The sequence below is a fragment of the Mixophyes fleayi genome, chromosome 5 (genome assembly GCF_038048845.1).
Source record: "Mixophyes fleayi isolate aMixFle1 chromosome 5, aMixFle1.hap1, whole genome shotgun sequence".
Lineage (NCBI taxonomy): Eukaryota > Metazoa > Chordata > Amphibia > Anura > Limnodynastidae > Mixophyes > Mixophyes fleayi.
In genome coordinates, this window is record NC_134406.1 from 171,036,507 (window position 1) to 171,108,595 (window position 72,089).

Consider the following 72,089-nt stretch of genomic DNA (forward strand, 5'->3'; position numbering starts at 1 on the left):
AGTATAAGTCCAGTGGTACTGCTATTACAAAGTTCCCTGATTCAGCAGTATAAGTCCAGTGGTACTGATATATTACAAAGTTCACTGATTCAGCAGTATAAGTCCAGTGGTACTGCTATTACAAAGTTCACTGTTTCAGCAGTATAAGTCCAGTGGTACTGCTATTACAAAGTTCACTGATTCAGCAGTATAAGTCCAGTGGTACTGCTATTACAAAGTTCACTGATTCAGCAGTAAAAGTCCAGTGGTACTGATATATTACAAAGTTTACTGATTCAGCAGTATAAGTCCAGTGGTACTGATATATTACAAAGTTCACTGATTCAGCAGTATAAGTCCAGTGGTACTGCTATTACAAAGTTCACTGATTCAGCAGTATAAGTCCAGTGGTACTGCTATTACAAAGTTCACTGATTCAGCAGTATAAGTCCAGTGGTACTGCTATTACAAAGTTCACTGATTCAGCAGTAAAAGTCCAGTGGTACTGATATATTACAAAGTTTACTGATTCAGCAGTATAAGTCCAGTGGTACTGATATATTACAAAGTTCACTGATTCAGCAGTATAAGTCCAGTGGTACTGCTATTACAAAGTTCACTGATTCAGCAGTATAAGTCCAGTGGTACTGCTATTACAAAGTTCACTGATTCAGCAGTATAAGTCCAGTGGTACTGGTATTACAAAGTTCACTGATTCAGCAGTATAAGTCCAGTGGTACTGATATATTACAAAGTTCACTGATTCAGAAGTATAAGTCCAGTGGTACTGCTATTACAAAGTTCACTGATTCAGCAGTATAAGTCCAGTGGTACTGCTATTACAAAGTTCACTGATTCAGCAGTATAAGTCCAGTGGTACTCTCCTGTGTCGCATATAATTTTTAAAGGCTTTGCCGAGTGTGTGTGGCTTAGGGGTACGCTCTCTTGTGCTACATATAATGGAAAACCAAAATTTGGAGTATAAAGTAGGGAAAGATCAAGACCCACTTCCTCCTAATGCTGAAGCTGCTGCCTCTAGTCATGACATAGACGATGAAATGCCATCAACGTCGTCTGGCAAGCCCGATGCCCAATCTCCTAGTACAGGGCATGTAAAATCCAAAAAGCCCAAGTTCTCAAAAAATAGCAAAAAGAGAAACTTAAAATCAACTGAGGAGAAACGTAAAGTTGGCAATATGCCATTTACGACACGTAGTGGCAAAGAACGGCTTAGGCCCTGGCCCGTGTTCATGACTAGTGGTCCAGCTTCACCCAAGGATCTAAGCCCTCCTCCTCCCCCCCCTGCAAAAAATTTAAGAGAGTTATGCTGTCAGCAACAACAACAAAACAGCAAACAACTCTGCCTTCTAAACAGATGATATCACAAATCCCCAAGGCGAGTCCAAGGGTGTTGTTAGTTGTGAACCCTGACCTTCCCATCACTGTACGGGAAGAGGTGACTCCATCCAGCTTTTGCAGCACGCCCTCTGCATATGCTGGAAGGATCACTCACAGTCCAGTTACAGATTTGGCTAATGAAGGTGTGAATGTTGTACACCGGGAGGAGGATATTGATGTAGCTGGCGCTGAGGAGGATGTTGATGATTATGATGCAGACAGATACCATATTTCCTTTCTCAATTTCTATTTATATTCTAGATTATATAACGGCTGAATAGTTTTCTATTTTACTCCTAGTGGAGAGGGGATCTGATGCAGACAGATACCAAACTGCCTTTGTCCATTTCTTTGTATATTTGAATTTCTAGTTCTACAGTCTATGCAGGCTGCTTTTTTTATATTCAACTACAAGTGTAGGGCGGGGGGGGCATAGATAGCCACCAAAGTAACGTGGTCCATTTAATTTCACTTTCTAGCTCCACAGTCTGTGCAGCCTGCTTTTTTTATCTTCAAAGTATTTACAAGCCTTGCAATCTAAATTAACTAGAGGTAGTGACGTTGTAGAACTCCAAAAGACAGTTTGGAAGCCCCTGTACAAACTGGCTCTATTTTACCTGAGTTGTCCCCCCTCCAGTGTGTACTCGGAAAGAGTTTTTAGTGCAGCGGGGAACCTAGTCAGTGAGCGGCGAAGGAGGTTGCTTCCTCACAACGTTGAAAAAATGATGTTTATAAAAATGAATAATCAATTCCTCAATGAAGTACAGCACTGCCCACCAGATAGTACAGAGGGACCTGTGGTTGTGGAGTCCAGCGGGGACGAATTGATAATGTGTGAGGAGGAGGAAGTACACATTGTAGGGGGAGAGGAATCAGAGGTTGAGGATGAGGACGACATCTTTCCTCAGTAGAGCCTGTTTAGTTTGTACAGGGAGAGATGAATTGTTATTTTGGTGTGGGGGCCCAAACAAACCAATCATTTCAGCCACAGTTGTTTGGTAGGCCCTGTCGCTGAAATGATTGGTTTGTTAAAGTGTGCATGTCCTATTTCAACAACATAAGGGTGGGTGGGAGAGCCCAAGGACAATTCCATCTTGCAACTATTTTTTTGGCATTATGTGACCATTCAAAAGTCGTTTGCCATGTTCAAAAAGTAAAAGAAAATGTCAACAAATTCAAATTTTTTTATCAAAAGTTAAATGCCCTGTCATTATTTAAAACAAGAGGGTTTGACGTGCTAGAATTAGTGTAGTGTTAATATGTTATAAACACTACACTTGGAACTTGGAGGAGGTATTGTGGCCCCGGTATCAAATTTAGTACCGGGGCCACCCCACTACACAGTCCAGATACTTGTTTGGTGGAATTCTGACCAGTTGAGGGTGTAACTATTTATTATATTGTGGCCCCGGTATCAAATTTAGTACCGGGGCCACCCCACTACGCAGTCCAGATACTTGTTTGGTGGAATTCTGACCAGTTGAGGGTGTAACTATTTATTATATTGTGGCCCCGGTATCAAATTTAGTACCGGGGCCACCCCACTACGCAGTCCAGATTTTTTTTTTTGGGAAATTCAGAGCCGTGGAGGGTTTTTTATTAATTATATTGTGGTGACCACTCCTCTACGCAGTCCAGGTACATTTTTTGGTGCGATTCAGACCAGTTGATGGTTTTCTTATTATATTGTGGTGACCACTCCTCTACGCAGTCCAGATACATTTATTGGTGCGATTCATACAAGTTCAGGGTTTTGAATTTATATTGTGGTGAGTGACCACTCCTCTACGCAGTCCAGGTACATTTTTTGGTGCGATTCATACCAGTTGATGGTTTTCTTATTATATATATTGTGGTGACCACTCCTCTACGCAGTCCAGATACATTTATTGGTGCGAATCATACAAGTTCAGGGTTTTTAATTTATATTGTGGTGACCACTCCTCTACGCAGTCCAGGTACATTATTCGGTCCGATTCAGACCAGTTGATGGTTTTCTTATTATATTGTGGGGACCACTCCACTACGCAGTCCAGAAAGATACCTCGTTGCAACGTTTTGGACTAATAACTATATTGTGAGGTGTTCAGAATACACTGTAAATTAGTGGAAATGCTTGTTATTGAATGTTATTGAGGTTAATATAACGTAGAAGTGAAAATAAGCCCAAAAACTTGATTTTTGAAATTTTTATGCTTTTTAAAAAAAAATCCGAATCCAAAACCTTAAATCCGAATCAAAACCTTTCGGCAGGTGTTTTGCGAAACAAATTCGAACCCAAAACATCACGAAAATCCGAATCCAAAACACAAAACACGAGACACCAAAAGTCGCCGGTGCACATCCCTAATCATATGTGATCGATGGGTTGGAGAGGGAAGTTCCTCATGACTCTGAACACCTTTACTGTGCAGTTGTATATAGCTGAATGATTGTTCTAACAAGAAAATAGTAGGTGAAATGTTGCTATATTATTTGCCATTGCCATGAATAAAAACACATTTCCCACAAATTTGGGATTATTATTATTATTATTCGCAGGTCCGTACAGTAGGGAAAACAGGACATAGATAAAACAAGGAAGTACAAGACAGACAAAATAAATACAGACATGAAAACAAAGGGTATGGAGGATCCTGCACATTAGAGAGCTTACATTCGATTAGATTGGGACTGCTGTGAGGGTGTATTAGTGAGAAAAGTATCATCAGGAATAAAGTAAGCTTTTAAAAAGAGAGAGGTTTTTAGAGAATGTCTAAAGATTTGAAGGCTGTGGGAAAGACTGATGTGGGATGTGAAATAGTCATCAATGGGTTTTTCTTGCTCATACAGTATCTCAAACATAATGAAGGTAATATATGCATTCTAGTTAGAAGAACACATATGAGGTGATATGGCAAATTGGAACGGGACCACCTTCGCAGATTTGGCGATAACACTACAGGAAGTAGACAGACTATACTGGAATGTTACAGGCTGTTTGTTCTTCGGAACTCCGGTAGGCGGACTTGCCCCTATTATTATAAGCTCTATCTGTGGACTGGAGTTTTATTTTATTTTTATTTTATACTTATTCCTTGATTTTATTCTGCATCTGTTCGTGTTACTATTTGTAATAAAAGATAAAGCACTATATATTTCCATATTTCTCTTGTTCCCTCGGATCTGAATATCATTGGGGGAACTTAAAAGATTCATGTGAGAAGCACTAGCAGTATATGGAGTTTGTGATATACTAAGATAGCAGTTCCTTGACACCTATAAAATGTACTTGTGTAAGTGCTTTATATGATGCCGATATATGTCTATTGATCTATAGCACTTTTTTGTCCCTGCATGACACACTTTGTGGTAGTAAGGATGGGGTTTGATTTCACCAATTCCCTATAATTGGAGTGTGGTTTTGTGATTCACACAGGGTGTGTTTGATATGTGCGAAAATAGCAAACATATTGTTCAGATACATGCTTTTTCCCTTATGTTTGAGGACATTTTCATCAGTGGCTCTTAGCTTTCAAGAATACTGCTATCCGATTTCAGTATCCACAGAGAATTATTTGAAGATCTGATGATATACTTTAAAGACATTTATTAGCACCTATTGCATGGATTAACGGATACTTTAAGATTATATCTTGGATGTTTAAAAATCTGTTTGTATATTTCTATGAGCAGGAGATTAGTGCTGTTTGTTACACTATATTTATGTTTATAGAATTGTCATCATGTTCTACATAAGTTCAATAATTATCAATATGCACCCTCAAAACCAGCAGCTAGGACAACAACATTAGATGTACTCCTGAAATGTATACTTTTATTATTTGAACTGTAATTTGGATTGTCAAGTCTTACTTTTTCTCTCCCCAAGACACTGTGATGACCATATTGATTTGACCAGACAATACAATTTGTATCCCCTGGTAACTTGAGTAATACTTTGTGCACGCCATGGTCTTGGCCATTGACATGTCATCCATGTCACTCTAAAAAAGTCTAAATCATTAAATTTTGGCTTGCAGTGATGGCTGGCCTTTATTGTCCCAATTGATACAAATTTGCAAGCAGGTTCTGACAGTTAATTATCTAATGCAATTTTATTTTGTGAGGCAATGTCACCAATATCGACATACACTGATTGCTTTGCATTGTGCATTGCTGGGTCTCTAAATATGCTGGATGAGGATCTATCAAATTAACTAATATTTTCTTCATTTCTTCATTACCCCTTAAATTAACTTTGCTTCTTTTGTTTTTTTATATATTAACAATGTGGTACTGTCTGATCACATTTGTATTTTGTTTGCCCATATCACATTTTTGTTTATCACTTGTTGGAGCAATTAGCTAAATATTTGCTGCAGCTGAAGTAATACCAAGAGACTGAGTTCCTCAGCAGGTGGAGCTGGCAAGTTTTAGCCCAGGGAGCAATACTGGACTCAGCTGCCTATTAGGAACATTTTAAAAGAAAAAAAAAAGCAGGTCACTCAGTGATCCAGCCCAAGGTAGCCCACTATGGGACTGGCCCGGGGGCAGATGTCCCCCTGCCCCTCAGCTCAGCCTGCCCCTGCTCCTCAGTAAGAAGGCTCCTGGTTTATCTAATGCATTTGTCAGACATAGGAGCTGCACAGCAAATTCAATTAAGGCTAAATTATGATGCTTAATTGCTGACATTTTCCTACAGTAGTGCCTGTCTTCCATTTGCTGGTGATAAAGCAATAATTGAATGTCTTCAGCAAACGAAATTTTAAGAAAAAGTATAATGGTTTTTTTACAAAATCAAAGCTGGCACTGTGATAATTTCCCCCGAAATTTCAATCTGAAATTCTGCCTCTACAAATGAAGCAGTCCTTTATGTAAACAGTGAACAGGAGGCTGTGTTACAATTTGAATGCCATATTACAATTGGCTGAGATAGTATATAGGCGTTCTGTAGACCATCAGGGTACAAAGTTTGCGATAATCTTTGTTCACCAGGCATTAATTGGTAACATCTGTTCTTAAAATTAACTCTTTCACTGCTTCTCACATGTCTCTTCTCAGCTCACATGAACAGAGATACAATTGGCATCAAGAATACCACATAAAATAAAACAAAGCAATGTAAATATATTTCTTGCTAATATATTGGCTTCATCCAATATATTGGCTTCATCCAGCTTTGACACTGGGTATTCTTTTGCCTTCTCAAAAAAGAGGTGGGGCAGTGCAGACTGTTGTATGTTTCATATGTTCAGGTCACTATCAAGGGTTGATCTCTCTGTATGTCTTTCACTTTTTCTGTAAGCATTAATTGTATGACATGATACCTTTATCAGCACTGCAGTGTTACAACAAAGCATGACACAATATTATGATAATATATGATTATGTAAAGTAGCTGTAATAGTTTACCCAGCCGAATTATCTGTCTACATGATTACCCTTCTTAAACTACAGTGAACTGGAGAATGAAGTAAATTCCAAATGGATCGGAGGAAGCAAATGGCAGATGTATGAATTAGATATTGGTGAGAGAGGCAAATACCCCTGCTTTTATCACACTGATCTTCCCAGTGAACTTAGAGACAGTTGTAAGTACTATTTGGTTGCTGAATTACACAACACCAGTATAGTAACAGTTGCTTTTAATAGTAATGTGATCAAATGCTATATATATATATCAGTTATACAAAATGATAGACCCTAGATCAAACTGGGTGAAGAATTTTTGATTATGCTTTAGAAACTTTAGGAGTGTTAATTTCCTTACTTATATCTATAAAAAAATAAAGATGTATAATAGATATTTCCCATGTGTGTCTATCTGTTATTGACATTCTGTGGTTTACCTTCCTTCAGCATTCTTTGATAAATCATTAAATACATTAGGATCCAAGCAATGATTACACTTCACTGTCAAAAAAAATATAATATAATATGCAAAATGTATTGTAATAAGGTTATTGACAAGTAATAAACACATTTAATAATCCATAGTTTCATGTACTAAGCATTGACAGCTGTTAATTATTGTTATTATTATCTTTATTTATAAAGCTCCATATTTTGAGGGATTCATAATATAAACAAATGACATACAATGACATAATACTTATCTGTTTTTTGCCAAACAGATGATTTTCTAGGTGGAGGACCCTGTGTTGATAGTGTACATGCATAACAGCCCCTACGACTGCAAAGTACATTAGTGCACCTGCCTCTTTATGCAATGACAGGACACAGAAGGTAATAATTTCCCTGTCCAAAGGAATTTACAATCTAAGATGTACGAGGTACACTTGATATATAATCTAGAGGAATAACAATTACATCTGTTGGTGTGGATGTATGTTAAGAGATACAGGCACTGTACTATGTCCTGGTTTTGGGCAGTTGGTGATTACCAGTACAGAACTAGTTTCTGACTCTGGGCAGTTAATGATTACAGGCATGGTGCTAGTTATTTTCTCCAGGCACTTAATAATTACAGGTACAGTGCTAGTTCCAGGCTCTGGGCAAATGGTGAGTACAGGCAATGTTCTAGATCCTGGCTCTTTTTAGTTGATTATTACAAGCACTATGCTAGTTTCCAGCTCCAGAGGCTTGAAGTAATAAGGATCACAGGCATTGGTGATTACAGCATTGTGCTAGTTCCTGGTTTTGGGCAATTAGTGATTACAGGCAGGGTCGATGCTAGCAGGTCTGGCGATCCCCTGCAAACAATAAATTTGCACCCTCCTCTTATTTGTTCACTCAATAATGCTTTTCTCTTTTAATATAAATAACATTATAAACTTTCATAAAGAGATTAATACAAATAAGTACATTAAACAGCGTACATTTATTGTTCTATGAATACTCTAAATCAGGGTTGTCCAACCCGCGGCCCATGGGCCACATGCGGCCCAGCACGCCTGTAAATGTGGCCCAGAAGGAGTCTTGGTTGTGGCAAGGGGGCAGCGCTCTTAATGGAAAAAAAAAACCTGCAAAAAAAAGAAAAGAAACTACTTACCTTGCGGTCACGCGGTCACGTCAGCTGGTACTCTGGCTCCCTCCCTTGTCTCCTCCTCCGTGCAGCGCTCGCAGTGAATGTCGGGCGTGATGTCATCACGCCCAACATCCATTGCGGAGCGCAGCACAGAGGAGACACCCGAGCGAGAAGAACAATCAGCAGCACAGAATTGGAGAAAAGAAGAGAAGAGGACAGGAGAACAAGCCGATTAAAAGGTAAGTTAAGGGGGATTTTTTTTATTATTTCAAGGGACGCTGACAAGTGAATAAAAGTCACCTGGTCCTGGAGCATCATGGATCTTATCTCCCTGCTACATACTTCTACTTGTATTACTAATGGGGCATTATATATTATTCTCTTTGACCCATTATAAGTTGTTATCCCTTAACTAACAAAGTGGTGTAATTATCAAAACAGGTTACAATTTGGGGTCACAGTGGTGTATATGTCAGGTACCGCAGGCCTGGTCAGGGCACCTTGATATACAATGGCTGGCTTAAATGATATTGCATCGAAACAATACAAAAAGTGATTATAGTATAATAACTAGAGAGGATTGAAAGGTAAGTATAGGGGGATTTGAAAAAAAAGTGATATCTTTATATATATATATATATATATATATATATATATATACATATATATATATATATATCACTTTTTTTTCTCATATATATATATATATATATATGTTAACTATGTTTTCTATGGTTTTTTGGATGATCAGCTATCGTTATTGATAGTGTATCTTATGTGCGGCCCAAACCAACCCGTCGTCTGCCAATGTGGCCCAGGGAAGCTAAAAGGTTGGACACCCCTGCTCTAAATGAAGAATATGTATTCATTTTTAGCAAGATAATTTGGCGAGAAGTATAAAAGAGAAAAAATGCCCCCTTCATCATACTGTGATCCCTCTTTTGTCCTACTGCGCCCCCTCCTTCATCACACTTTTGTCCCTTCATCACACTGTACCCTCCTTCATTATCCCACAGTGCCCTCCTTCATTATACCACTGTTATACCCCTTTATCATCAGACTGCCCTCCTCCTGCATTATCACACTGTTCCACCCTTTTATCATCACACTGTGCCCCCCACTTTATCATCACACTGTGTCACCCCCTGCATTATCGCACTGTCCACCCCCTGCATTATCACACTATCCCCCCATGCATTATCACACTATTCCCCCTCTGCATTATCACACTATCCCCCCTCCTGTTATCTCATTGTGTCACCCCCCTGCATTATCCCACTGTGACCCCCCTGCATTATCACACTGCCCCCCCACATTATCTCATTGTGTCCCCCATACATTATCCCACTGTGTCCCCCCCTGCATTATTCCACTGTGTCCCCCCCTGCATTATCTCACTGTGTCCCCCCCTGCATTATCCTACTGTGTCCCCCCCGCAATTATTCCACTGTGTCCCCCCTGCTTTATCCCACTGTGTCCCCCCCTGCAATTTTCCCACTGTTTCCCCCCTGCATTATCCCACTGTGTTCCCCCCTACATTATCCCACTGTGCCCCCCCCACATTATCCCATGCATTATCCAACTTTCTCCCTGCATTATCACACTATCCCCCCCATTAATCACTCAATTCCCCCACTGCATTATTACACTGTTTCACCCTTTTATCATCACACTTGTCACCTACTGCATTATCACACTATGCCCCCCATGCATTAATCACTCTATTCCCTCCTGCATTATCACACTATTCCCCCCTGCATTAATCACTCTATTCCCTCCTGCATTATTAGACTATTCCCCCCTGCATTAAATCACTCAATTCCCTCCTGCATTATCACACTGCCCCCCCTGCATTATCACACTATTCACCCCCCTGCATTATCACACTATTCTCCCCCACCTGCATTATCACTCTATTCCCCCCCGCATTAATCATTCTATTCCCTCCTGCATTATCACACTGCCCCCCCTGCATTATTACACTTACACTCCTGCATTAATCACACTGCCCCCCCTTCCCGCATTATCATATTGCCCCCCTGCCTTATCACACTGTCCCCTCTGTTTTTACTTACCTTTCTACGGTCTTTTCCTTTTCTTCTCTTCTTCTTCTGTCTTCTTATCTTTGGCGCTCTCCTGACAGTGTTGGGTTGTCGAGCGCCGCAGAAAGTGAATTTTTTTATTTTTTTTTTTATAGCAGTGTCGGTTGACAGTGGGGAAGACAGGTGGGGAAAGCGCCTCTCCAGCATGGCGCCACCCCCGGGTTGCTTACCCCCCGTATCGCATTCCACCGGAATTGTCAATGTGCTAGCTCCTAGCTGAAGGCAGTTGATAACTACAGGTACAAGGTTAGTTCCTGGCACCTGGCTGTTGGCAATTACTCTCACTGTTCTAGTTTCTAATTCCAGGTAGTTGACAATTACAGGTGCGGCGTTCGTTCCTAACAGTTGATAAAGTCACATTGAGCAATAAAGCTAACTTCTGCTTAGAAGTATGTAAATGTTCATTAATCCAGGAAATTTCATAAAGAAAAGTGATATTTACTGGGCACACATGTAAGGAATGTTCTCATTACACATTCAGCTTGTATAGACAAAATATGTCACAGCCATCATTACTGCCGAACAATTGTCACCTACTGCTATATGGCTCATTAGTGCACACTTTGAAACTACACAGGGTTCCCTTGACATCAAACACCCATTTATTCCAGTGCTGAATACTAGACAATATAATGGATGAATAGAGACAATAACACAGGAAAGGGACACAGGCAGTTATTTAAGACTGTAAAGAACAGTGTAAATCTACACAACTCATCTACTGCATTATTGTATACTTTGTGCAACTACACACATCACACTCATATGCTGAAACATTTGTCAATTGCAGATATTGCGGTTTGTGCACATTTGGGGCCTTTAAAGTTGAGTGTACGTCAATTTTTGTGGCATACATACATGTATTGCACATGCACAACAAAATGCACCCACATTCTGATTTGTATGTATATTCGACTTGCAACCATTTACATCTGGAGTGGGGGAGCAAGCGTTAGTTGGGTACAGTAAAACCTATCATGGGATGTAAGTATAAGCATTTGTACACCTGATGTACACTTGGTCTACACCTGACACAAATATAATGATGCTTTCGAGATATGCTGTTTATTGAGATATGTGTGATTCAACATACACATGTAAGTATGCTTTTGATGCAAAAATATCTTACATGTACATTTAGAGCGCAATATGTATCAAATTCTACATTAAGCCCTTACTCTCCTGCTTAATAAACTTAAGTCCTCTGGATTTCTCCCAAAGTACTGTTCTTCAGAATTGTTCTCCATTTCTTAAAAAACCTCATCATAGTAAGGAGACATCTTTATTTAAAATGTTCTATTTGTGTACATTGTAATATCAAATCTGTTGGGATATTAAAAACTCATTGCTGGCTAAGTACAAACTATACACCTAGATTGAAAAAATAGAAGTCAAATAAATAAGTTGATATTGCTCGACCTCATTTTAATATTGTATGCACATTATGGAGGTAATTTTTGTGCACCACAAAACGGCTTGATTTTGCATTGGTATTTCAAACATAATATATCTATTTTTTACAGTTATTACATAAGTAAAGATGATTTCAATGTGTACTGTACATATAATGCATTTATTAATATTATCTAGTTGCATACAGTTGTTCTGTGACTATGCTTTGTCAGTCATCATTATTAGTCAGCATTTACACTGTTCTGTAGTGTGTGCAAAACATACAGTTAAAAACAAGCGTACCTATAACACAGGACTCGAATCGCCCACATTTGTGTCGGTACGCACTTACTGTACATTGCCTAGGTTAGAGGTTTTTTGCAAAATATTTTTCAGAAAAAAGTAAATGCTTTGTGACTCAATATCAGGAGAGCCTTTTCTGAAAAATTAAGCTTTTTCTATTGCTTTATAAATAAGGATGGAGTCAGAGAAGTGCTTTCATGCTAGTGCTTTTCCAGCTTAACAAATACTCATGCCTAAATTTGCTGCAAAACTATTGCATCTTAAAAAGTGCTGTGTTTTACAGCTCACGGCTTATAATGCTCTTTGTGACAGGGTCTACTCAAAATAATGGCTTTCAGTTAGAGAGCATTTCTATTGAATGCTTTGAACACTTGTCCAAAACGTTACTGTCAGTGTTTTACAAACTGCTTGAGTAATTAAAGTGCATGTGTGACATTGTGTGACATCTTCTCTGTTGTATATTCATATACATTAATTATTTCAATGTGGAGAGATTTAAATGTGAAAAAAGTGAAAAGTGCCTGTCTGGTACTACCCTGAATGAGGTACGTTAGTTGCCAACTTTAAAAAATCTGCATAATGCCACATGACAGAACAGTTAATAAAGTATTAATACATGTTTGGACAGGTGCTAGAGAGATGCACTGTTTGAATTTAAAAGAAATACATTGCGGGCAGCTTTTTAAAAAAAAAAAACAGGACTCCTGCAAAACATATTCCATATTTCTGATTACAAATTTGTTGTACTCTTGATGAAAATACCTCTAGCATCTGAATAATGGCTAATTAGGACTGTTACATTTTGCACATTTTCTGTACCATAAAGTTCTATATCTGCATGCAGGGTCACCCCTTTAATAGACAGAGACAAATTGTATGGGACATTAGAGGAACACCCTAGCAAAGACAAATGGGGGAAACAATGGTAATAAGTGACAGATGGGGAATTTTCCATTATAATTATACATGAGAAATATATAGCAATAACATCATAATGTAACTTTTACACTATAAATATTTAACTTGCAGCCAAGGGCTAAAGGGAAACATTGGAATTTGATGTCAGTTCAAAACGCGGCTGTGACATTTCCGGTTTTAAAGTGGCAATACATAGACCCAGCGCAGTGTAATCTAATCTAACGGGTAGGTTACTGGAAATGTCACAGTCATGTTTTGAACTGATGTCAACTTCAACTGTTTCCCTTTGGTGTAGTCGCAATTTATTGTAGCCGAGTCAGAAATGTGGTGTGTCTGTGTTATGGTAAGTCAGTATTTCTCCCATGTCGCCCTGTTAGCCATCAGATTTTTTATGTTGCTCTAAACAGTGTTGGGGATATGACTATCAGAAAATCCTACCTGGCCACAGACCTTACTGAGCATTTTCAACCCATAACATCATGAGGCAGCTAATGAGTGGGCTGGTCCAGTCCCAAATTCAATGATTTGGGTCAGCATCTTTGTAGGCTGGGTCGCATTTTGCCTGTTTCCTTAGACAGGCAGTGTGCGGCCATTGACACAGGCAGTGCTGCACATTGCTGTGCTCCGGTGTGTCTCCACCTCTGCTTGCCCTCCATTCTCTTCCTCTCCATGGCTTCCTCCATTGGCCAGAACTATACACTGCATGGTCCAACCAGAAGGTAGAATTCTCCTCCACTATCTTGCCCAACGCTTGACTCCATCCCCACCCTGTGTTTGTCTCAACCTTTATTTATGTTTGCGACCCTCTGCTCCCCCCTTTGTAAGTCTATTTCTGTCACCCCCTGTCTCCAGAGCTTGACTAAGGCTTTGGGGGCCCCAGGACACCTAAGAACATGGGGCCCCTATGATCTTCAGCTTCTTCTCAACCAAGTACTGAATCACATGGTTCTGAATATACAACACTATTAGAACCCTTGGCAATCTAAATTAATAGTTGTGCCCCCTTGATGCTCTTAATTAATAATAGTGCCCCCTTGATGTTATAAATTAATAATAGTGCCCCCTTGATGATATACTTACCTTAGGCCTCTATCTTTTTTTTTCTCTCTTCTATCCAGACTGTATGCAGAGAGAGACTCCCGGACTGTTGTACACAGCTGCAATGCTTGAGGGAGCCCAGGGTCTCTGAATACAGTCGCATCTGGGAACAGTAGCTGCTACCTTAACAGCCCTGCACACTGTCCAACCCCGAGAGGACCGGGGTACAGAACCATATCTGTATTTTCAGGCTTTTTCATGTGCAGGTTTGCATCTTAATTAGAGATGCTCAGGCTCGGTTCCTCGAGAACCGAACATACCTGTACTTAGGGGATCTGAGTACTGAGCCGAGCTGTCGAGCACCCTCGGAATTGAAAACAAGGCAAAACGTCATCGGATCTCGGATCTCGCGAGTTTTGGATTCCTTTATATGATCCAACAAAACAGTGGGTGGGAGGGAGGGCGGACCCCCATTTTTCTTTTCTGCCACTGCTGTGTGCCAATGTGTCCTAGATGTGCTAGGAATTGCCATGTGTTTGTGACATTGCTCTGTCGCTTACCACCTAGCCAGGTCGCTGCAGTATTTGTCCGAAAGTGTATGAAAATAATATTATGATCTATGAGGTGGTAAAAATTGACTGCAAATAACTTGAAATTAGTGTTATTGAGGTTGATAGTAATGTAGGAACAAAAAAAGTGCAAAATTATGTGATTTTTAGCATATTTTAGGATTTTTCTAAAAGATCCAAAACCAAAACACACGAGGGCGTTTTTGCCAAAACCAAAACACGAAGCTAATCCAGATACAAAACCAAAACCAGTTCACGGGGGTCAGTGAGCATCCCTAATCTTAATACATTGCACAATTTTTATTCTTTCCATGTGGAAACATGTAGATGGTGGTTTTAGTTCTTGCAGTTTGCAATAATGCAGTTTAATGTTTGGCGTTTAGTAAATTGCAAGTCTAACAAACTGTAAATAAAACACCAAAACATCTGCAGTTTGGTGAAAGCACACTAAAGTACATTTCCCCCAAGATGAATCTAACAGTATCTTAAATCAGAAAACACCCATATGGCCTTCAAAAACATGTTTTTGCAATTGACTGCATGGTCGTTATTTCTTTAAAATAAATTCAGTTTAAATTTCAGATATATTACGTTTCATCAATATTTTCTTGGAATATAGTAATAGGTGTGCAAAACACCATTTATTTTGACATCCTTTTATTAGTTCATGCTAAATAAATAGGTGGTCACTGGAGTATATAAAGTTGCCCATTCTTGCAGCTATTTATGCAGCTAATTTGGTTATATTGGAAAAAATTGGCACCAAATCCCAGTATGGATAGGTCGAAAAAAGACCATGATCAGCATAGGATTTAGATACAACTTTTTATGATATTCCTTTAAAATACATCTTGTAATTATGCACCAAAGTACTTCAATGACATCAGTCACCTGAAATGTACAGAAATATAAATAGGATCAGTAAATCAAATTATAGAAAATAGACACCATGGTGTTCAGCTAAAGTGTATGAAAGAAATCAGTTATATAAAATGGTAAATCTAACTTTATGATACTTCACTTCTTTTGAAAATATTTTCTCAAATTATTGAGTAAAGATTTCAGTAGAAGGCTTCTTTTATACCCATATTTACACTGCAGTCCTATCACACCAGTGGCATAAGTCATATTTATTGTGCTAATTACATGTTTCATAAAGAATCATACTAAGATGAGGTAATGCTAAACTTGCTTAATAAAGAGTCCACATCTCTGTCCTTATTAAATCCCTCCCATTCAGGGGCAAACACAGGATTTCTAGAGGATAGTTTCCATATGCGGCCACAGTGGGTATGACCAGCATGCAAGGGGGCATTGTTATCATTTTAGGCAGGGCTAAGCTGCTTTCCAACTCTTCCCATCCTCTTCAAAAACACAGGCAATACTGTGTACACTTCTGTTAGCTGCATGCAACTCCCCCTTCATGAGTAGAGCAGTGTAAAGCAAGACATATCTCCCAACTGTCCATGACTGAGCGTTATAGTCACCCAAAATCAGGACTGACTCACCAGAATCAGGACACTTGCAATGGTCACTTGTTGCTGCTCCACGTGTCTTAAACTCAGTGCTGCTTGTCTGGATCTGGAACGTTGGATCCCTGTTTGGACAAAGGACAGGTGTATGACATATAGAAAGCCTAGTAATGAGTGAACATTAGTCCTCCCTCCCCATAAGCATACCAACATTAAATCATCCACATTAATAAGTAATTGTCACTTTCTGCAACCAACCCTGACAGAAAATTAATGGCATTCACATTTAATAAAAACACCTATTTCCCCCCAAGCAACCCCAACATTAAATTAATAGTATTCACATATAATAAATAACCCTATTTTCTTCCAAATATTAAATAAATAACATTCACTTTTAAGAAATAGCAATCCTTCTCCCCAATCTCAGCCACACATTCAAATAATAGCCCCGAAACCACCCCAGCGTTAAATTAATAGTAATAAATGAAAAACATTAAAAACCGCTTCAAATCAGGCTCCATTTTTAATAAAGGATCTTAGTTTAATGGGATAATTTTCTTGGTTCAGCATCTACAGTACAATAGCTCTGTAGTCATAACCTGTAACTGGACTGTACATACATAAGTATAAATATTACCCCTCAGTTTATTGTTTTACACAACAAAACCAAATGCAGCAAACGGTTCAGATTATGTGAAATCCTATGAAATCCGAAGTTGGGAATCCGAGTGAAACCAAGCTCAGATCCCAAAATGTCATTTCCGAGATTTTTTTTTTTTTGCAAAACTCTCTCAAGCTTTGGATCACCATCTTTTGTATATATAGTCCATTTTCATTTTCTCAAGTTCCATTTTTAGAATAGACAGCATGTAGGGAGAAGGTTAGCTGCGGTGCTCTGCTCAGAAAATAGTGTTCAGGGTGAACCAGGGACATTATAAAGCAGTGGAAGCCTGTCATTATTGTTCTGTAGAGAATAGTCATCCTACAATAGTTTGATGATCAATTGCTTTTAATTTCAATCTTAAATAGACTTTACACAGACTAGTGGCTACTGGTTGTTGTTAATGTGTTGCATTGCATTTAGTACAAGTACTAGAGAGTATATACAGACTGAGTTAGATAGATATCATTCTAAACTAGCTAGTATAATTATTTCTTTTGAGAAAAAAAAGTGTTTTTTTACTATCAGACTATGTGAAGTGAGGCACAACAAGCCAAACGATCTTTAACTTATCCACATGTTCAAATACAAAGCACTTACCTATTAAGGGTTAAGTTGTTAGTTATCTCCGGCCAATAGAATCCTGTGGGAGTGGTTGGGTTTGTGTGCCCATATATTCTCACACAAAGGATGCTGGGGTCTCTTCCATCGCAGAAATCCTGTGGGATAGACGTGTCAGGCTGAGTAGCTGCAGTTTTGATCTTTCTTTTTATCTGTATTGACTGTAGTGGTTGTTATATTCAAGTGTAGGACTGTATTGGACTATAGTTTCTGTATTTGTTATATCGCTGTGTTATTTTATTTTTCCCTTGTCCAAATCTTTTTTCCCTCCCTCTCCACTGTCTGTGTCTGGGGTTTGTTCCCATCCCTAATTGTGATTTTGCTATGTCTCACCCAAGGAGAAGTGCCCCTGCTCCAGATTCACTGAGGGTGGTGTGTCCCCCCCGTGCAGTGTCCCCCCACCTTCTTTGGCAAAGCGGGTGCCTCTGGTATCTCCCGGTGCTAGAGGTGGTCCTGTGCGCCGGGGGAGTGTGAGAGGGAGGCGGTTGGCGGTGGCTGCGGTCTGGCGGGGAAGAGAGAGGATTAGACACTCTTCCTGCCGAGGCCATAGGGTAAGGGGGAGGGGCGTGGCCCCAGTAGCCATTGATAGGCGCTCGCATGCGCCGGAGAGGGCGGCTCAGCTGCCTGTCTCCGATGCTGCAGCTATGGAGCAGAGTGGGCAGAGAACAGGTAGGAGAAGGTCGCTGTCTCCAGCACATGTGCCGTCCACCTCAGGGAGTAGTGTGGGCCTCAGGATTAACACGGTAGGTGCCAGTGGCAGCGAAGCTGGTCTGGGGAGGGTTAGTAAGCAGACAGTTATAAACAGACCCCCTCATGCTTATGTGCAATCAGAAAGAGGCGCTTTGAGGCATGTGCAGGTCCAGGGTAGGAGGCCCAGTATTGCTCCCCCTCTCATGTCACTGGTGGGGCTTTCAAGGCCCATTAATGTATCAGTTCAGCCCGCAAATAATTGGAGTATGCCTGATCACGTCACATACCCCTTACCCGTTCAGGATTTTCCTACACAGGCAGGCAGGGGGCATGGTCATGCTAGGGGATTAGAGGGTGTTGGCATGCATGCTCCCTATGCAGGTGCACATCTAAGCGCGGGTTCCCCCTTATTATTCTCGCAGGGTGCTAGGGGTTTTGAATATGGCCCGTTTCCCCCTCCACAAAATTTCACTCAAGTTCAAACAGCAGGCAGGCATGGCGCTGAACCACGGTACCAGCAATATGGATCCGCAGTGAATGCATGGCACAGTCAAGCCCCTCCACGTACACTGGAAGCTCCAACACAGGCACTCGTTTTTCCCGGGACCTACCCCCCAGTTCAGGGTACGTTTGCCCACCCCCCGCAGTTTCAGGCTCACCTGGCAGTGCAGGCGCAGGGTCAATACAGCGGTCTGTGCAGGGAGGGATCCATGAGGGGATGGTTCACACCTTACCCCCCTCCTACTTTTCACTCATTCATTCCTACCCCTTTTTTAGGGTTTATCAACCCGGTCACATCAAGTACCCAGCCACAACTGTCCCAATCCGCACTTAGCTTTCCGCAGGACCTGGCGGGACACCCGCCTATTCCACCAGGCTTTAATGTTGGTCCACCCCGGGCGCAAGGTTCACATCTAACCTAGGTTCTGGTTATAGGGCGGGGGAGGGTGCAAACTTGGCTAGGAGCGGTCCCGCTGTTGATAATGTTTGTCATTTAGTATTTCAGGTCGAGTCAGGAGGTGAACACTCTTTGGGAGTCAGGCGTGCTCAGTCGGAGGAACGAGGGGATACTTCGATGCTCCAGGGGACTCGGGAGGCGTCGCCTGCTTCCAGGCAGGAAGCAACAGCCAGCGGTGAGTATGTCAATGTTGAAACTCCTATTGATTATGCATGCAGGTCACCTATGTCATCCTCTGCTAGTGAAGATTCAGACACAGAAGCAGGGCCATGCAAGCTCATGAAAGTATTGCAGCAACATTTTGGAGGTGCTAAAGGGTCAAAGAGTGCAGAATTTGCATAGCCTATTGTGGAGGAAGGAAGAGATGGTAGCGATAAGGTTCGTTGCGCGAACACAGGTTTGATTTGCGGGATTAGGCCATGCGTTAGGGACAGGATAAACAAGGGTTTTTACGTAGACATGTTTGCAATTATAAGTCGGACGAAGAAAGAGTTGTCTAAAGCGGCAGGTAAAGGGGGTATAGGCAAAGCTGCATATAAGTTTTTCCGCTGTCTATCTGGAAACCAGACCGTATGCCATGCGCGACATTCTGCGTTATCTACATATGATAACCGTGATGTACGAGTCTGATGCCCCGTTTATTTGGAGGGAGTACGATCAGGTGTTTAGAGAGAGATTGAGTGGGCAAAGGTACATCCCGTTTGGTACAAAGGATGTAGAAACGTGGATGGACATGGATCGTCAGTCGGTATCAGAGTTGAGAGGTAACTTGGGTCAGAGGTTTCCAGTGCAGGCGAGGCAGAGGGCCTCGTTTTCAACAAGGAACAAATGTTTTGCTTTCAATAGCAGAACATGCTCAAGGGGAGCCGCTTGTAAATACAAGCACGTATGCACCCTATGCAGAGGGTCACATCCCGCGTGAGATTGCCCCAGAACCAGGGATGGGGCAGGTAGAGGAGGCCCGCCATCAGGTGCTAAGCAGTAGAGCGCATTCACCTGTGATGGTGAAGGCATTGGCTAAATGCCTGCGTCTTCACCCAGATAAACAGTTGGCGGAATTCTTATTTAAGGGGTTTAGTTCTGGTTTTAGCTTGCCTATCAAGGGCGTTGTGCACGCTCAGGCTAAGAAAAATCTACTATCAGCATATACTTTTCCCGATATCTTGTAGGAAAAGGTTTTAAGAGAGGTGGCTTTGGGCCGCATGGCAGGACCATTCGCCATCTCTCCGATAGCGGGTTTAGTTTTATCACCAGTAGGTGTGGTCCCAAAGAATCAGGAAAGTATCGGTTGATACAGCATCTGTCGCACCCTCAGGGAGGTTCAGTTAATGATGCCATAGACCCAGAAGATATCTCGGTAACATATCAGTCGATTGAAGAAGCATTGCAGCTGGTTAGGTCATTCTGGAGAGGGGCCTTATTAGCGAAATTGGATGTAGAATCGGCTTTCAGGCTGTTGCCTCTGCATCTAGAATCATTTCGTTATATGGGTTTCAAGCTTCCGGATGGCATATACATTAACTTATGCCTTCCCATGGGGTGCTCGATTTCTTGCGCCTATTTCGAGAAGTTTAGTTCCTTCCTGCATTGGTGCGTGCAGGTGGGGTCGGGTCATACAGGTATTGCTCACTACCTGGATGATTTTCTCTTCATAGGTCCCACAAATTCCTCAGTTTGCTCAACAGTATTGGGCAATGAGCAGTATTTGTTCTCAGTTTTCGGGGTTCCGGTAGCACAGGATAAAACAGAGGGGCCAACAACTTACCTGTCTTTTCTAGGCATAGAAATAGACTCGGTCATGGGTTATTGTAGGCTGCCATCTGATAAAGTTACCAAATTGGTGAATTTAATTCAAATGGCTATGCGGTCTCGGTCCTTGAAACTGCGGAATATTCAGTCGTTGTTGGGCTCTTTTAATTTTGCGTGCAGGATCATACCTATGGGGAAAGTGTTTTGTAGGAAGCTGCAGATGGCTATCTCCAGTTTCACTCGTCCCCAGGCTTGGGTGACGCTGTCACGGGAGATTATTGAGGATTTGCGAATTTGGTTGATATTTTTAGAAAAATTCAACGGTGTTCGAATTTGGCCTAGCCCCATTATATCCAGCGAACAGCTGAATCTACACAGAGATGCAGCAGGTTTGACAGATTTTAGCGCGTATTTTGGCAGGGAATGGTGTGCCGCTAAATGGCCCGTCTCCTGGCGTCTTAATGGATTAGTTCAGAACTTGCTAGTTTTGGAGCTTTTTCCGATAGTTGTTACTGTGCAGCTGTGGTCAGATATGCTGGCAGGCCAACAAGTGATTTTCTGGTGTGATAACCTCGGACTCGTTGAGTGCATTAATAGGCAAAGTTCCTCATCTCTTCCCGCCATAGCATCATTAAGGCATTTGGTGTTGCGCTGCCTTGAAAAAGATATTACTTTTAGAGCTAGACATGTCCCGGGTGTAGATAGCGCGGCAGCTGATGTCTTATCTCGTTTCCAATGGTCATGTTTTAGAACTTTGGCTCCTCAGGCCAATCTTATTGGTGCCCTGTGTCCTCCATCTATTTGGCAGATTGTCGAACAGGCTTGCAATATCTAGCGGAAACATCATTGGCCCCTTCTACTAGGAGAGCATATCTTGCAGCCTAGCAGCAATGGGTTCATTTTCTGGATTCAAGGGGTCGACAAGATGGAGATCAGAATGAGGATATGGTCGCTTTTATTTGGGCGAGTTTCAAGGAGGGTGTATCAAGGGCGGCCATGTCCTCCGCGCTGGCGGGCATTTCATTTATGGCCCATTTTCATGGGTTTACTGATCTTACGAAAGGTTTTCTTATATCTAAGTCTATGAGGGGGTGGGCGAGAGAGCGGCCATCAGTTGAGGATCATCGCAGGCCTATAGATGCTAGTTTACTTAAACAATTGCTAACTGCGCTGGCTAGCGTTACAAGTTCTGAATATGAATCTATGTTGTTTAGTTCTGCATTTTCCCTTGCCTTTTTTGGTGCGTTTAGGGTCAGTGAATTGGTGGCTCCCTCTAAACATGATGTTGGTAATGCATTAGTGGCTAGGCATGTTGTGCTTGCACATAATGTCCTGTCTTGTAAGATTCTTAGATCAAAGACCGATCAAATGGGTAAAGGACATTAGATGTCGATCGAGGCTTACAAGGATCAGAGTATTTGTGCTGTCGCTTTTTGCTCCAAGTTTATGGGGGTCCGTCCCCGTGGATCTGAGCCATGGTTGATTCATATGGATGGTGCTCCATTGACGAAGTTTCAGTTTAATGCAGTGATTAAAGCTGCCCTTAAGCATATTGGTGTGGACCTCGCATTGTATGGCACCCACTCCTTTAGAATCGGAGCAGCTACTGGAGCGGCTGAGAGTGTATCGTCCATAGCTGTAATTAAATCCATTGGTAGATGGAAGTCCAATGCTTACAAGAAATATATTAGACCTAAGTCGAGATAAGTTTCTCACGCCCCCATACGTTAGCCCAGGGCTTTGGTGCTCGTCGCTTTTAGCAGGGGCGTGGAGGGATTTTCCCTGTCCCTCCTGGATCAAGGCCTGATTAGTTGTATGCCTCCATGGTCGGATGGGTTTTTACCTTCATCTGGGTTAACATTCCCCCTCCCTCCCCCAGCATTCACTTAACTTTCATTATTAGCCATTATTTTACTGCAAAGGTTTTGCATGATCACAGTGTTTTGGCTGGTTGGAATAGCACTCCACAAGGTGAAGTCATATTATTGTTATGGTACTGTTTGACCAATACAGGTAACTAAGATCCCTGGTATGGGGTCTGGTCAGGGGATGGTGAGAATTGTTCCTGGGTGTCAAGGTACCGATTGCGATGTGCAAGCATTTGAAGTTTTGGTAATGGTGTAGAATTTGATCGTTGTGCGCGATCTGGTATTAATTCAATTTTATTTTTAGGTGCGGCTGATCGAAGGAGGCAGATCTGGTTGGTAGGTCACTCTTACGTGTACTGGGCCTCCAGACATGAAGGGGCGGTAAGTGGTTCAGAGTTACCTGGTGCTTTTCAAATAAAATGGTTCGGTAACAGGGGTATGCAGTGGTGTGCTCTTATCCCTCTGTTAAAGAAACTGGAGACTAGCGAAGGAAGGACGGACATTTTGGTGTTACATTTAGGAAGTAACGATGTAGGTAAGGGGAAGTCCCTTGATCTGTTTATTACAATACGGTAAGATCTGCGCAATGTTCAGGCTTACTGGCCGCAAGTGCGCATCTGTTGATCCAACATCATACCTAGGCTAAGGTGGAGGTCGCCCATATCGATGAGAATTATGAAAACGCTTCTGTCAAAAGCCAATAGAATGGCGAGCAAGACATTACAGTCCCTAGGGGGGGTAGTGATTCCTCATCCCTTGATTACAATTGACAAAGTTAGCTTGTATAGGATGGACGGGATACATCTGTCAAATGAGGGGAATGTTTTGTTTTTAAACCAGATTTGGTCAAGTTTGGGGGTTGTGGTTAGGTCACTTGTTGGCGGGCTGGCTGTCCGTTTAAGGACTGCAGCTTGGCGGGAGAGCTATTGCAGTCAGCAACTAGGGTGTACGGTGTTATCGCTGATTGGCTAATGCCACCACATACTTCGAAGCACCCTGGTTCGTGGTTACCCTGTACGGGGACCCGGTGTTCTGCATTGTACGGCAATTCATTCGTGAGCCCAGAAGTGATGTGGTCACTATTATGCCAGATTTAGCACCGCCCAATTGTAAGGGACTAGGTCCCGGTACCAGTGGTAGACCGGCTGGTCGTACACTGTTTGGTTTATCTTTTATTAGTTCGCCGAAGGCAAGTGCTCTCGCCACCACCAGGTTTATGCTTATTAATAAACTGTGACCTATTTAGCCAAAGCTGAAGTTGTCCGTGTTTTATTTATTAGTTGGTAAGAGATAGTGTTATGCCTATTCGAGTGGGGTTTGTGCGTGAAAGACGAATCTGTGGTATGAAGTTTATGTGAAGTCAGGCACATCAAGCCAAACGACCTTAAACTTATCCACATGTTCAAATACAAAGCACTTACCTATTAAGGGTTAAGTTGTTAGTTATCTCCGGCCAATAGAATCACATGGGAGTGGTTGGGTTTGTGTGCCCATATATTCTCACGCAAAGGATGCTGGGGTCTCTTCCATCGCAGAAATCCCCTACCACAATCCCTTTTTGTGATGTGTTTCGATGGTTACAGAGTAAGTAAGGTTAGGTGGTAGAGCTATTGCAGTCGGCAAATAGGGCATACAGTGTTATTGCTGATTGGCTAATGCCACCACATACTTCGAAGCACCCTGGTTCGTGGTTACGGTTACCCTGTACGGGGACCCGGTGTTCTGCATTGTATGACAATTCATTTGTGAGCCCAGAAGGGATGTGGTCACTGTTATGCAAGATTTAGCACCGGCCAATCGTAAGGGACTAGGTCCCGGTAGCAGTGGTAGACCGGCTGGACGTACACTGTTTGGTTTAGCTTTTATTAGTTTGCCGAAGGCAAGTGCTCTCACCGCCACCAGGTTTATGCTTATTAATAAACTGTGACCTATTAAGCTAAAGCTGAAGTTGTCCGTGTTTTATTTATTAGTTGGTAAGAGATAGTGTTATGCCTGTTCGAGTGGGGTTTGTGCGTGGAAGACAAATCTGTGGTATGAAGTTTATTAGCAGCAGAATCCAAAAACAAAACAGATTTCTTTCTTTTAAAATTGAAAGTTTTTCTAATGAAAGTAATCTTGTAGGGGGCAGTAGCAACTGAAGTAGTTTTGAAAAAAACTGGGTGTTTGCGTGTGAGATTCAGCAGCAGTTGCACCCCCCAAAAAAGACTATATATAACTATATTCTAATATTTTCTATTTTTTAATACTTATCAATTTTGGAAGGGTCATTCAGTGAAAACTATACTTAAAAAGGGTGTTTGTGAGGGTCAGCACGCAGCTGCACACCCCAAAAAACACTATACATTATTATATTATTATCTTTTCTAATTGTCAATTCTTGTCTATTTTGGAGGAGTCATTCAGTGAAATCTATATTTAAAAAAAGGCTGTTTTTGAGGGTCACCCCAGAAAAATGCTATGGGGCAGATTCAATTGCCCGCACATTTTTACCGACTTTATGGTAACAGTAACGCATATTTTTGGTCACACCCCTATGGGACGTGAGCAGAATTCAGCGTTACTTTAGTAAAAAAAATATTCCAGAGGCACATTGCGTGGATATTTAGGGATTTGAATCTGCCCCAATATATGCTAATCTTTTTTACTTTTTCAATACTTGTCCATTTTGGAATGGTCATTCATTGAAATCTATATTTAAAAAAGGCTGATTTTGAGGGTCAGCAAACAGCTGCATATGACAAAAAAATGCTATTTATTGTAATCTTTTCTATTTTTTAATACTTGTCCATTTTGGAAGGGTCATTCAGTGAAATCTATATTTAAAAAAGAGTGTTTGTGAGGGTCAGCACGCAGCTGCACACCACAAAAAAACACTATTTATTCTAATCTTTTCTATTTTTCAATACGTGTCTATCTTAGAAGGGTCATTCAGTGAAATCTATATTTAAAAATGGAGTGTGTGAGGGTTAGCACGCAGCTGCACACCCCAAAAAAACGCTTTATATACTAATATTTTCTACTTTTCTATTTTTCAATACTTGTCCATTTTGGAAGGGTCATTCAGTGAAATCTATATTTAAAAAAAGGGAATTTGTGTGAGGGTTCTTTCTGGGCATTTTCGGCATTCAGCGACTGCATTTAGAACATTGCAGTGGCTGCAAAAAAAAATTAATCTGCCATGCCACCAACTGAAGCAAGCCTATTGGGTGAATTCAACTTAAAAAAAAATAGTGTAAGGTGCAAGAGGTAAAAATGTTGAAACGCTATGCACACACTAAATTTGAAACTTTATACAGCAGGCAATATGGAGAGTGAAGAGGCAGTAACAATTCAATGTCGTTAGATGGACAAAAGCATCAGTAGATATTTAAACAAGTAAATACCTAATTGTAAAGAGCTACCTAATTTGCTGTTGTAATATAAATAAATGAGGATGCTGTGAGATGCGGGTGTCCTGCACCCATACTACAAAAGTTCAAAGATTAGTCACACAATACACTGCCAGAATATTTATCGGTTGCCAAGAGCATGGCTTTCATTACCTTGCTTTACTAATATGCTCTGTGCCATAATGCTGCCCTTCTGAATCAAACCAGGGGACTCGCAAATATTTATGGGGAGGGAGGGCTGAAAAATCATTCCCCCGGTGGAAAGTTCATCCAACCCCAAGGTAATGGGGACTGCCCAAGACTTGTAGCAGAGTCGGTCCTCAAGACCCATGTATATAAATATGAAATGTACATAAATAATATATATATGTTCTATTAGTGATGTGTAAGAAATATGTAAAAGAGGTAGTTGAGATAGGCCCATAGTTGCCTTTTTTTATATGTAAGTATGTATAATACTTGATGCAGATTTGGTGGTCCAAAACATATATTTACAATTCAATTGAAAGTCCACATTCTGAGAAATTAACAGGACAGATTTTGGACCTGGCAAATAATACATGTATACATGGAGATATGATGGATGATTATTTATACTATGTGATAAATTTAGAGAATCATAAAGTATGGTTAATTATTTTTTTAATTGAATCAGAGAAAGCAAATGCACCAATGGCAGATTTACAAAATCCTTCATAAAGACAACAGTGGAGAACTGCAGACAGCGGCATTAGTAGACATTTAAAGAATGATGAGAAGGCACAATGTTAAATGGTGGAACTCAAGATGGCATTGTCCTTGGAGTGAGGTAGATATGTGCCATAATGCTGCCCTTCTGAATTAAACCTGGGGACTCATAAATATTTATGTGGGAGGGCAGAAAAATCATTATAGGCAATATCTCCACTTTTTCAAACCTGCAGTTTAGTAAATATACCGCCTTAGACAGTTGTCTTTGTATAACTAAAGTAGCTGCAGGTCTATAGGTGGTCCAGACCTATCAAATTTCACATAATCACATATACAAGTAATGCAGCATTATTAAAATGTGTAATACAAAGTGTATTAAGGTTTAAACTTGTCAGGTGCTTAATGGACAGTATGTTTAAACTCCTGTTCAATATGTATAGGGGATGCTGCTTATGATATGACCTTACCTTCTTACCTTTTTCTCCATCAGTGACAGCACAAAGGAACATGACGATTTCCAGCATCAGCTCCTGCACTGTGCACCATGTGACTGCAGCAGGCACATGACCTGTGATATCACAGGGAGAAAGGGATCTAGCTACTGCCTTACAAGTGAGATGCAATGGAGACAGCCTTTGCAGCCTGTGCAGGGGCTGTCACATCACATAGTACTCACTGCGGGGGCATCATCCATTCACAGAATATTGCACTACAATATTCTATGAATGAATGAATAAATGATGCGGCTGCAGTGCATAGTATGCAATGTGACAGCCTCAGCACAGACCGCCAAGACTGTCTCCATCTCAATACCACTGCACCACCAGACGGCCCAAAATACAATATAACTGTCCGGCCCAGGGGTGCATATGCCCAATGCCCCCTGACCCAGCCCGCCCCTGATTGTAGGTGAGAGTAAATAATTTGAATTGGATTCTGGAGGATATGTGGAGTCAGTGTAGGGATTTGCAGAATAACTAGGTCGATATGGAGCATTGAGAAAGTATGTTAGTCTTGCCACGCCATTTAAAATGCATTAAATTGGGGTAGATGGTTCAGGGGGATGTCGGAAAGCAGTATTCAAGGCTGTAAATTATGAGAAAATGGGTAGGAGTTTTAGTTGCATCTTAGGTAAGAAAAGGGCATATTCTGGGCATATTTTGAAGATTTAGGTGACAGAATTGGGGGAGAGACTCGATGTAAGGAATAAAGCAGAGGGTGAAATCAAGTGTGACATGAATGAATCAAGACTGGGGAGACTGAAGAAATGATAGTGTTATTGGCAATGAGGACGATTTGAGGGGAGGTGTGACTCTGAGAGGAGTGATGGTGGTAAGCACTGTTTTGGACTTGTTGAGCTTTAGGTAGTATTGGGACATCCATAAGGAGATAGCAGTGTGAAAGTTGGTTCCAAGAGTTTGTACTGAAGGGGAGAGGTCAGGGAAGGAGAGGTAGATTTGGGTGTTGTCAGTGGAGAGGTGGTACTGGTAGCAGTGTTTGGCAGTAGATTTTGGTGTCATCATCATTGGGGTAATATTGGAGACCGAATTAACTAATTAGTTCACCAAGAGAAGAGGTGTACAGTGTAATAAGCAGAGGGCCAAGAACAGAGCACTGTGGTACCACATACCTCACATCTTTTACTCCTGCATCTGCGTGATCCAGTACCATTTTACAGTATTGAGCCATATACTGTAGTTGTAACATATTTATCTAGCACTATTTCTACAGGAATTCTTTATTAATATTAACTCCCCCTCCTGTGAGCCACAACTTTAATTTGAAAAGGTAAGACTTGTGCTATGATAAATTAAATAAATTATGCTTCTTTTGGTTCCAGTTAAAAGAGCTCTTCGGTTTAGATCTTCAGATCTTTCTTCAAAATCAGTTGTATTCTATACCATATGATGGTTCAGCCATGATTTGTAAGGTGTTAGAATTGCAAGAATGATCATAAAAAAATGTTTCAATTCTCAGAAAAAAAACCTTAAGAAAACTAAGACCATATTCATATCAGCACGAGTTTGCAGAGACAAAAGTATAGAAAAGTGAAAAAATATTTAAGAGGAGCATGAGAGGGGACCCAAAGTTTCTTTCTTAAAAGAAAAAGTAAAGGTAAGCCAGCTAGTAAACAACCTGATAAAGGGTGACAGTCCAGAATTCAGTTGTGGGGACAGGACTTGAACTTTCAATCAAGTCTTAGTAGAACATATTTTTTACAAATGGGTCCTTCCAACAGGAGGAGAATTAAGGAGGAGTATTAATATCCAGTATGTAACACTCAAGCAACTCACTTGGTTCACAAACAAGAGACATTTTAAGGGTCATATTCACCTATATTTCTGGTGAAAAACTGGAGACTTCAGACTAGCAGCAGATTTAAATGAATTAAACAAAAATGTATACGTCAAGGTTTCAACATAGAAATTCTATTGACTATAGTGGAAATCATCAGACCAGGACATTAAGGGCCAGATATAGAGTTGGATGCAAGTAAAAACTGATCAGCACAAAAAAAACTTTTAGCCAAGGATCAGTCTCAGTTTGTACGACTGAGATGGATCTCCCCATTGTACCACTCTGTGCTTAGACAGACTCTTTGTCATTCCCACAGGAGCAAGGAAAACAATTGCTACATGGATTAAGAAGATGATTAGCCTCTCATACAAATCAGCAGGGAAGGATCTTCCTTCAAAAATTAGAGCCCATTCAGCAATGGGTATGTCATGATAATTACATAAGTATGCTGCCATGATAGATACCAAGAAAAAAATATTGTTATCAAAGTAATTACCATAATTTGTGTCTATACATGGCAGCATATATTTCCCTCCATAATTGCAAAGTATGGAGTCTGAACAGGGAAAGGAGCAGCTATTCTTTCAGTATAAGGTTCTGTCCTAATTGGAATGAGTAGTGGATTAGCCTATGGGTACTATGTGCTACCATGTAAGGACAACAGGAAAGGAAAATGATGGTTAGTGTCTTGATGGTAGTTATTTGCTATGAGAAGCTGTCAGAAGAGATCATATGTATATATATATATATATATATATATATATATATATATATATATATATATACAAGTTAACCCGTGCATGATACTCATGCATTCTAGTCAAATCAAGCTACTTAAGGTGTTAAAAAGGTTCTTGTCATGCATTTGGGCCATAGCCCAGGCCTCAACCACCAACCACTCCCCACTGTCACCCCCGGCAACCACCAACCACTCCCAACAGTCACTTTTCCTTCAAGAAATATATATATATTTTTTTTAAATCTTTATAAACACTTTTAACAATTAACAAATTAAATTAACAAATTAAAAACATCTTAGTAAACCAAATTTCAGCCCTTTCTGAATTTTTTTTTCCACACACACTAAGAATTTAGTAGGTCAGTGTATAACTCCGCCCAGCAGGTGGCGCTGCAGCTTGGTTTTATTTTTTCCACACACACACAGACAGACTAACACACGCCACTAGACATTTATATTATAGATATATATATATATATATATATATATATATATATATATATATATATATATAAGCTCCGTTTTACAAAAAAATGTGCCAAGGTATGTCGGGTGTGATCTGACCACTGATTTCTGCGCAAACTGGCACTAAGGGAACATGAGCACACCAAAATATAAGTTATAGCTCCATAATAGTTTTATTCACTTCTTTGTGGCCTACAAGATGAAACATACAAGCTCCAAAGATAGCATATTTTATTTGGACATAAATTGAATTTATATGGATGATTTAAGTTGTCAGTGCATATTAAGAACAAATAAAAAGTTTATGATATTAAAGAAATAATTATTAATGGCAAATAAATGTATTTGTTTTACTACCCAGCCCAAGCAATTTCTTATCTTGATGAATGGTACATACAATCTGAAATAATCCTGTTCAGTGTATTAGCAATATAAAAATATAAATGATACAGAACAAAATAAACTATTTCAAATGTATTAAAAAGTACAAGTTAGTTCCCACTTTCAGCAAGCAAGTGAAGTAGTGTTGTGTTTGGACAACTTTGGCAGCCCTCTTAGGTTTCCATTCCCCATTAAAATACAGGAATCAGGGATTATTTTACATAAAGTAATAAGTAATACTACTTATCAGCCTTATGCTTGTACTAGGAGTGGAACACTGCTGCCCCAGTTTCACCAGTCGGTTTGTTACACATCTGCAGGAGACAATTATGGATAGATGACTGTAGATGAATAGGAAGACACAGAAGACATGCCACTTAGTCCCTCATATTTATGATCCTGTGGCAATGCATTTCATTGGTTCATGGTGTACCACTATGCCTGCGCCAATCAAGTAGTTATAATACATAACTTGCAACCCTTTGTTCACCAACAGAACTATCACGCCAGTTTTTCTGTGATGCAGCATAAAAATGTTATTATAGGCGTTATTTTCTCCTCTACAATGTCATCTCATATGTCACCAGCTACATTGTGGAGCAGCTATAATCTTCCAGACCTCATACCACTGTTGAATGAAAATGTTAAAATAGCCAATGACCCATACAAACCTTATCTTCAAATAGCTCCTTATTGCATATTTATCACAATTATACCACTATCATATATTGTGCCATTGATGTTAAGTAATATAATGCACAACTATTTAGTAATATACTACAACGTGTAGTGTGTTGTGCTGTGTGCATGTGAAGGGATGACAAACATTATTTTTCTCCATAGTTAAAACAAAACTTACAATATTAGCAGTGAACATAGGATAGTAAAAAATGATTATGTAATTACAGTGACATCAAATTTACTGAAGGCTATAATAAACATTTTGTATTCTATATATGCAACAGAATGGGGTCCATGCACTGGTATTTATACACAAATAACTTATTAGAGTTTCAGTGTTTTTTTTATATATTTTGAGCCAACTAAAACAGAACTGCAAAATGTTTGTATTCTTATGAGTTGTGGATGAGTACATACAAAACAATCGTCTTTTCTAAATATCTTCTCATGGCCAATGGATCATTTCAGGATGTAAAAGTCTTCAATGGTGGTGACTTAAAAAAACAAACAAAAACAACATTGATAATAAAACATGAAAGATTAAAAGGGGCTAATAAATTAAACTTGATCATACATTAAACAGATTGTAGAAGAAGTAGAATTACTGCTTCCTTCCAGCTCATCACATTAAAAATGGTGATATCACAATATGAAGTTAGAAAATGGGTCTGGCAGATGCAACTCTGCCAACATTTAAGTGATTCAGCTGTCAGCATAGTGTACAGTATGTGTAAGAGTAGTGCCAGCATTACACATGTGACTTCAAGTACAGTATCACCAACAGCAGCAGTTAGAGAATGGAGGGTTCACGTATCAGGTAATTTACAGAGGGCATGATGGAGTACATTTTCATGGACTATAATAGGTGTGCATTGTATCAGTAACTGCCAAGAGTGAAAGGAGAGTGGGAAAGGGAGAGGGAGAGGGAGAGGGAAAGAGAGAGGGAGAGAGAGAGAGAGGGGGAAAGAGAGAGGGAGAGAGAGAGTGAGAGAGGGAGAGAGGGAGAGAGGGAGAGAGAGAGATTTGGGGGATTTGAATAGCTGAGTGAAAGACTCAGTAAGGCAAAAAAATAAGTGATAAATCTGTTTCGAACGTGTTTCATTTTCAGCACAATTAACACTCTGGGCATCAGGAATGCAATCCTGGACTTGTGATTTTCGTACTGCATGTAATGAGAATCTCGGTGTGGGAGAGAGGAGAGAGCTAAGGACTTGACAGCTTTGTAAGGTCTCATGATTCAGCTGAAGCTCCCAGTTTGCCTCGGGCTGCCGACTAGGGAAAAGAGACTGTAATATTGGCCAACAGCCTCTTTAGAAAAGGTAAATACTTATTGGTTTAGTGGGAATATCCCAGAGGACAACAGAGAAATGGGTCCTTATTTCTGAGCGTTGTTACTTATATTTAGTTCTTTTATTTATAAAGAACCCGATGTCAGTCAAGAAAATGCCATGTATTTATATAAATAGTTATACCTTATTAAAGGCGCAGTGTTAAGCCCTTTTTCAGTTTAGCATAATCAATATAAAAATATAAGGATAGAATGTAGTAATTTATAACTTGATATGGAAATGCATTGTATTTATATTTCATATCTACTCTCACACCCAAAAATCACATAGAAGTCTTTTGTATTAACCTATTGAAATTGACACTTTCCGTTAATAAATTTAGAGCAAGACCTTAGTATTAATAGCCCTGCATAGTTTCATACCACAAAAATAGCAATTAAAATCAGTGTACACACGCATCGTACGTCAACACTCATATTTCCTATAGTACTGTAATATTTAACATTATGCTCTTAAGATATCCAGTATAAAAAATAAGGATCCATTAAAACATAATTTATTCAGACTGCTGTTCAGAAATGTTATAGCATTGTTCTGAGAAATCACTGTTTCTTATATCCCTATTTGTAATCTTATTAGTAAAACGTGACAGTAGAGGCTTATCTGTGACACTGCATTTTGCCTGTGGCATGGTCTGTGCAGGAACAGGCGTCTGGTAATGAGAGTCACATCTGCATTGTAGCAGTGAGACAAGATTTCCCGGGAGAATTTATTTTTCATTGAACAAATTTTTTAAATGCTAACAAGATTGACATTAAAATCGAAACATGCTGCACCCGGATGTAAAAGAATATATACATTTCACCCTCCGTATCAGTTTTAACTTTTAATGCAAGGTGGAGCATTTTCGTGCAGTTTTGCTGTTCATGAGGTGTCATAAATACTGCATGCATGTGCTAAATATAGATACAAGGATATCATTAATGCACAAGCAGAGGGGATTTGAAATCACATGAGCTTACTTAGAGCGTCTTGCTCTCATAGAAACACCCTTTAAAGCTGGAATTGAGCAATATTTCCATGATAACTAATATGCCATGATTGACCATTTCAAATCGGCTAGCTCGTGATATAATTGTGACTTATTAGAAATATATAAGATTAGAGCATCTAACCTGCTTTAACTATACACCAATGTGATACAATACATTTAAAGGTCACATATAAATATCATAGAATTGAAATAAAGGGATCCTTATCTCTCATCGTCGATGATGCAGTACAATACAGGTATTTGTGTGTATGATCTTCACCTTACTGACAGTGTAACCTTTCTTTTCCTAAAGAGATGCCTGCCTTTGTTATAGTGCATTTATAGATCAGGAGGCACCAGGGAGATGCAGAATGAAATAAACCTCTTGTACTGGATGTATATTATGTTAGTTTTCTTTTGAGAACATACACGTGACATTATAAAAGAAAAATACAGTTAATGGACATAAAGCAAATGTACTATATAGGAGAGGATCAAATAGCGTGTTGTTGTTTCTCTCTGACTTGCTGGCTTTTACTGGTTAAGCTCACAAAGGGTTTCGTTTATGCTTTCATGTGTATACACAAGTATACTTCTCTTAGACATCAAGAGCCTATAAACAGAAAAGGTTAGAGCATTTTCCTCTGCTAAATCAATAGAGCTAGTCTCCTCGCAAATTCAGCAGAGGTGCCTTATTAATTATGAAACGACTCATCTGATCTCAAGAACAGGCAGTATTCTACTGCACCTTTGCAGTCTTAATAGTGCTGACCTTTTGTTCAACAAAAGCTGTTTCCCCCACATTCAGTCTCTCTATTTTTAATTTGTAACTGCCTTTCTCTTTCTCCATCTCTGTTTCTCTGACTTCTCCACCTAGTCCCTGTCCCCACACACCTCCCCTACGTTCCTCACTTTCCCCTACTGTTACTCTGTCATCCCCTCTCCCACTCTTTTTCTGCCCCACCCCCCCCCCCCCACCACCTCCTTTCTATTCCCCTCTCTCTCTCTCTCTCTCTCTCAAATGTCATGCAAAAACTTTCCCTGATGGATGTTTAGTACCCCTATTCACAAACCGTCCAAGTATTCTGAATTATATATATATATATATATATATATATATATATATATATATATATATATATATATATATATATATGTATGAAAACAGTATTTAGGAAGCCCCTGGCTTCCCAACATTTGACATTAGGCATCAAGTGAGTATTACTGATAATTTTCTATAAACATTACACTTTTCATAGCAAATATAGAACTATAATAAAAGACACACTTTTTGAAACAATAATTTTATTTAATATCTCATACTATACTTTGTAGCAAATATTTTTTTGCTGATTTGGGTTTATAATAAACTTTATTTTAAATTACATTTATTTATTTTAAAATCAAGGCTCTTTTTTTTTCTTTCAAAATCTTGTATTTTATAACTATTTGTACGGTTATACATTTACTCCCCCATTTGTGGTTTACACCGTTGGATACTTAATAATATGTGTAACACCTAAATCAAGGAAAAAATAAAGGCAGTGAACTTTGAAATATATCTTGGCAACAGCAGATAAAGCTAAACTCCCTCAGCAGTCCATACATCATACTTGCCCACTCAGAAACGCATTCATCCATTCAGCCATTCATTCTGTAACGAATTTATCAGTGTTCTTCTATTCGATAGATACAACTTCTCATTGCTGTACGTAGAGCTGTTCTTTCCTTGGTTACATATTTGCATTGTAATGATGAAAACATGATTCTGTGGAGGGGGGTTATGGTGAACATTAGATTGTGATTTGACCATATGTTTCACAAGTGAACATCTACAGCACATCTTCCATGTGTGACAGGTCCCTTGGCTTGTATTCGGCATGTTGTGGTTTATTCAAAGAGGAGCCCATTTCCGTTTCTGCCTCGTATTATTATTGTTATAATTATTATTATTACTGGTTGGCCGAGGGCCTTTCCTGAGTTTCTTTTGCAAAGAAAAAAAGGGCTCACGGTTTCTATTTTGCTGTTTGAAGATGTAAAGCTGAGGTCCGGATCTGGCTGTTGTTGCTCACTGTTTGGTAACATTTGGCAAACTAAACGAAAATTAAAGAATATTATTTTTCTTTCCCCACAATCCTAGAAGGTTATTTTCAAACGTCACAGAGAACACAAAGTCCCCGGAGAACGGATAGATATTTCCTCTAGAAATCCAGCAGGTGGCGAAACTGAGTGCGGATTCCTGAATCTTTGGGTCTACTAGAAGATCCAGGTAAGTAGAGCAGATAGAGACACCATGAGCAAAGGCAGGATGGCAGGATGGACAGGTCTTGGGCTGGCTGATCCATTAGATCCACCACACATTTGGAACAAGCTGCCTTCAATGTTGAGTTTTTTGGAATCCTTTTTCAGTTTCTCCCACATGTCTGTGGCCCCTTCATGACAATCTGCGAGCACTGTGACAGCACAGACATGAAATTCATTCCAGTATCTGAATGAAACATAGCAAAGGGACAATATTAGTATACCCCCATTTCCTCTCACTGCGGCCCATGATATTCTGAAAGTGCTTTAAACACATTCGTTTGGTAAAATATTTAAGCATTTTGGCTAAGAGATGTCATGAGATATAAATAATGTGAAAGTTGCAAGAAAATGAAAGGCAAACCCAATGGGTGTGTTGACTTTTGCGCATGCTCAGTATAACGACCCCAGAAGGTGGTAGTGAAAATGTTTCTTGCCACTTCACGTTTAATTATATTAAACATTTCCATCTGCTGATTCTCTGCTATTAAACATAACAGTTGAAAATAGCATGTGTAAATTACTGGAAGGGGAAACAACAAGTAATATATCTTTGTCCATGCAATACGAGTTTAACTCTACTTGTCCGACCTTTTTACATATTAATTGCACGTCTCAAACTATGTTTTTACAAACCATTTGGGTTTAAATTTGACTACATTGCAAATCCTATCTGAAATCACTGCTTTTACACAAATAATTAGCACGAATTATGAAGAAAATATTTTTCTATCATATATCATTCCTCATTTGAATTCTGTAGTACAAGAAAACCTCAACCAATGGCCCAAACAGTGTTTCACGATTAACAAGAGCGCTATAAACTGAGTTATTTCATACCACCTATATCATATCGATTGTTTAGCAGATACCCTTGTGTGCTGCCATTTTCAGCATCTCTTTTTAGACACGTGGGGTTCCTATCTGTTGTGATTTATCAGCTTAGATCAAATTGCACTGGTGTAGAATTATATTTCAAGACCAATATATCTGAAGGATTCAATGATATGCACGCGTATATTCCCAAGGGGTAAGAGTTTAAAATAGATCTCTAACCCCGTGCATCCCTTTATCCGCAGATCTGTAATCTCGCCCATGTTTCCCTCCCACCTTCTGTGCGCGGTATGTGTGTGCTTCTGTGAGTGTCTGTGCTTTTGCCTCCCTTGCTATGATCTAGACAGGCGCCTGTGTGTTTTGTTGTAAAGTAATCCCATAGAATCTAATTTATGAGCACTCCAAGACTGTTGTAAACTACAATTCTGCTACATTTGCCATAAATAATGAGATATTGAGATGCCAGGAAAGCTTAAAGTGTCTCTCTTACAATACATCGGCTGTAATTGCAATTCCCAATGGAAAACTAGATCTTCCTAAATAATTTTCCATAGTCAAGAGCAAATGAAAGAAAACATTATCAATGCATTTGACCCAGGTTGATCCAAGATATGAACTCGTTTTAGGTTTTACTACATAATGTTTTAAAGGGAATGGTAAAATAGATTAACTATTTTGGTTACATTTTCTCCCTTATTACGTCAAATGAGCTACGTGAATTTATTAAAATCCAGGAATAATAATAATAATAATCGCATAAGAAAATAAAGTTAAAATTATATTGATACACGTTATTGTACACTATACAATCTTAACGAAAACAACATACTGTTAAGAATTATAACACAGGTCTAGCCTTTCAATCTCTGCAGTTGGTTTGGCTTTCTTAATTTAGCTCCAATAAATCATTTTACCCTTTACTAGACGCCACTAATCTGACACATAAAACGCATTTTATACAAGTGTAGCTCTTTATTTTGAATTGTAATATGTATATACGATGCATTTTACACATCTATAATCCTTTTGGGAATTTATTACTTTAATCCAAAATTAATGTTGGTACATTTGCCCGATTAGTCCTTGCAGAGTACTAGTACTGAATTTCGAGTGATCATAACCATTATCCCAGTCATAAAGACAACACACTAGCAATGTTCCATTTTAGCTAATCCAGCAAGGAGTGGCTCTGACTATTCCTCAGAGATTCATATATGTACAATACGTTACTTGTACTGTAATTGCATTGAGAGTAAAGTGTTTTCTTATTTTAGGATTGTGTAATGTGAATGCAAAGGTTGGCCATACAGGCGCCTAATATGTGTTTTTCAATGGAGAGTTGGTGTTTTTTGTTGTCAAAAATTAAATTTATTTTACCAACAGCAAATTATATTTTTTTAAAAGTGAACCAACCTTTGTGCATTATTTGTTGTTTTTGATTCATAGAAATATATCCCAATTAGCCGCAAACTATCACTGCCGTGCATATGAAACTATTTTACTAACATTATATTAAGGAACTTGGAGAGGCCAATGCATTTGGCTGTGTGTGTGTGTTATATCTGATGTATGTGACTTTTCAACATTTGCATGGTAGAAGCCAGTGAGTAGATGAGCCTTGCTTCTCAACTTCAACGTCTGGTTTGGGGGCGGTGCTTTTCGTGGGACATGAATGGTGCATCAAGTCATTCATCATTCTTTAAAAACAAGAAGGTAAAATAAAACTAGCATTGGCAACTTACGAGCAAATGGTGTTGAGGTTTTTCTCTTCGTCCATGCCTTGCGAATAGGTTTCCATTTTATCGCCCATCGCGAGCATACAGTTGGAGAAGCCCTTAAAGACCGCATCACACTTGCCAGCTGCCCTCACCGCCTGCACCAGGTATGCTGGGAACAGAGATCAGCACCACGTCAACAGGACAGCTCCAAGATCTGTCTCATGAACCCTGACTTATACTACGTTCATCATTTGTATATTAACCGTTCACACATATATAAGACTATTGTTTTATGAGCTTGCAGAAAACAAACTATTTATAGTTCCGCATTTGTGATCAATTTAAGAAACACTGTCAATTCAAGATAAGAGGTGTTATCGTTTAATTCTAGGTCCCAAAGATAATTATGACAATTGTTATGTACATTCATGATTAGGACAATTCTTTTAATATTTGGGCAGCTTGTCGTATGCACCATAGCCACACATGTTTATTGAATATAAAATATAATTTTAATTCAAGCAAGAAACTGGCCTGTTTACTATTAGTGATAATTATCTTAAAATGTCGTTATAATTGTTTTTGAGCAAAATTGTGCTCATCAAATGTTCTCTACTGTATGGAAACTGATATTTATAGGGATCATATATGTAATCATTTATATTGCAATGCCGTGAAGTACAGAACATATAAAAGCCTTTTAAGCAATAAATGATTCTTATTTTAACTAGAGGTGAAATACTAAGTAATAAAATGTTTCCTAGTCAATTTAAAAAGAAATTAAACACAATTCCACACAACACACCAGACATGAATAAAACATTATCTTCAACATTAAATAACTGCTAAAAGTGGGTGGAATTAAATCTGTGTTCCAGAATGTATCTTAGTGATGAAACCTTTAATATTCCCCATGTCGCATTTCACAGAGTATAATACTATTAAGATTTGAAAACAGATATTACACATAAACATTCCCTTGGATTCGACATAGAGACGCCTTGATTATACAGAAGATACTGCAGTGATCAGACAGTGAGCCATCTTTGAGGGGGCGGGGGTATACTTTTTAGATGCAGTTATGCTGTGGTATTTCTGTGTGTATGTAAGGAAAGGGATTGGTGCAATACTCACGGATATACAAAATTCTAGGTCATCCAGTACCTGCATTTATTTAACACTAGAGAAACGCACACTCAGCCGTGCACATACACAATGTGGAAGGCATGTTATAACATTTTAGTGAAGCATCATAACAGCACAATACCGACATTAAATTTTAGATCTTATTTTCCATTTCCTCTAACAAATGCATTGAGGCATCTATCATTAAAAATGCATGCACACATTACCACATTCCTTCTATCGTCTGCTCTAGCAGACTCCAGTTCACGGGAAGAAAAAAAACACAGTACTGTGGCTCTAAAAGCAAACCGATTTACTAATTATTTCCATTGTCTACACAATGCATGCATAAGCCTGATCTCGTTTTGCCCCTAAAGAATCACGGTTTTATGAGGCTTACATGTAGTGATTCATTAATTGTTCTTAAAACTAATGTTACTTTGATTAAATGTACTTATTACACTGCACGGTGCCACAGGTTCGCTGTAAGTGGGTCATTTATCAAAATTTACAGGCCATACTGGTGGCTCTGATGTGATCAATAAATAAAACCCAAGGTGTGTAATTGCTAAAGCGATCGTGTAGTAAATTAGACGCTAGGATATGGATCCAAATTGTACAGTCACCAGAATTGTGATTTCACGGCAGAGAGAAATATTAGCTGTAAACCCATAATTAAACTGGGATATGTAAGTCTTGAAAACGAGCACCCAAATGTGTCAAGGTAACAAAATAGATATCAGGGTGAAGGTGACACCCTCTTCCTATATGTGAGAGAGAGTAGGGAAACTACAGCCCCTCCCTCTTACACTGCTTGTATTCCTGAAGTCTGGGTATTGCCATCACTCAGCCTCGTAGTATATGACGATGAGTGTGTGTGGATGGCACACTGCAGCTTTGAAACCATCAGCCTTAGACCAACAAATCAACAGTCCATGAATATGGATGCAACACAAACAAACAATCTAGATAAACACCAAATGCTCATACATCATGATGGGGTATTACCCACAGAAAGATTTCTGAAATGCACCGTGTTTGATATGCGCATGCGTAACTCTGTGGAGCATAAGAGTACCGTGGACCGCACCGATTTTCCAGACATTTTTTTTAACTTGCTAAAAGCAGAACGAAGACCTTTCTTGGATCTGACAAATTGTTCTGCTGGTGACCCATTTATTAGGTAACTAGGTATAAAAGAGTTAATGCAGTTACAGATTTCGCCTGAACAGCTTATATGTCAGTGCTTCAGCTGCACCCACACACTTTGCTGCTAAAAAGAGCCATACTGACACCCAAGATCCATGCTAGCCAAAAACGTTTCTGGGAAAATAAACAAAATTTGTTATTTAGAGTGCTGAGACTGCAGGGATGGGCCTTACCCTATAACCTTTACCTGGCTACATGTTTTGCATGTGATTTAACGAAGAAAAATGAGAATACATCATTACTGTTTGAGTGCACTATCTGTATAGAGACAAAACTATCATCTAAAGCAGTATCCTTGTGCAATACATATACTGAATGCGTCAAATAACTACTGTATCTACAGAACACACTAATATTGGATAATGCAAAAACCCGTGAAAATATAACTTCCAATAAACACCATTAATATATTTGTATACAGAGTAAAACACACATCGGGCTCCAAATAAGTTTAATATGCAAGTCTAAAGTATTCATTTAAAAATAAAATGTATTTACAGTTGCTTTTGTTCTAAAAGCCTATGCATTATTTCCAAAGATCCAATTCACCGGGAAACACACCCTTTATATAAAGACAGTGCAATCCATCTTTAAATTATAATGGATTTTGCATCAATAAATGTCTATGTTCCATTAAAAAAAAAGAAATTTCAGCCAAATACCATCTTTGCCTTTATGTTTACATCAAAATAAATTGTTATATAAACATATACAGCAGCTATCGTTTATATGCTGGTGGGATCACTTTTAATGCACGAACATAGATGATTTTAATAATTTATACATACGGTTTATATGAAAGGGTTTTCAGTATTTCTACTAAAAGATAAATAAGCAGGTACTGGAAGAAGTGCCCTGAGCAACAATAACATGATAACGCTGTTCTCAGGTTCCAGCCACTGCTCCTTTTGTGCAATTAGCAAGCACTCTCAAATGTGTTGATGTCTGCAGGTATAGTCGCTAATGTCATTACTGGTGTAAAGTCAATTTTAACGCCTCAGATCAAAGTCACAAGGGTGCATGAATTGAACAGATCATGATAACAACTGAGGAACGTTTCCATCTCCCTTTCAACGCACAACAGCTACCTGCACTTAATAAACAGCTATTTTTTCTCACTTATTGTCCCGGGGTTCATTAGCTGGGATTATTCTGTGAGACTGTACGTTGTTAAGCACCCAGGCTGTCTTAATTGTGTCTTCATTTGTATACATTTTTTTTTTTACTGGAAGTGCTAATTAAAAAAATTCTTTTCAGTCATCTGTTCACTAACGATGTCCAAGGCCGTGTAGCAAAAGAAATGTTAAAGCTTCTGCCACTGAGGCCCATTTTCCACAGGGTTACAGAGAGGATATGCCAAGTAGAGCAGTTTCCAGCAGCCGGTGTCGCAGTGAACTGACTGAATGTAATCCCAGGCAATATTGTATGCTCCCCAGGCACTGTCTATGGAAAATATAATGGTCTGTTCCCAGTCTTCAAGCGTAAATATATTTGCAAGAACATGTATTTATTTGGAGACCCAGCCTCCATTACAAATATAATCCAATGCAATCAAACCGGTACAATGAAATACCTACAAGCACTAGGATATTTATATTTGAAAGATAAAGAAAAACTTTAGTTCAGTGTCATCTCATTACATCCACCGTATCTAACTATACTGAGATATATATATATATATATATATATATATATATATATATATATATATATATATATATATATATATATATATATATATAATTTTACATCCATTTTTGGTAATTTTAGAAACACCTTACTCTGTCGATTTTCACACAAATTGCCTTCAAGTATGACCAGTATATACCAGACTAGTAACATGACAAATACACCGATTTTTTATCTTACTTTTTATTTGCATTTTCGGAGACTCGAATACATTTATGTCAAACACATTAATTGTTTAACCATTTTTTTAAAGGCATTAATATATTTTGAAATGTTATGTCATGTAATACAAGTTAAAAAAAGCCCACAATGTTTATAATGCATGTTTTATCGCAGAAATCACATACCTTTAAATACCCAGTGCCTTGTTATTTCAAACTGCTAATTTATTTTTCTACTTTACTACAATTCTTTCTCCTCTTGTCCATTTAATATTGCGAGAGGATTAAATGAAGGGATAACTTGACTGATATTGTTTTGGATTCGATTTTTAACGGATTGTATAGCTATTAGAATAAAAATGACAGAGCTGAAAAGCCACTTACCTAGCTGCACAGCAAGGACCAGTAGAATATATCTTCCGTTCAGATTAACTCCCATCCTACATTGAATAAAACCATTTGAGATTGTAGAGCTTAATGTGTTACTTGGGAAATCCTGGGTGGGGATTGAAAACTAGGCATTGCAAACAAGTTCCAGCAGCTGACACTTTGCAGAGCCGGAGAGAGAAGGGAGAGGAAGGGAAGAGAGGAAGGGAAGAGCTTGGGATGGGTCACACCATTTGGAGAGGGGAAGAGAGAGCACAGCCCCCGCCCACTTCCCCCTGCCTGGACCTGACACAAGGAGGCTGGCGAAGTACCAGTTTGCTTTTATATGTGCCTTGGAATAGGATAAACATAAAGTGCTAATAGATGTTGCGATTCTCCAGATATACCCACATTACGAGAGGCCAGGATAGGCACCCACCATTTCTTTGGCAAAATAGGCCGTCCCGCTTGTGGAGGATGGGTTAACATTACATATGAGTTATAGATACTCTGATATTTACTCAGTTTTCTGGATAGTCATAAACTCTGATCATTTAACATGAATTTGCTAATAAGTAAAATACATATTTCTGTATTTCAGCAACACTCACAAACAGGAATTGAATGCTGCAATAACTTATTCTGCAGCATAGCGTATCTGAGTTCCCAAAAAATACAACAAAATTCCCCTTCTGTCTCTTCTCTCTCATTTTTGTGTATATATTAAAATTATTTAACCAAATTAGTCCAGTACTGTGCTTTTTATCACTGCACTTAAAAATACTATTCTTATTCTGTTTGTATGTACAAATATTGTTATAAACCCAATACTCCACTCACCTTTCAAAAAAATATGTAGTATATATGTACAACATGTGTTGTCATCTCCAAATAGCTCAAATGTGTCTTTTACATTAGATATATGTAGGAAAGTATCCACACAATGCTCTCAATACCAGGGTCATGTAAAGAGACAGAGACTATTAGGATACAGTGCTATTGAGCAGATGAAATGGAACAGGTTGGAGAAGTGTAGAGGCTGTGAAGGGAGCCTGTGCCACTACAGGGAATTGCTGCCAGTGAAAACACTGACTCTCCAAAGCCCTGAAAGTTACCCCCCTCTCCTGTCTGGGAGGAGCTGCTAGCAAGATGATGTAATCGATCTCTGAATCTTATCAACTCACTTTTATGCCTTCATATTGTATTGTTTTGATTATTTTCTCAATCGTCATTGTAGTGCTAAATGAAATATCCTGCTTTATTTGATTGACAGCTCATTTTCTATCTATCTATCTATCTATCTATCTATCTATCTATTAACGGAACAACCTGTTAATCTCTCCCTCTACCCACTTTAAACAACACATTGTAAGGCATTTGAAGAATTTATTGTTTCAAACATACTATACATCCCTTTTTACTCCATTATTTCTGAAATGTTCTATTATAAATCATTTCTTTACATATAGCCGCAGTGATCTAGTTTTCTCTCTCCCCCCTCTCTTCTCCGTGGTCTCCTTGACAGTCACTCCAAAGCAGTCATTGATTCCCCCTCCCAGACCTGGCTCAAGCAGCTCCTGCAAAGGATCCTCTGTTGTGACGTCAGCCAGGGAAAGTGAGAACTGATTCCCAAGCACCTGCCCTGCTTTCTAATACTGCTTCCCCCAAACCAAGAAGACCCGATGTGTTATACTTGGCTTCTCTTGATTGCTCACTGTCGGGAAAGCTAAAGTGAAGGGGGAGCCTGGGTGGAAGGCGGGGGAGGAGGGAATCCTTCCTGATCAAAATGATAAAGCACTTTGTCCTGCTAGCTTGACGTAAGGATGCAGCACAGGTAATAAGAGGAGAAACAAATGCCCTTGAGCCGTTTCCACCCTCCTACTCTCATTCTCAGCTCTCCTGTTTCTTGTCAGGTCTTCAATCTAGCATATCTTCTTTTTTCTACTGTATCCCTTAAAATGTCTATTCCTTGTAACTAAGGTTTATATCATTATTCTGAATCAGATCTCTCAAAAACACACCCTTTCTTCCACTGCCTTCACTTTCCCATGAATCTGATCTTATGTGAATGAAACACGAACAAAGACCCCTGAATTCCCTATCAAGATGTATAACATTACATGTCTGTAAGATAATTTATTTAAAACGTCATATTGTTTGCAACAAACTAATATTTCCATTGATATTACTCATTAAACAACTCATGTATACCTATTTGTGTTATACATATACATATACCTTCAGTTATTTTGTTTGGTGTCCTTCCTCATTCCTCTCTGCTCATATGCTGAGGTTACCCCAGTATTCATTTGCTTAAACAAAGTCTTTCACCTAGTTACAGCCCCAAAGTTTCCAGTGCCGCATTGTATAGTCTTCTCCCTTCTGCTGCAGTCTAGCTGCTCACAACTAATTAAGTCCCAGGACAGTTCTGCAAGTAGCAGCTGTTTCCTCTGGGCTGTCTTTAGATATTCAGGGATTTGTGTCCTTATAGGTTTCTGCTTAGAGATTTTAATCCTGTTTTATGATCTTGCAGGTTAACACAAACAGTCATTTCTTCCCAAGGGGAACTTTTATTCACTAAATATAAAATGTATGCAGAATTAGACATTGCTTTAGGCTCATTTTACCTAAATCTATTTTTACATGGAAGCTAATAGTGAAATAAATAAACAGAAATAGCTTGCTTGCTCGAAATGAAATTTACATCTTTGATCATAATCATCATAAGGTCAATAAAAATTGGTTTAGCAATTATTGATGACAATTGTTTTTTTGTCCGATGGAGAGATAACAGTAAAAAATCCTTTTAAAATGGCAATAAGAATTACTTAAGTATATTTACATATTTTAGCAGAACATTATGTAGTCAAAATTAATTTCCAATAGATGGACTGAGCAAAGTATTGTGGAGACACTAAAGAGGTGAGTGGGATGAACTAAATGGTGCAATCAGTAGTAAATACTGCAGCTGAAATGCAAAAGTCTCATGATTTTTTTAACTCATAGGTTGCAATCATATATCTGATTGTAGAAGTCACGCTAACAGCCTCTTATTACTTCATCATCATCAGCTATTTATAGTTCCATAGCCCTGTACAGAGAACTCAACACACATCAGTCCCTGCCCTTATTGGAGCTTACAGTCTAAATTCCCTGACATACATAGCCAGAGAGAGAGAGAGAGACTAGGGTCAATTTCTATAGCAGCCAATTAACCTACCAGTGTGTTTTTGAGGCATGAAAGGACATCAGTGCACCTGGAGGAAACCCAGGCAAAAACATCCTTGATTTATATAGCGCCACTGATTCCGCAGCGCTGTACAGAGAATTCATTCACATCAGTCCCTGCCCCATTGGAGCTTACAGTCTAAATTACAAACTCAGCACAGAAAAGGCTGGGAATGGTTGGGAATTGAACTCATGTCACCAGTACTATGAGGCAGAAGTGCTAACCACTAAGCCACTGTGTTTGACAGGAACAATGAACTAATTATTTCATTTACAAACTGTTCTTTTCTTCTTCCTAAAAGTAACTTTATGATCGTAGCTTAATAATGTAATTATCCTTTCAAAGGAATGTTACTTTTCCCTGTCACTATCATGCATAGGGGAGAATAAACCAATCATTAAATAAATAAGTATAAATCAATACACTTACAGATGGCTATTAAATGTGATCACACAATGTTTATTTATGATGCTTTCCAGCCACTACACTGAAGAATGGACAATGTGGAGCTAGGGCCTATGCCACGGGTGCACAAACTTTTGTGGTCCAAGAGCCATATTGGAAGTTTGTACCCATTTGATGAGCCCACAGTAAAATGTTAAATTATTTAAACATTCAAAATACATAGAATGTAATTAAGTTATGCCATACGTCTCAATATTGTGAAAAGTACAAGTGTCCACTCTGCCACAAAATAATGCAGCAAGGGGTGTAGTCATGATTTATAGGGGGCATAGTCATGTCATAATGGGTGTACCAAAACACTACACTGTAACACATTTGCCCCCCACCCTTATCTCTGTAACACATTTATTTCCCCCAACTTTCCCTGTAACACATTTGTCCTGTACTCGCCTAAATCTCATTCTTCCCCTCACCTCTGTAACACATCTCTTTGCCCCACTCCTACAGTAGCACATATCTTCCCTTCGCCTACCCCTACAGCATTGTGATCCCAGGACCAATGTCTGTATTCTTATCATCACTTTACTTACCTTCCTGTGGTGAAGACAAGGCAGCATCAGCAAAACCGTAATCCCATTAGACGTGCACATTACAGTCTAGCAGTGACACAGAGTACTCTGTTGTTATATGATGTATTGTGATTTGCTGCCAGACTGTCTGACCTTACCTGCAGCCACTGTGAGAGTCCGTGCGATGGTGACCAGGACACATATAAATGATACTGTATATATATGTATATATATATATATATATATATATATATATATACAAGTTAACCCGTGCATGATACTCATGCATTCTAGTCAAATCAAGCCACTTAAGGTGTTAAAAAGGTTCTTGTCATGCATTTGGGGCTAGGCCAGGCCTCCTCAGAGGAAGAGCGTTACTTCCCGACGTAAGCGCCCTTTTTTAACGTGGTTTTGTCCACATGTCACCACCTCATCATTCTTCTCCATCACCTCATCCTTCATCTTCATTGCCACATCCTTAATCTCCATCATCTTACTGTTCTAAAACCTCTCGATACACAAAGTTTCTGCTAAACACCTTATCGCTGTGCTCAATCAGTCTTCCTTGAAGGGCAGTATTCATAACCTGCACTTTCACATCACTGCTTCTCCGTACTCGTAAAAATGCGACATACAATGCGACATACAAACACAGGCTCTGATAAATAAACACCCACACAGTCAAGAGTTTGAGCCCTCAACTGGTAAATTTAGCCTTTACTACCCCTCCCACGGGGGGAAGGGGGGATGATGGAAGTTAACTGACTTCACTATTATAATTTTTTTGTCAAATAATGTTAGTATACCAAATTTCAGGTCAATTGGATGAGCCCTTTCTGAGAAAATATTTTTTTCCACACATACACACACACACACACACACACACACTAACACACGCCGCTAGGCTTATATATATTAGATATATATATATATATATATTTATATAAATATATATATATATATCTAATATATAAATGTCTAGTGGCGTGTGTTAGTCTGTCTGTGTGTGTGTGTGTGTGTGTGTGTGGAAAAATAAAACCAAGCTGCAGCACCACCTGCTGGGCGGAGTTATACACTGACCTACTAAATTATTTGTGTTTGTGGAAAAAAAATTCAGAAAGGGCTGAAATTTGGTATACTAAGATGTTTTTAATTTGTTAATTTAATTTTTTAATTGTTAAAAGTGTTTATAAAGATTTAAAAAAAATATATATATATTTCTTGAAGGAGAAGTGACAGTTGGGAGTGGTTGGTGGTTGCCGGAGGTGACAGTGGGGAGTGGTTGGTGGTTGAGGCCTGGGCTATGGCCCAAATGCATGACAAGAACCTTTTTAACACCTTAAGTAGCTTGATTTGACTAGAATGCATGAGTATCATGCACGGGTTAACTTGTATATACATATATATATATATATATATAGTATATACATACACACAGTAGTATTTATACTCAATTTTGTTATGAGTATTATCTTTTCCCTATAGTTTGACTTGACTTATGTACTTTCTTATCTCTGATAAGGATCCATTTTTCCAGCACTCCCTAAGTACTCATAGATATTATTTTAAAAGATGACTTGGGTCCACAATAATTATGTATAATAATTGTTAATTATTAATATAACTGACACCTGAGCTTCTTAGTGATTTATCTAGAGATCCTTCCATGATGCATCTCTTGCTAATAACATAGACAAGAAGTTGAGAAGCAGTTTTTTTTTAACATACTGCTATGCTGAGTGAAGCTTTTACCACTTTGGGACGTAAGGTATATATCAATTGCTTTATCCTTTAGTCAGCTCTGGAGCCTGGAGTGAGCAGATACATGCATCACTGGAACAGACTAGTCTACTGCAAAAATTGCGAGTACAAGTGTACACAGTTACAATGATTATATTTCCTAGGCATATCTGGAAAAATATAGTAGTAATTGTGATATTCAAAGTACAATATCCCCACCTCTTAATTAATATTAAACAATAACAAAAGCGTCAAGTTTTTTCATTGATAACACAATAAATAGCAGACACTGCTACCACTACCACCTCTCCACTGACGACACCCAAATCTATATCTCTCCCGCTGACCTCTCCCCTTCTGTACTATCTTGTGTAACCAACTCTATTTCTGCTATCTCTATTTGGATGTCCCAACTGTGAGGCGCCGACCCCGCACTGTGCATAGATGCAGGGGACGGATGCCTATCTCTCTGCTGAATAGCGTCCCGTTGCCTAGCAATGGGACGCACTTCCGGGTTTCGCAGAGCGTGCATGGGCAGTAGGCCCACGTCCCACTGCTAGGCAATGGGACGCTTCTCTTTCCCAACATGATCGCTGAAATCTCCCCTTACCAGTCAGGGGCCATGTTAGGGTATATCAGGCACCTCCTCCCAACAGTCTGGTGCCAGAGTATTGGTTCTCCAGTCTCCAGCATTCCAGTGTCCTTCTTCTGTTTGTTGTTTATCATTGCAGAACTTTGGCTTGTTTCTTGACCACCCCTTGGCTTTGTTATTCGGTACCTCTTTGCCCAGCAGTTCCTGACCTCGGCTTACTCTGACCATTCTGCTGATAACTCCCCTCGTACCTCGCCTCGGCTGTTTTGCACTCATTATCCTGCCATCCGGTGTAGGCTTCATTTCACTGGCGACTAGTTGGGAGAAATGCGACCTGCACATCTCACGCAGCCAAGCCCATACCTTCTTGTGGGGGACTCTGGTGAATTCTGGGGGTGCGTTAGACTCTGCGCCTCTCAATGTAGTTGCATCAATACCAGTCAGTGACTTCTTCAGTACTGCAAACCTGACAGTATACTCTGGCAATAAGTACACAGGACGAACCATCGGCCCTGGATCTTCTTTTACACTTAGCCCAATGTGTGGACCAACAAGACACCAACCAGGCCCAGCTTCTCTAGTGCATCCAGGGTGTGGTCTCCCGTTTGGACACTCTTCAAGGATCAATACCCGTACGCTCTACGGTTCCTTCTGGAATAGAAGCTTCCACTGCCGCTTCTGCCTCCACCAGCTCCACTAGTTCTGGAAGCCCCCATGGGTTGTGTATACCGCCTCCAGAGTAGTATAACTGTGACCCAAAGAAGTGCTGTGGGTTCCTTAACATAAACCCTTCTTTTTATAGGTTGACGCCTCTTCTGTAGGCATAGGGACCATCCTGTTCTAATAGAATTCCTCCGGTACTCTCAGACCCTGCGCTTTTTACTCCAAAAAATTTTCTTCCACTGAAACTAATTACGGGATTGGAGACAAGGAACTCCTAGCTATCAAACCCGCTTTGGAAGAACGGCGCTATTTACTGGAGGGATCCCGCTTTCCGGTCACTGTATTCACTGATCATAAAAATCTTATTTATTTACAATCCGCTCAATGTCTTAATTCCCGGCAAGCTCGTTGGCTTCTATTCTTCAGTCGTTTCCAGCTCATTCTGACCTTCGGCTGGGTTCCAAGAGTTTTAGGGCTGATGCCCTCTCACGATCCTTCGAACCCTCTGACTTTAAAACTTCCATGCCTGCCAAACCCATCATGAATCCTGTAAACATTTTGACTTTGACACAGTCTTCTATTAAAACTCCTCCTATTGAATAAACCTTTGTGATGTCCATTTGTGCAGCAAATTGTTAAATTGGGCACATAGTTCCAAAATTGCAGGACACGCTGGTGTTAAGAAAACGGTCACACTTCTTTCCCGTTCTTACTGGAGGCCCTCATTTTCTGGTTTTGGAACCCTCTGCAAAACAGGTTTCTAGCTAAAATATATCATTTTCTATCTGTACCACTCTTTCTACGAGCCAGTAAATCTCTTGCCCTACAGTCTGCTAAAAACTGCAGTCCACAGTTAGATATTTTCTAGGATGAGTTATAATTCTTGTTATTAGATTACATTTACTAAGCAGCAGCCTCTTACATAGTACTTCATGTAAAAACAAGAAGAAATAAAATCAACTTCATGGGGTTCGCAATGATGATTATTTAATATGAATATTTTCCTCCAGGCATTTATTAAATGGACATAGGCTGTCTTAATCTTTCACTCTCTCTGGTGTACTGCTCTAGCCTATGATTAGGATATGAAAAAGAACTAGCTAATAATTAGGATATGAAATGAGATCAGCTATGAGTTCTGATTTCCTTACCAAGTGTGAAAAGGGTCAAATTAAATAAATGACTTCAAATAATATATATTATATTAGTTATGCATTAATATTCCCAAAATAATAGATTGCTTCAAGTAATTGGTTTTGAAGCTTATTATTCAAAAACAACATAAATGCAACACATAAATGCAACACAAATGGTTAACTTTGTGATTGCTTGTTGTCTCGAATCACCCTACAAGTTAAGTTACCAGAACCTGTTGTTGATGAGAGCTTCACCTTCAGCAACCCCCTTTCCCATAGAACCAGATATGTATGCCAGTACTCAGTTGTCCCCAGGACTTAATCTTGAGTAGTGGTAACTTAACTCTGGTAGGTGGGCACCACAGAGGATTAGGCAGTGGGATGTTGAGCTAAGATCTCTATAGCAACCGAGATGCAGGATGCACCTGGACCAGATTTAGCAAGTTTACTGAGTGTGCAACAGGATGCAGTAACGACCTTCACCAGTATAACAGATTGGTTGTGTAGAGTAGAGGATTATATAGTACCAGCTGTGACCTGTGTAGAGATAGAGCTAGAGAGAAACTGATAGGTATTTAAAGCAGTAATAGCCAATCAGGGCAGGTGTCAGATTGAGCTGCAGGTGAGAGGAGTTCAAGTGATCACACACAGGCTGGCAAAAACACTGCAGCAGACAGAATAAAAACAGCAATTACCTGCTGTTGCTAACACTTGTAAACAAATATCCATGTTAGGAACCTGCCTAGTTGCCTGCCAAGCAAGAGGGGATGGGGATTTGAAAGCCCAGACTACTCATGTTACTAGTTTCTCCTGCACACAAATGAATATGCTCAATTTTAGTATGTGCTTTATTTCAAGCAGAAGAAATAATAAAGATTAGCAAATCATCTTATTTTAAGGAGGGGCTTTTGAAGGAAGACAATAAAATGGTGTCTCTTGAAATAGTATTGCAAGCAAATATAGTAGGTATTGCTTATTGCTCAACACAACAAACTCAAATGGTCTCTCTGGCAAAAACTGAGGCTAGTCCGGTCACTACTCCAAAGGTCTCATCTCAATGTTAAATAATGCTATCCTCCCCATTTCAACTGATGAGAAGGAATCATATCAAACAAAATGGGAAGCTGGTTTTGGTGACTCCTTAGACCTGGAGGAGTGGGCTGATATCAATGAAGGAGTTGTTTAAACCTTCATCAGTGTCAACATCAAGGACAATGTCTATAAGTTGCTCTTCTGATGGTATTACATCCCAACTAGGCTCCGTACTATTTACATTGATGCTTCTGATACTTGTCAGGGGAATTTTGGTCAGCCAGAGCTTTTCATGCACATATGGTGATGCTGTCCCAACCTCCATCCTTTTTGGTCAGAAGTTGTATTTCTCGCTGATAATGTCATTGGTTTTGCATATCCCACATGACCCTAAGCATATCCTGCCCCCTTTAACTATTTCAGATTTCCACAAGCACTCCATTAAATTTCTTTGACACATCATAAGTGCTGTCAAACAGCAGCTTTGTGGAAAAACCCATCCTCTCCTATCATTACTGCAAGCGAGTGTAGTATATTTATCAAATGGAACACATAAAAAGCATTCTGAGGAACTCCTCTGCATCTTTCCACAAGATTTGTGCTTCTTGGACGTACTATCATGATTTTTTTATTGTTTTGTCTGGATTTGATCTACTAGTGATTGCTCTTTTAACTCTCACCTGCGAGGTACTCCGCCCCCTTCCTTTATTTTGTCCCCCAAGTTCACCTCTGCATCTCCAGTTTTGGTTTGCAGATTCTGATTTTGGTTACAGGCTGTATTGACTGTAGTATTATGTCTTGCTACTTTTTATTTTGTAACATTGTAACCTTTCAATGTACTGTGTCTGATGCTTTCAATAAATAGTATTAAAAAGAAAATGAAAACGTAGGCTAAAACTAGGGCCTGATCAACCACTAGGCTGATCAGGCTGCAGCCTGGGGCGCTGAGTCCTGGGGGGCCGCAGCGCGGAACACTGACAAGCTGTTGGTTTTTTTTGGGTTTTTTTTTTCTTCAAGTGCCGGTGATCGGCTTCTTTCTCCTCTAATGGGGCCGCCCCTGGCCTCAAGGGGGCGGTCCCGCATGTTCCTGTACCCAATCACGCAACTAACAGCATCCAACGCTGTTAGCTGCCCTATCAGTGTATTGCTTAGTGTGGTCACGTGAGATCTCACATCTCACGTGACCACACTAATCACACAGAGCGCGCCTGCAGCTAACAGCGTCGGATGCTGTTAGCTGCGTGTGAAGATGACAGAAGCGCCGGCGTCTGGTCAGAGGAGAACAGAAGACAGCAAGGTAAATGCTTGTTAAATATCAGGGGGTGACACATCGGATGTGGAGGGGGGGAGATGACTGGGGGGATCTTATAATTTGGATATGGGGGGATTAATGATCTGCTAGTATGGATTGGATAGGGGGGATTAATGGAGTGAAAATGGGGATTAATGAACTGGCTAGAAGGGGGGGCTTATGAATTGGATAGAGGGGGCATATGAATTGGATGGGGGAGTTAATGAAATGGCTAGAGGGGGGGATTAATGAAGTGAAAATGGGGATTAATGAACTGGTTAGAAGGGGGGGCTTATGAATTGGATAGAGCGGGCATATGAATTGGATGGGGGAGTTAATGAAATGGCTAGAGGGGGGGGATTAATGAAGTGAAAATGGGGATTAATGAACTGGCTAGAGGGGGGGTTAATGAATTGGATAGGGGAGATTAATGAAAAAGCAATGGGGAGGTAATGAACTGGCTACGGGGGGGGGGGGGGGGTTTAGTGAATTGGATAGGGGGGTCATAAACTGTCTGGTGCGGGTTGATAATAATGACAGGGGGGATGAATTGGTGGGAAAGTGATGAAATGGCTTCGAGAGGGCAGGATTTCTGTATTGTGTGGGGGTGATGTTAATGCTGACTGTGGTTTCAGCGGTCACTAGAATGCTAAATACTAGATAGACAGGGCTGGTAGATGTTACTATAGGAGTGTAAATAATTTTCATATATTTTATTGTCTGTCTGTACTAGGGGGTTGTTTTGTATCATTCAGGGTTTGTTAAAATTTTGCACTATAGTACAATTTTTGCAATATTTTTTGCAATTTTTTTTAAATACAGGACTCCCAAGTTTCCAGAAGCCAACGGACAACACTCCAAGAACATGCAAAAGAGAACACCAGGTAGTCTACACTGCAAGATCAGGTAAGAGAGGAAGTGCATAAAGAAGTGTGTTTAATGTATTAATGTTTTACGATTATCTATATATATAAAAATTTTATTTACACACACACTGGGGAGGGGGGGAACTAGTGTAGTAGCCTGGGGCGGCTGTGACCCTTAATCAGGCCCTGGCTAAAACACACAAAAAAAATAAATCTAAAAGCCACACACGTGTAGGCAGATCATCAGATCTCTACCTAAACTGTTCACACCCGTTAGTGACCAAATATGACAGATCTGATTATTTATCTGCCATACATTGCCAGATCCCACAGGACTAGTGCAGCAAACTCATGACTGCACACATAGCAATAGCAGTCTCTGGCCACCTGGATTTTTGTCTGGTAACAAATTTTAATTGTTTTCACTCATGTTGGTTGGTTTAACCCCACAGATGTATTCCTACACATGTTTAGATTTTTCATGTCTGGTGAAAAATGGAGCAACTATATTTTTTCAGGACTACCATTATTTTGTAATCTGATCTTTCAAGAAGAAATTAATGACTGTTTCATACATATATCAAATTTGAACAACTTAATGCACTACTAAACGTCAATTTGTAGGACTAAAAGTTTGCTTGTGTGACCAGCTCCACATCCAATAGTGATATCCTGGAACAACAAAGGTTATATTTTAATGTTTTACTTTATGATCAGTAGCGACAGAAGCCCGCACTAATCGAATTTGTGGTGGAACAGTTTCTTAGAGGTGCACAATTCAGGTAATACAAACGTTGAGTTCTGCATTTACTTTGTCATTTTGTGCAATGGCTTTCCGCACTGTATTTGTAAATTACACATTCCACATTTTGTAATATATAGAGTCTATAAATAGAGCTGGGATGATACAACTGCTCTGTGGTGTGGTTGGGGTAGGTGTGGTGAATTTCTCCCGGGAACACTAAAAAAACACATTACACAATGGAAACTCTGTGAAGGTGAATTTTCTACTCAAGATTTTTCTTATCTTTAGTTGTATGATTTCAAATAGACTATACTGCCTATATGTGTTAAATCACTAATTCTTAAAACTAGACAAGCCACCTTAATATAACCATGTAGCAAACAGATAACCCCCCTAATCCCTGGTTACCAGAAAGCCTGATCATGTCACAGTTACCTATGCTAGCACCATCCAGGCAGGTGTACAGTAGGGAACTGATGGAAGCCCTGTGGATTAACCCTTTGTTCCGGGGGCTGCCTTTGCTAGATTAACCCTTTGTACTTTTGACTGTTTTGCTGAATCAAACTCTTTGTACAAAAGACTGCTTTTGCTGCATTAACCCTTTGTGCTGTTACTCATTATGCTGTGGACTACTCTAGCTAACGCGAGTTGAAACATTTTTCTGTACATTGCCTGAGCGTGCCAGAAAACTGAATTGTATCCTAACTACCTGTGTCAACACTGCTATTCCCATAATACTATGCTGCTAGCTGCAGTAGAGGAGGAAGGGGATGCTTGGTTGAAGTCCACATTTGTTTTAATTAATATTATCCAATTGTATTTCTGCTGCCTTGTTGTTGAAAGACAATTAATTGTATTACCTGCTCGGCATCTTCAACCAGTTTAGCAAAGCACTGTAACCTTAATGAAACAAATTAGAATAACACTTAATTGCATTAGATTGTAAATTCTCATGAGCAGGCCCCTCTCTCTTTCTGACTTCCCACCTCCTCCATCTGTACAACCTTGCATTATGTCTTTTGCATGTTGTGTACAATACATGTTATATTCATTGCCAACTAGCAGGCTTGGCCGGTGTTGCGCGGGTCCGACTTGTAATGTGTAGCAGTTTTTATATATTAGCAATTATTTGGTAAATAGACCAGAAATGCTATTTAGAAAATAAGATTTGTTGCTTTGTTGCGTTGTCATTATGTCGTGTTTCCGCAAGGTTTCCTTCCCGCAGTCAAACAATTGTTTACAACCAAAAAATAATGTTTTCAATATTTGTCGTATTGTTGGGTTGTCTTGTTGTCGCTATGTGGTCTAATAGGTTACTTTTCAATACTAAATAACTATATAAGATTTGGCAGCTTTACCTTGAACGCTGTGGAAGATATTCGCAAACAAACAAATAAACTTCTTCTTTTACATATATAGATTGTTTTATATACCGTATATGCTTAATTTCTTACTGTTCTTGCGATTCTTGAATGCCCTGTACTCTGCCTGTTGGTCCTCTAGGTCTTTGTAATATGCTCTACTTTCCCACTGTATGGTACTGCTGAAGAATTTTGTGGTACCATGTAAATAAACAATATTAATAGCTATGACAGACAGCCAGACAAAGTCTCTTGTGAATAGGAAAGTAAGGTGGGACATGAGAGCTCAGACTACCTTCTCTTAAAACTCACCTGATAAAAGTCAACTGAAATTTTAAGCTCATAAGCATACTAAGAACATTTTTAATATATGCCATTTTCTGGCAGACAGCAACAGACAAGGTGAAGTCAATAATTTTTATTTGTTTTTTACTTTTCAAAAAAATCTATGAGTTACATATTATTTAGATTCACATAAAAATATATTTCACTATATAGAAATAACTTCTCAAAAATGTCTGCATATTACAAATGTCTTGCACAGAATAACCATTATAGATGTCACTTGTTTTAGATAAGTTATTATACAATTTGTGTTTTAATTATATGTGTATGTATATATGATTTTAAGCAAACAATGCATGCTTTATTTTATTAAACTTTCAGGCTTTGTCCACACTGTTGCTTTTTTATGAGCTTTGCAGGAAGCATTGGAGCTTGAAGATAAGCGGAAAATGATGCAAACAGCCTTTATCACACTCCTACCTTTTACACTTCGTTTTATCAAGCCTGAAAAAAAGCATTAGTGTTGATGTAATATGAGATTCCTTTCAATTTGCATTATGCCAAAAGGACCACTTTAACTAGAATACTGATGCAACTCAGCTATACAATTGGTACACACTGCAGATACAGGACTTGATGTGAACATAGGGGCTGATGCAGAGTTGGATGTATGCCAGTTTACGATGCGTATCATGCGTGAAAATACTCTGCGCCTGCTCAGAAAGTGGGCCCATGCATATGCACTTATGCAGACTTGTGTGTTACTGGAACTTACGCCTGCCTGCTCCTGGATAGGCAGGATAGGAGAGGAAAGGGGTAATTTAATGTTGACCAAGTACAGAGGTGTTTTCGCAGTATTGCGAGCCGATGCAGACTTGCAGATGCATATGCAAATAAACCTATTACAGTGATATTATTTTCACCAGCTTGGGGACTGTTGCAAATACACGCGGATGATAACAATCGCCAGCCCTAGCTAACTGCTTCTGATTGGCTGATTGCGTTTCTGAAGCTGCTGGCTGCTGTGTACATTGATCAAGCATATATTATAGTATTTTGTGTGTGAAGTTTTAAAAATAACCTTACTTTTTCTGTATGAAAACAAATGTTTGTAAATCTTTATTGCACTTATGATCTGGCGTATATGTTGCTGATGCAGAGCTGGACAGAGATGCAGTTGACTCAGCATATGGGCTGAAATACCTTTTAATTGTGTGCACGTTTTTGGGCTGTAAATTACGTCCAAGTTGCTTTCAATTCTGCATCAGTCCCATGCTGTGTAAATTGGTGTTTGTAAATGATACATATCCCAGAGATGCATAGCATTAGTCTACTATTTAAAGTAAATTAAATATATATGCTTCATAATTTAATATGCACCGAGTTTCCCCTGTTAGTGGAGGTAATGAGGAAAATGGTGCTTGTTGTTTTTGATGGGTAATCCTGCAGGGATTCCGTTAATGGTTATATTTAACATATATAGGGAATGGGAATAGGAAAATGAATCGGCCAAATCTAAAAAAAAAAAATCGTAATTTTATTTTACGTATAGAGAATTCACATAGTTTCTGTTAGTATATGTTCTTGAGCATGGGCAGAACAGTGTACGGTGGGTTCCCATAGCAGAATATGGGTAGGTGCTCAGTGGCACCATTCTCCTGGATCGCCTACTCTACTCTCTTATTTAAAGTAGGCTGCAAATTTTTGGCATAAAATTATGGCAGCAAAATTGCTGCATGTATTTTAAGTTGCACATATCTAAAAACTGAAAATACATGGTTAATACGTGGCCACAGAAATATATGCTTAAAGCGTATCATGATGCTGTTAGTTTAAACATACACTATATGGACAAAAGTAATTATTGAATTGAGGTGTTTCAATCAGACCCGTTGCCAGAGGTGTATAAAATCAAGCACCTAGCCATGCAGTTTCCATTTGCAAGCATTTGTGATACAAAATGGGTCGTTCTGAAGAGCTCAGGGACTTCAAGCGTGGTACTGTGATAGGATGCCACCATTGCAATAAGACGGTTTGTGAAACTTCATCCCTGCGGGATATTCCACAGTCAACTGTAAGTGTTATTATCAGAAAGCGGAAGCGCTTATCAACAGCAGCAATTTAGCCATGAAGCAGAAGACCACATAAAATCACAGAGCGGGGTCAACGACTAATAAGATGCATGGTGTGTAAAAGTCGGCAACGCTTTGCTGATTCCATAGCTGAAGAGTTCCGGACTCCCTCTGGCATTAATGTAACCACAAAAACTGTGCAGCGGGAGCTTAATGGAATGGGTTTCCATGTTCGAGCAGCTGCATGCAAGCTTTATATCACTAAGACCAATGCCAAGCGTCGGATGGAGTGGTGTAAAGTACACCAACACTGGACTGTGGAAACGTGTTCTGTGGAGTGATGAATTGCTTCTCTGTTTGGCAGTTATATGGGCGAGTCTGGGTTTGGCGAATGCTGGGAGAACGTTAACTGCTTGACTGCATTATGCCAACTGTGAAGTCTGGTGGAGGAGGGATAATGGTATGGGGTTGTTTTTCAGGATTTTGGCTAGTCCCCTTAACTCCAGTTAAGGTCAATCTTAATGCTTCAATTGTCCAAAATGACATACCAAGTCATTTTGGAAAATGCTATGCTTCCAACTTTGTAGCAACAGTTTGGCGAAGGCCCATTTCTATTCCAACATGACTGTGCCCCAGTGCACAAAGCAAGGACTACAAAGACATGGTTTGATGAGTTTGGTGTGGAAGAACTTGACTGGCTCGTATAGAGCCCTGACCTCAACACCATCGAACACCTTTGAGGTGAACTGGAACAGATATTGCGAGCCAGGCCTTCTCATACAACATCAGTGCCTGACCTCATAAATGCTCTACAGCAGGCTTGTCCAACCTGCGGCCCTCCAGATGTTGTGAAACTACAAGTCCCAGCATGCTTTGCCAGTAGACAACCAGTTGATAGCTGGAAGGGCATGCTGGGACTTGTAGTTTCACAACATCTGGAGGGCCGCAGGTTGGACAGGCCTGCTCTACAGAATAAATGGGCACAAATTTCCACAGAAACACTCCAACATCTTGTGGAAAGCCTTCCTAGAAAAGTGGACGCTGTTATCAATGTATCAATGCAAAGGGAGGAACAACTCCCTATTAAAGTATATGTATTTGAATACAATGTCATTACAGTCCCTTTTGGCGTAATGGTCAAGCGTCCGAATACTTTTATCCATATAGGGGCATATTCAGTTGTTGGCGTTGCTGCCAAAAGTAACGCGCCCCGAGCACTATTACCGTCATTACGATAATAATGCGCATAAATACCGTTATTACGGTACATTTCTCGCTGGATTTCAGCTGCGAGCTGAAATCCAGCTTAGTATTATCATAATAACGGTAATAATTTTTTCGTGGCTGAAACCGCCAACAATTGAATATGCCCCATAGTGTTTGTAAAGACATGGTATTCATCTTAACTTAATGATGATGACTAACATAGACAAGATAAAATATTTACTTAAATAAGTTAAAAAAAAAACGCATGACACTCCCACTAAAATAAGTGATCAGCATGGGTGCTACAGCCTAGGCTGCTTACCACTACTGTGATAGTCTGGTAGGGAAAAAAAAGGATTTCCATAGATGAGAAACAATGCTGGAGAAGTCTTGAAGATGGGAGTGTGAGGGGAAGAGAGATGAAGGTCCAAGGTAGAGAAAAGTGGTTGAGCAGTGGTGTATCTTGTGATGAGGTCAGAGGTGTATAAGGGGAAGCATTAGTTTTAATTTAGAATACTATTGCCGGTTACTTTAGAGGGAAATGCTTGTGATTTTATAATTCTTTTAAAACTTTTTTTAAGTTATTTTAGTTTACTTTAGTTTGTTAAACACTGTATATATACCTGCTGATGGTCATGTGAGTCTGTGAGTGCTATCACACCCACTGCCTATGTCTGGACAAATTTCAGTCATATGGAGGAGTAACATGATTATTGTATCTTCATCACCTCCCCCCCCCCCTTTATGGGCTCTGTTATATAGTTATACTGCTCTCTAATGAGTCAATCGTTGCTTTTGAGCTGAAAGCCATGTGCTGGGCACCCTGATACACTTCAGGAGGTTAGCACTCTTACTTCAGAAAAGATGCACAATGCCCTTGATCTCACTAATAAGTTTAAAGAATACATTTAATTGAGAGCGATACACATATCTATAATAACTTACCTGTACTAACATATCAGCATACATTTCATGTATGATAAACAAATGTTAAAGCTATAACAAACAAATCTGACAATAAAGCATTAAGGCTTGGATTGCAGCATGCAGCCCTAGGGCCGCTCGCGGCACATCACAGACATACACATTGATGTTTATAGAATGCTGTTGTTGACAGAGATATCTTTATAATTAATTTACTTTCCTAAACCTAATATATTGTTTAAATATCAAAATAAGTGTGATTTCATTTTAGTGTATTATTTTATGCTACCTGTCTTGGTAAGTGGATAACATTACTGATGATCATTCACATTTATCCATTTCAATGTGCTACAATCTCATATTCTCATTTGACCACAGAAGATGCTGTTGCTAATGAAAGATAGTTATTTCCTTACTGATCTTTTGCAGACCTAGTAAGGTGAAGAGGTGGTTCTGCATCACAATGAACCTAATTGAACAGAGAAATTTCATTGATTTCCAATTCAGCTTTCTCTAGAGCCCACAGCAGTGGTACATTGTAACTCCTCAGCCTTGCTGACTAGCAGACAGATAAAGTGGAAAACAAATGTAACCGTTTTAACCTGTGTGTGTATTAGAACTTCACCTAATCCCTGCTGGCCAGTCAGCTGCAAATTCTCATGTCAATTACGAAGAGACTGCAAACTTCCTTTTCTGTGCTACAATGCAGCTTGTAATAGTATGGAGCCATTCAACATTCAAATTCAAATGTGTATTTTTAAATGAACTAGGAAAGCAAAGTGTCTGCACATAATTTTATGTATGCCTCTGTGTCTTATAGTCACAGAGCTTCAATTAAATATTATTTTTTAACATAGGCTATTCTAGCCCACACATTGGAATAGCACAACATGCTTGCTTAGTCCCAAAAGACTCATATTACCCAGTCGAAACAAATTGGATTGTTATCGAGCTCTAAGCGCATTTACAGACCCTGGTGGGTAAAAGAAGAGATCCAGGACCGAGCGGCAGAATTGGCTCTTGTGCAAAGGGGTTAGGTACAATATTCTGGAGCTCGGAATGCCGTATTAAAGTTATTTTATCGTTTACCAATAATCATTGTCTATGGGATTTGTGTGGTTCCAACTCACAAAGCGATTTATCAGCAAAAACAAAATAATAACAATTAAATAAATAAGTACAGCCGATACATACGCTGCACCCTGCTGCGCACTGCTGGATCCAGTTTACAGTCATTCAATCCTGAAGTCTGTAATCAATGAGACTGCAAGCTGATTCCAGGGAGCAATATATATACATTTGGTGTTACAGTAAATACAATACAGATGACTTGGCATGTTTTCATAGGTTCAGGCTCCAGGACAGTCCAATATAGTATAGTTCATAGGTCAGTTCAAACGACACCCTCCAAGGGTGGGGGTCAGCTCTCCAATCAGATGCATACCAATCTTCCCGCCAATAGCTAGTTCAAACTGGTCTATTTTACATTATACACACAATACCATCATTGACTGTCCTGAAAAGAGAATGAGATGAGAGAAACAGGGGACAGGGAAAAACAGAAAAAAATGCTACTTCATGCTGGACAACAGACTTTGCAAAGTCCTTGGCTCAGGTCTTGTTAACTACAATCGGGGTCTCCCAGAAAAGATTCACGTACCATTACTCTATTTTCCCACTGGTTTGTGGCTGATCAAAAGTATGTAACTTGCTATCACTGATCATACATTGTAAAGTTATTACCAATAAAATGAATACCCCTATCACTTTCTATAACTCTAGGGATAACACATCTGCTAACAAAAACCCTGAGTATGACACAGTAATATTTTAGAACATTTCAGAAACCTTTACCCAGATATATTTCATCGGTACACCAGTACATACTTGAGGATCCTGCAAGGTGGCAATTGGATGAAGTTTATTTGTTTTACCTGAAGAAAGTCCATCTGTAGGAGGGGTATGGGATGGCTCTATTGGTATTGTCTTCTTGACATTTTCTCTCAATAAAGTAAGACAGGGCATTGCCTACCTACCAGCTTGAGAAGAAACTTCTGATGCATACCAGTATGGTTTTAACCCGCTTGCACATACCTTCTTTACCCAGTCAGACCATCTGCTGCTTCAGCTAGGTCTGGAAGATGCACTCTGGGAGCCACAGGCCTACCTTGTCCATCTTTCCAGGGTCCAGCAGACTCCTGACCACATCCCTTCGCCTTCCAGACTGTTTATTCTTCAGGTAACACAAATCTCATAAATTAACTAATTTGTTTGTGTGTACAATTTAAAACAATACAAAGAAAAACAAAACATTGATTTGTGAGTTGTCATGTAAAACCCTGCTGCCCATTTGACAGCTATGTCTGCCCTGTTGTTTAAGTCATTTACAGCCGTGTGTAAGTTTTAACTTAAATAAATGTGAGTGTTCTACTTATGTACTGCCATTGTCATAACAGTTCCTCAGTTGCCTTAACATCGCCCCCTATCCTGGGAAAATACTGAAAACCAATGTATATCAATTGATTTACCCTCTGCCAATTCATTTGCCATTTTTAATCCCAGTCATTCAGCTACTTGGCTAAGTGAGGAGGGCTAAGTATGGCAAAAATCTTATGCCAATGTTCTACACAGAGATGCATATCTGTATGTCTACCTAATTTACCTTCAGCGAGTCTCTGTCACCTTCCACCCTTTGTGCCTATAAAGGCACACTTTTCACAGGAGACAAAAAGGTAGATACCACATGCGATCTATAAAACATGAATCATATTTCCACAATAAAAACCTCTGCTTAAAAATCAGCAGCTTCTATATACATAAAAACAAACCCTTAGCTACTTCCGTGACTATGTCAATGTAGTGTGTGTAACCCTGATTCTGTCCGATGTCACAAATGTCTTAGCCCCATGAGTGAGACCCTGTCTATGTGTTTTTGTATCTCTTTGTAAGAAAAGAATGAGATACTGACAGATATTTAAAGGATGAGGAATAGTAGAGCAAGAATAATAACAACAAAAGGATTTTGCAGACAAACAGAAAAGCAGAATCCCCTTAGCTATTCACTAAACTATTACCCCTCCCAATTGTTATAAAGTTTAACATGGAGTTATGTCACCCATTCAATCCAGTGTTGTCCATTGTTAACTCGTACGGAACTCGGTATCTTATGATCACAATAACTATATAGCTTTGCGATAGACTTCATGACTATAATAGAGAAGTGCAAAATTAACCCTTTGTGACGCATACTCTGTATTTCCCATGTGTGTCTTTCTGAATACATAAAACAGCATTATAGCAGAGTATGTACACACTTAATTTTAAATAATGAATTTCAACCAAATAAATTATCATGAGCCACTTCAATTAGAAGAAAGAGTGTTACAATGACCCATTGTTAAATTGTCTTTCAAGAGAGATTTTGTACTCCTCTATCAATCCCCTTAAATACTAAGTATATATATTTCTTTGTCTGTCCTATCTACAGAAAAGAGGAGCAAAACAAAGTTCGTTTCAAATAACAAAGAAAAGCAAACATTTTCATTCCTTATCATCGACCAGGGACAGGAAAGTAAATACAAGACAACATAAAACAAACAAGCAACAAAAAGAAAGTATACATTTAAGTTATTTTCTCTCTAAACCTGAACAATGACACTTACCACAGATTAATATTTACCCTACCTGGTTGTAGGATTACAGGTATGACCTGACCCCTAGAGTTGGATATTGTTCTCCTGCAAAGCATTTGCTGCTAAGAGGTGTGCAGGCAACTGTTGAGAAACCTCTGAGACTTGTGTGCGCCTTCTCTGTGGGTATCTATATGATTCCCCCTTAGGTGGCCCAAATCTCTTTTCTTCCGCTCTTGTTCTTTCTGTACAGTCCTTTGCTAGGTGTCTGTCACGGGCACTAGGAGTCTTTACCCAGGGATCACCAGGTGATAGGCTTACCAGAGCAGTATAGGTGGTAATATGGTACTCTGGTAGCAGGGTGATCACGGAACAGGAAATGGCAGATGATGAGATGCTCAGGAAAGTCTATGACTAGCAGCACTGGCAATATGGAGGTAATAATACACGAGGAACTGTATGGACAAAGGACACGTGAAGGTAGTCAGTGGTCTGCGGTAGCAAGTTGTACCACTGCTATAGTGAGGAGGAATGTCCAACAGAAACGAGGAGGTGATGAGAGTCAGCGGTCTGCGGATAGCAAGTTGTACCGCTGTCTGAGTGAAGGAATGGAATCCAAGTGGAGGTATCCGGGGAGTCAGTGGTCTGCGTTAGCAAGTTGTACCACTGCTATGTGAGAGGATACTGGAACAGGTGAAACTGGAAACAGGGGTCAGTGGTCTGCCACTAGCAAGTTGTATCACTGAATATATATGTGAGGAGGTGCACGGGGAGAGACTGCAACACAAGATATACACGGGCACCTTGACTTTGATCCACAGTAATATGCACAATATAAATGTATATATGACTGAACAACACTGCCAATATAGAAAGTCTCTTGAAGTAATCCAGCACGAGATAACACAGTCAATGATGGCAATAGACTCAGCGGATAGCAAACTCCAGAGGAGAACCAACACAGTCCAGCAAGGTATGCAATACACAGCACAGTCAATGAGAAGTATGCATACCGTGGTTCAGGAGAAGGCAGTCAGACAGGAGTGCAGAGATACCTGAACGGCAGGAGGCCGGCAGGATGCAAAGTCCCTGGATGGGTGAAGCGGTGGTCTAGTAGGTGCAGCGCACAGGTAGGTAGACCAGCAGGGAACACAGGAAAGCGTGGAGAGCGGATCAGCAGTAGATGGATGAGTAGCACTGAGGAGTAGCAGCAGCGGGTCTCTGCGGGAACACGGAGGTAGCCAATAGCAACCAGCAGGTGCAGTAACGATGGGACACGGGAGCAGAGTTGAACTGGAACTGTTGATCACGGAGAGTAGCGGGTAGCAATAGTGGCAGCAGACTCAAGGAAACATGGGAGAGTTGACAAGGACTGAAGACTGAAGCGCACAGAGGCAGCGGATAGGAATCAGCCAAACAGTCACGATGAAACACAGACGGGTTGCAGGTTGAAGACTGTAGTGCACGGAGGCAGAGGATAGGAATCAGCTAGCAGTCACGATGATGAAACACAGACGGGTTGCAGGTTGAAGACTGTAGTGCACGGAGGCAGCGGATAGGAATCAGCTAGCAGTCACGATGATGAAACACAGACGAGTTGCAGGTTGAAGACTGTAGTGCACGGAGGCAGCGGATAGGAATCAGCTAGCAGTCACGATGATGAAACACAGACGAGTTGCAGGTTGAAGCCTGTAGTGCACGGAGGCAGCGGATAGGAATCAGCTGGCAGTCACAATCATGAACAGGTGAGTGGATGTGAAAGAAAGACTGTAGTGCACGGAGGCAGCGGATAGGCATCAGCTAACAGTCCCAATAATACATGGTAGAGTTGAAGTGGTTAGAAGACTGTAGTGCACGGAGGCAGCGGATAGGAATCAGCTCACAGTCACGATGATACAGTAGATGGTAGAAGTGGTATGGGAACCACAGTAGTAGAAGTGGTTTGGAAACCACAGAGGTAGAAGTGGTTTGGAAACCACAGGAATCAGCTGGGCTGAATAAACGAGGAAACACAGGAACACCTTCAGAGACTCATGGGGAATGAGACTCCAAGATCAGGCCCCGTGGTGTTGACCACAGGTGCTTAATATAGGGAGGTTGCCTGATCTGCCAATTAAGTTAAAGGAACATACACTGAAGGTTTAGAAAGGGCTGCGCATGCGCAGTCCCTCAGGATGGAGGACGACCACGGTTCCTAAATGTCCGGGAAGAAGCACTCACAGTCCGGTGAGTGACAGTGTCCTGTTTTAGTGCATCTAAAACACTTCCTCAACTCGTGCTGTTTCCTTTCCTTGTACCAAGCGTTATTATACTGTGGTCGTGTGTGCAGTCCATCTAGTGCTTGGATATTTATCATCATTAACCTATCACTTAGTGCCTCTTTCTGTTTATTTATATTTCTATCATGTTCTATAGCTGACTCCCTGAGAGCATCTACTGTGATGCCTCTCCAGATTTTCACCGTATACTACCTATTCCCACCGTATGCTACCTCAATTCACTGTATACTAGCTTTATTCACCGTATATTACCTCAATATCCTGTTCTCTTTTCAACAGTAAATCAACTTTTCTCTTTATAATTACACAATCACACAATATACACCTTTATTTTCTGCGCAGAAAATAAATTTCCCAAACGATTGTAATAACTTTTCAGAGGCTTTAACAAGTGATTATACTATATATATATATATATATATATATATATATATATATATATATATATACATAACAGACTATCAAAAACGACTGCTTAAACACGTGGCAACAATACCGGAAATACACTAACGTAATGCTGGAAGTACACATACGCTATGCAATGCAACACATTTAAAACACAAAACGACAATAAAACAAAACCATTCTCTTTCTTGTTTCTAGATTCAAGTTAGCGCGCCTTGGATTACACAAAAACGGACATTCTGTTTCACAACACAGAATGATAAACAGGTTTTGAACACATTGCGTTCTTACCCACATATGACGCATCTCTCCACCCTTTGTTGAGGAACCGAAATACGTAGGCTTTGCAAATCTTCAGGTAGCGTAACCTCTGCTGCAAGCCCCCAAATTGTTATTTTATCGTTTACCAATAATCATTGTCTATGCGATGTGTGTGGTTCCAACTTACAAAGCAATTTATTAGCAAATGCAAAAGAATAACAATTAAATAAATAAGTACAGTCGATACATACGCTGCGCCCTTCTGGATCCAGCTTACAGTCATGCAGTCCTGAAGTCTGTGGTGAAAGCATCCTGAGACCATTTATGTGTGGGGTTGCTTCTCAGCCAAGGGAGTGGGCTCACTCATTATTTTGCCTAAGAACACAGCCATGAATAAAGAATGGTACCAAAACATCCTCCAAGAGAAATTTCTCCCAACCATTCATTAACAGTTTGGTGATGAACAATGTCTTTTCCAGCATGATGGAGCACCTTGTCATAAAGCAAAAGTGATAACTAAATGGCTCGGGGATCAAAACATCAAAATTTTGGGCCCATGGCCAGGAAACTCCCCAGAGCTTAATCCTATTGAGAATTTATAGTCAATCCTCAAGAGGCGGGTGGAAAAACAAAAACCCACAAATTCTGACATTCTAAGCATTGATTAGGCAAAAATGGGCGTCCATCAGTCAGTATGCGGCCCAGAAGTTGATTGACAGCATGCCAGGGCAAATTGCAGAGGTCTTCAAAAAGATGGGTTAACGCTGCAAATATTGACCCTTTGCATTAACTTAATGTAATTTTCAATAAAAGCCTTTGACACTTATGAAATGCTTGTAATTTTACTTCAGTATATCATAACAACATCTGACTAATAGGTCTAAAATCAATGAAGCAGCAAACTTTGTGAAAACCAATACTTGTGTCATTCTCAAAACTTTTGGTCATGATTGTAATAAAGGCATTAATGGTCAAACAGTAAAACGAAACTGAAAAAAGAAAAAAGTTTTTTTTAAACATTTTTTTAACATTTATTTGAATGTTCTTAATGTCTACTGAACATAAAATACATTTTTACAGTTGCTCCTGATTGGAAACACAACAGGTAGCATGTATAGGAGACTATCATCACTACTGATATGGATTTGGATTAGCCCTGTAGCTGGAGCAAGAGATACGGCAGAAAATAAGTAACTTTGAGATGGTCAGAGATTGATTCGGACATGGCTGCATGCAGGGCTGCCAAGTGGAATTCAGGGCCCCGGTACAACGAATTCATGGGGCCAACTTATAGTCGAGCACGGTAAAAAACTTAGCGCCGCCGCAACGCAAATTTTTTAATGGCTGTGGTCATACAATTGGAGGCATGGCAATGACTAGCAGGTCAAAATCACTAGGCCCTGAATTCGCTGGAGCGTGACATATGTCCAAGCACTCCTGACTTTCAGGACATCTAGCACCACAGTGTAGCATAGAAAGAATGCAGTGTGTACAGAAAGCATTCAGTCTTGACCTGCAACTTACATTGGGCACAACACTCACCAAAAATTGGCATTCTCCCTACTAGAATCACAACATTTCACAGACTCTACTGCTCTCTCCTACCTGTTCTTCTCACTTTCACCACCTGTGGGTGCAGGTTTCCTTAGTTGTGGCTTGTCTAGATCCTGGAATGCTGTGGGCACTATTTGGGAAAAAATGGCTACATTTAGATAATTCCAAACAACCCTGGCATTAAATCAATACCACCCACAATTACTAATTAGGCCTTACTCCAGCTCCAACATTAAAATAATAGTATCCCCATTTAATAAATAAACCAATTTCAAACAGCCCCAGCAATAAATTAATAGTATTTACATTTCAAAAATGTATATACCTATTTCCTGCAACCATCACTGCTATTAAATAATTCATAGTCACATTTAATAAAGAGACCTCATTCTCCCCAAACTCACCCCACATTCAAAAGCCCCCAAACCACCCCATCTTAAATAGTCCCCAATATTAAATTGCCCCACCATCGCCCCACAAACAAAATAGCACCCATTAATTAGCCACCACCTACCTCACGCACACTATATTGTCACAAGGACCCTGTGTCATCACACATACACACATTACTGTGCCTCTATGCTGCTTTTCCCCCCTCCACCTGGCCCCACTTCATCACACTATGCTATGCTGCTTCCCCCCTTTTTCAATCCCACTGCGCAATGCTGCTCCCCTCCCATATTTCAATCCCACTGTGCCATACTGCTCCCCTCCCCTATTTCAATCCCACTGTCATGCTGCTCCCCCCTGTTTTTTAATCCCACTGTGCCATGCTGCTCCCTTCCCTGTTTTTCAATCCCACTGTGCCAGGCTGCCCCACCGTTTTTTTAAGCCCACTGTGCCATGCTGCCCCCCCACTTTTTGAAGCCTACTGTTCCATTTCCCCCCCCCGTTTTTCAATCCCATTGTGCCATGCTGCTCCCCATTTTTCAATCCCACTTTTCCATGCTGCCCCCCCATTTTTCAATCCCACTGTGCCATGCTGCCTAATGTTTTTTAATCCCACTGTGCTATGCTGCCCCACCTGTTTTTTAATCCCACTGTGCCATGCTGCCCCCCCATTTTTTAATCCCACTGTGCCATGCTGCCCCCTCATTTTTTAATCCCACAGTGCCATGCTGCCCTCATTTTTTAATCCCACTGTGCCATGCTGCTCCCCATTTTTTAATTCCACTGTGCCATGCTGCCCCCTCGTTTTTTAATCCCACTGTGCCATGCTCCCCCAATTTTTTAATCCCACTGTTCCATGCTGCCCCCCCATTTTTTAATTCCAATGTGCCATGCCGACCCCTTCGTTTTTTAATTCCACTGTGCCATCCTGCCCCCCTCCCCGTTTTTTCACTCCCACTGTGCCTCCCCCCGTTTTCCTCCCTTTGCTTTCGTTCTGTTCCTTTACTTACCTTTTCCTTTTTTTCTCTCTTCTGTCTTCCTTCTCGGTCCTCTCCGACCGACATTCAGTATGAACGGAGCAGAGAGGAGGGATATTTAAACATACTTGTATGAAACTCATTTTTATTATTAAAATCTAAGTAAGAAGTTCTTAGACCTGACTTTGTGCAACATGCCTATAGCAAGGCTATGGACATAATATTGATATTTCGCTACAGTAAAATACCATCTTTCTATATTTTTTCAGACATACTTTTGCAAGTTCACAGTGTGAAATACAATTGAGCTCACCTGTAGGATATGTTCTCTTAAGATCATGCCTTCTTGTCAACTTGCTACAAGCTAAATCTTCTTTGGTTTCTGCAAACCAAAATCTGCACACCAGTGAGGATAATCAGAATAGCGCGTGACAGATTGTCAGATTTTTCTGGCACGAAACATGTCAAATATTTTATCCTTATAGGATATAGGACCTAACAGGATATTATAATATATTGTTGTTGTGCTGATGATATAAATAAAGTAGTACTCAGTTCTTACTAGCTGTATATGGCTTAGTTTCTGCTTTTCTTCTCTGGTACATGCCAATTTTTGTTGCGGATTTACTGACATAAGTTGCAGGCAGGAATGATAAAATAGTATATACAATATATTTCCCAACTGATTGTTGGAGGTCTTTATTTAATCCTTCTCAGAAGAGATGTCCATTAGTTTCTAGGCTACCTTCACCCCACTTATATATATCGGTGGGAATATGCAATGTCTAATAAAACTGTATCTAAAAAAAAAATATAGTAAATAGTTATTTCATATATAGAGGTTTATGAAAGACCATAGAAAAAAATGTGTTTCACGTTTCTGCTATTACCCTTTACCATAGTACTTCATGTGTCACAAATCATTGTGAATGATTTTAAATTTTGATTTGTGGGGGCTTGTGTTGTAAATTTAACTAAATACTAGACATTCTCACATATCATGTTTGATTAACCTTCAGTACTTGACTCACTGTTGTCATTTAATTCCATGGGAAAGAGACTATGGCTGTGGGCTCTGAATGTAGCCTACCTCATAAGCACAGTTTTTCCCAACGAAGATGATAGCATACGCAACAGGTTTTTAGGCTTCTTTTAAAGCAGAGCTCAAAGTCTCCTCAAAGATCACTTCAGAGCTATCAATATAATTAGATTCACCAGCCTTAGTGAAGTAGCTCTGGAAGCAAATGGATTGTGTGATTACATATAGAACTCAGTATCAAAACTTTGAAGGCATGGCAAATATCACCTTCACCTCATCACTTCCTTGATCAGAAAATTATTACACTTAATTCATGAACCCAACCTTTTATTTTTTTTCAAGAATTTATGGCCAATATCACCACTGAATGAATCAAGTGC

At 39.7% G+C, this 72,089-nt stretch overlaps 1 protein-coding gene across 1 annotated transcript; it reads right to left on the reverse strand.

The window, feature by feature from the left end:
* Positions 1–34,944: 34,944 nt before the first annotated feature.
* On the reverse strand, positions 34,945–43,278 carry NRN1 (neuritin 1). The gene is made up of 3 exons (XM_075213019.1): positions 43,078–43,278; positions 38,534–38,678; positions 34,945–36,144 (listed from the first exon to the last, which is right to left on the reverse strand). Exons 1-3 carry the CDS (start codon positions 43,130–43,132, stop codon positions 35,913–35,915), a joined length of 432 nt encoding a protein of 143 aa, XP_075069120.1. The 5' UTR covers positions 43,133–43,278; the 3' UTR covers positions 34,945–35,912.
* Positions 43,279–72,089: the final 28,811 nt, after the last annotated feature.

What these genes read in the sequence shown, in the direction of transcription:
- NRN1 (XM_075213019.1), bottom strand. Translation starts at nt 43,132, where the DNA reads ATGGGAGTTAATCTGAACGGAAGATATATTCTACTGGTCCTTGCTGTG. An exon ending in GGTCCTTGCTGTGCAGCTAG is followed by an intron (nt 38,679 to 43,077) that starts GTAAGTGGCTTT and finishes CTCTGTTCCCAG; the next exon opens with CATACCTGGTGCAGGCGGTG. An exon ending in AACCTCAACACCATTTGCTC is followed by an intron (nt 36,145 to 38,533) that starts GTAAGTTGCCAA and finishes TGTTTCATTCAG; the next exon opens with ATACTGGAATGAATTTCATG.